This window comes from Pollicipes pollicipes, unplaced genomic scaffold (assembly GCF_011947565.3).
Source record: "Pollicipes pollicipes isolate AB1234 unplaced genomic scaffold, Ppol_2.1 Scaffold_2555;HRSCAF=2994_pilon_pilon_pilon, whole genome shotgun sequence".
Classification (NCBI taxonomy): domain Eukaryota; kingdom Metazoa; phylum Arthropoda; class Thecostraca; order Pollicipedomorpha; family Pollicipedidae; genus Pollicipes; species Pollicipes pollicipes.
Window position 1 is genome coordinate 43,267,884 of NW_023596136.1, and position 60,948 is coordinate 43,328,831.

The 60,948-nt window shown below is 49.2% G+C and overlaps 2 protein-coding genes and 1 long non-coding RNA gene across 3 annotated transcripts; 1 reads left to right on the top strand and 2 right to left on the bottom strand.

Moving 5' to 3' along the window:
- Positions 1-10,898: 10,898 nt before the first annotated feature.
- On the top strand, positions 10,899-31,523 carry LOC119109465 (metalloreductase STEAP3). Its single transcript, XM_037233088.1, has 10 exons — positions 10,899-11,012; positions 13,228-13,407; positions 14,004-14,118; positions 14,399-14,502; positions 16,296-16,397; positions 16,772-16,905; positions 18,213-18,340; positions 22,230-22,398; positions 27,754-27,956; positions 29,881-31,523. The coding sequence occupies exons 3-10, from the start codon at positions 14,035-14,037 to the stop codon at positions 30,013-30,015; spliced, it is 1,059 nt and encodes a 352-aa protein (XP_037088983.1). The 5' UTR covers positions 10,899-11,012; positions 13,228-13,407; positions 14,004-14,034; the 3' UTR covers positions 30,016-31,523.
- A 1,780-nt stretch (positions 31,524-33,303) lies between these two features.
- Positions 33,304-36,482, bottom strand: LOC119110455 (uncharacterized). The gene is made up of 2 exons (XR_005095493.1): positions 36,132-36,482; positions 33,304-34,223 (listed from the first exon to the last, which is right to left on the bottom strand). It is a non-coding gene; the product is annotated as an uncharacterized LOC119110455 (long non-coding RNA).
- Positions 36,483-43,737: 7,255 nt separating this feature from the next.
- LOC119111802 (bone morphogenetic protein 2) lies at positions 43,738-55,391 on the bottom strand. Its single transcript, XM_037235627.1, has 4 exons — positions 55,370-55,391; positions 45,841-45,994; positions 44,756-45,154; positions 43,738-44,173 (listed from the first exon to the last, which is right to left on the bottom strand). Exons 2-4 carry the CDS (start codon positions 45,935-45,937, stop codon positions 43,791-43,793), a joined length of 879 nt encoding a protein of 292 aa, XP_037091522.1. The 5' UTR covers positions 45,938-45,994; positions 55,370-55,391; the 3' UTR covers positions 43,738-43,790.
- Between the last annotated feature and the right edge of the window lie 5,557 nt (positions 55,392-60,948).

The window sequence follows — 60,948 nt, forward strand, 5'->3', positions numbered from 1 at the left end:
GAAATTGCGAGGGCGTTCACCTGAAGTCACGTCAATTGTTCTATTTTCGTAAATAATGCAAGTTTGTGCGCTTTCTTGTCTAGTTTTGGTGTTGTATACGAGGAAAACAACTTACATATGCAACCATCATATGACCATAGAGCAAATGACCTTGGCACAGGTCATGATCTGTCTCTATGGGAACCGTTTGCAAAACACATGCTGACCTCAACATAGGCAGTTTTTAGGTCATTTTGGTCGCAAAATTTGAATATTCCACTGAAAAGCGTGTTGTGATAAAAGCATGACGCATTTCGAGGTCACAATAAGCCATGCAAGGTCATTTAAGGTCATCAAAGGTCATTGACCCATGTTTCTAGCAACGGAGAGGCCTGAGAACTAGTACGACTGGTGTAACCACCTCCTTATTGTGTTTGTGAAGCTGATGACGCCTTCTTTCATGTAGCAACGCTGCTGTCCTCAGTTTGTTACAAATACATTACCAAACGTCGAAGGAACTGTGTATAAGGTAGACAAAAGCTATGTGAACTTGAGTACCTGTAGATATCTAATACAATATTTATGGCCACAAAAGACATTGTACTGGTCACATAAAACCGGGTAGTACCTCATTTTTCAGTTGAACAGCTTATAAACTTGAAATAAGTTGAGCTCAGATGACATCTAGGTCGCCATGAAATGACAAATGTTGTGTCTGGAATACTTTTGTCCCACAGATGCACCTGATACAATGACCTTAGACAGAAGCAACGTCAGTTCTGATGGTTCATTTGGTTAGAGCGCCTATCTCCCGATTCACCCGCCCGGGAGTGAGTTCGAGCCGCCTCAGGCTCTCGCCATTTGCTCTTGACCGATATGGTATGCGGCCGGTGGCAGCGGCCGCGACAGAGGGCAGGTGACGTCAGACAGCAGGACGGATCGCGCCGAGCATTGTGGCACGTTAAGCTTTCCCCATCTAAGTCTGCCGCTGACCTGGAATTGCATGATCGGATGGTAGGGGTCAGGGATCACACAACAAGCACTTCATAGCCCTGAGTTCTGATCCCAGAAATCCACCCATCAGAAGGTTCGGATTAAATCTTTAAAAAGGAAAAAAACACATTGTGAAGAAAAATATTGCTCTTGTAGGTTGCTCGCGGAATCATTTTGAACGGTGACCTGATTTGAGCTGACCCATGTGGGAAACAAAACGGTCGAAATGAGCTCCTCACAGTCTTCGTGCTTATTTTCGTGCTTCCAATAACCGTCTTGACGTGTTAACATGTGCTTTAACTGCATTCATCGGAACAACCGTTTTACATCTATTTTTCGTGGCCTTTTTTATCTATCTTGATCTATCTTTCGTGGCCTCTGGTGACCTCACATCTGACCCAAGGTAAAACAATTGGGGTGAGTTCTTCATGATTTGGCAAGAGCTCCAAAACGGTATCTTTTCTCATGAGGCGTCTGGAAGTTGGAGACCCCAGGGGAAAGTCAACTTCCCCTTCCCAGCCCGGTGCGGTGGTCCCAGACTCCTGCCAAGCCCTGGTCACGCACGATATTCTTTGCAGTCATAATCAATGATAAAGAAGATACGCCTCGACAAGGTATCGGCCGTTCTTTGTTTGTCGATGATTTCGACATTTGGTGCAGTTCATCGGCCACCCGCGTGCTGGAGCAGCAACTGCAGCTCGTAGTAAGGCATCTGAAGGAGAGGAGCGTTCTTAACACTTTCTTTTCTCTACTTTGTTTTTTAACATTTTGTAGCACGTCAGATACAGTTTTATCCTTATCTTCGGAGTGAATGGACTTCAGGGATCAGAGCTCACGCTAGCGGTGCTTTTTGTGTGAGCCCTGAACTATACCATTCGATCACGCAATTTCATGTTTACTGTAGAATTTGGTGGCGAAAGCTTAACACGCGCTCGGGTGGGGGTCAAATTGACCTCTCAAAGGTTTTTCCCAAATGGTTTCCGAACGGTGCGGCGTAGCCGGACCAAATTTTGCATACTGTAGACAATTGAATAGCGGATTGCCTGACATAAACAATGTGGAGGTACCATGTAAGGTCGCTGACCTATGGTAGGTCAGAGTAAGGCTATGGTCTCAGCGAAGTCCATTTCTAGGGAATCGTTCAATCTGATGCAACAGCGGAGTGTTAGACGAAGCCATAAATATCTGAGGTGTTTCTTAGGCAACAGCAATATTGCATGAGCAAATTACGTTGACCTAAGGTCAGGTATGGAAGCTAGACCAAGGTCATAACCAACCTGTTTCATTACTCTAGGGCTTGCTGTGTGGGATAGTTTTTGGTGCTCATTTAAAAATTATTGATAACGGGTACCGCATCATACATTTTCCATGGACTTCTTAGAGGTCAGAATAGGCCATTGACCTAAAATGACCTAGGGCAACATTTTGTTTTTAGAAACATACTGCATAGCGTACTCTTTGTTGCTTCTCCAAATGCAAAACACAGAGCAGTCTGCTATGATTTTTGTCACCATGACCTTCAAAATGTTCAACAAGGTCGCTGACCTTAGATGAGCATGCGACCTTTTGGTTAGAAACAGTGATCTAGGTTCTGGGGGCACTTTGGAGATCAACCTGGAATTTTTCCCTGTTTGATCTTATTTGACTCAAAGGTCAGAATCTAGGAACCTCAAACTTTGACCTGAGTGAGTTCACGTACAGGTCAATGCACCCTGTAAATTTGGTGTCTCTAGCTTTCTTAGTTCCCGATATCCTAGGGGGTAAAATAAACCTCCCCACCCGAGCGAAGGGAATCTAGCCGGCCTCCCCGGCGCGTGTTAACGTGCCGCAGTCCTCGGCACGATCCGTCCCGCCCTATGACGTCATTTTACCTCTATCGCGGCCGCTGCTACCGGCCGCAGGCCATACCTGCCAGGGGCAAATTGCAAGCGCCTAAAGCGACTCTACCTCATCCCACCAAGGATGGGTGAATCGGAATGCAGACGCTCTAACCAATCGAACCACTGAGACGTTCAAAGCAACTGCAATGGCTTTTCGCCGCCGTTGCCGTAGCTGTCCCGAAATGACTATCAGTCTGTACGGGCCAATTATGTTGACGGGGCATGTGGGGAAAATTATCGGTATGTCGTTTGACCGACGCTTACCGTCCCGAAAGCATGTTGCAACCCTACGAGACAAGTGTTTAAGTTTCCTGACCATCTTGAAGTGCGTGGGACGTACGTCGTACAGCGGTGATAGGAAGACCCTGTTACGTTTGTGCCGCTCCCCAACCTGTTCTAAACTAGACTGTGCCTGTTTTATCTACGATGGCGCATACGGCTCGATTAAACGCACACCAAACACAGTCCATCATGCTGTACTCTGCATTTCTTAGCAGCTTTCCGTACATCACCGACAGGAAGTCTTCTGGTGTAGGTTCGCAATCCTCCACAAGCAATGCGCCCTGGGTCTGCACCACGCATGCGGGCTGTCGCAATTCTGTGGTCCTCCAAGCTACCAAACACAATTTTCACGTAGCATGTCATGTTCTTTCAACAGCGTTGTTCACAACAATCTTCACCATTCTGCGTGCGTATTCATGAGCTCCTGGACCAGATTGGTCTGGGCTTCAGACGTCGTTATTAGGCTTGGCCTCATGCAGACTCCTCCTTGGGCTTTACCTCTGGCCTGTACCTCTGTGTGCGGGCCCGTAACGTACTCATGCTGCTGCCCATGCATCTGTCTCCACATCTGAGCTAGCTGCTAGCATCATTGGAAATTGGTGGCCTCCGGCGTCCCGGAATGATCACTCTTGGCTTCCTTCCTTTTTCACTGTGTGTTAACAACCTTCCGTGCGTCATTTAATCCAGCTGTTTTTCTATGCCGACGATGCACGCATTTTTCCGTAAAATTATGGCCCCAGCTGACGGCCTGCTCCTAAAAAATTACCTCGATCATCTGGTAGCGTGGTCGGTCGGGGGAGGGGGGGAGTGGCTTACCCCGAACCCTGTGAAATGTAGCATGTTTAGGATGACCCTTAGGCGTTCCCCCGTCTGGACCAAGCATTTCACTGATATAAATTATTTTGAGCATGTGTGTAAAATTAGAGACTTGGCGACCTGGAGACAGCGTAACGCTGGATAGCGAACTAACTTTCGCTTCACATGTATATAGTCAGTACAGGAAACCGAGCACTTCGTCTCCCTATTCGATCCCCAAGCCGGTACCGGCTGGTCAAAATTTAACCGGAGCCTGGTGACGACTGCGTATTTTGTAAACGTGCGATCGGTTTTAGGATATTGTAGCGTGGTGCAATATGGGCGGGGCGGCCAATTCCCACACCGTGCCGGTCGATCGAGTGCAGCATAAGTTTCCTTCTTAGTTACTTACTCACGCCTGATTCGGGCAAACAGCTTCTCTTTCTTATGAGCGCCTTCTGCTTCATGTCGAAACCCTATCTCTAGCAGTACTAAGATTGCAGCACGATTTACCCTTTCTGAGAAACATCTTCCAAGGTAAACTGGACTCCCAAAGCTTGTTAAACTGCTTCTCCTTGCTTGTGCCGCCTAGATCGACCCGCACCCGAACTATGCTCACTATGCCTTGCGCTGGTGTGCAGACAGTACAGAGAGAGCTGTTTTGCAGGCTGCTAAGCGTTGGGAACACATTTTTAGCCCGTAACACTCACGTGAATATCTTTCATGACAGTTTCGACATTTTTAGAGCTGAACTAATCAAGTATGTTCATACTCTGGAGCATCTTCACTTGGAATTGAGATATGTCATTCTTTAATTATGTTCATATTTCTGCGTGTCGTGTATTTATTACACTGCATTTAAGTGACTTCACCTGTTAGTGGAATGCTGTTTTGTTACCTATTAAATAGAATAAGCAAATACATAAATCAAAGACTTTATTTTGTAGAGGTAGACACCAAGGACTCAAATTTAATATTTTCCGACACGCTGCACAGCCTTTTGGGTCTCTTTGGCCCGTGTTTGACTTACCCGCTTGTCCAAAATATTCTCTCCCGCGTCTTACCTAACTGGATCGGGAAAACGGTGATCTTGTGTTAGATTCCGAGTCACGTGAGGATCTCTGGAGATGATCCCGCCCAATGCAGCAGTCAAGTGTGCTACGCAAAGAACACGCATACACGTTACACCATGACCTGTAAAGAACATGTACCCAGCCTTTTCGTCATTTATGCAGGAGAGATGGCAGCACCACTGGGATTCGCTCAGCAACTAGCTGAAAGTCATCAAGCCTCAAATAGGCTGTGACAGTCATGTTTCCGCAATGACAGGAGAGAAGAAGTCGCTCTTTGCCGCCTACGCATAGGACATACTGCTGCCACACTTCTGCACCTGCTATTGGCTGATGATAACCCCGACGTCCCCGACGTCGTGACCCGCTAGCCGTGCACCACGTGTCCATCATGTCGTGACCCAGTTGCAACGTGGGTGCGGTTCTTTGGCCGGAATGCCCCAGATCTTACACTGCCTGACGTCTTAAGTAACGACTCCCAAGCTGTCAGAACTGAAAAGCGTTTTCAGTTTCTACCTGTCGTAGGTCTTACGTTGATGTTTTCTACGGTTCACCATGCTGATTCTCACAGTCGTTTAGGTTGGCGGTGTTAGTGGTTCAAAAAGCCGTTTGAGTCGCGACTTTTCCTCGCAATACGTTAGTTATGGGCGCTGCATGGCCGTCTACCGTCAACGCGCCCGAAAACTCCAAATCATCGTCATCGATGAAATTGACCGTTGTGGATGGCTTTTACGGCTCGGGTCACATCTCGCCAATAGAACTGCCACTTTTGAGCCGCAGACCCACAGCATGCGGTCTTAAAAAGCCCACAGAGCTTTTGGTGTATATTTGTGACAAAGCCGCGTGTAGTGGCGGGTGTTCAAAACAAAAGTTATTGAAGATCACGTATTTGCAACACAAATGCGCAATCAATTACTGATTTGTTATACAAAGTAGCTAATCATGACAAGAGAAATTTTGCAACATGCGTGACAACAAGGTAGCAACCTATCTAATGTTTAGATTTTTAGATACAGAGTAAAATCTTTCACAAATCAATTACGACACATGCATTCACATCATCAGCGGATTAATATGGCTTAAGCGCTGCGCCACTTCTGCTTATTTTAGTTCACCAACACAAAATGCATTCTCAGTGGTTCAAATGCCCACACATCGCATAAGAACACGCGCGATTCTGATCTTATCAAGAAGAAGTGGCAGGTTAGGCTGAATACCATTTATTAGGCCCGATGCACATCACGGGAATAATGTGCCTGACAAATCTGACAGATTCAAGTGCTCAGGTCAAGTTCAAACAGCAACCACCACCCAGCGTGCTCTGCTTAGACTGAATCGAAATGAGGGGCTTGCGTTTGAAATAAATGTGTACCAATGTCTGACAAATCCAGAACACCTTATCCCCATCCCAGTATTTTATAATGCAGAACTTATCTGCAGACTATAGCCTAGATAAAACAACAATGTTTGATGAGTGGATGCCAAGTCTCGTGGCCCCGCCCACGGTTCGTTTAGCCACCTGGATAATGGCGCATCATGCCGCAGCATCGAAGGGCGATTGTGGCGCACATATGTCGGCCTCGGCACAGCAACAGCGCGGCCAGGGCTGGTCGACGTTGTCAGGTGTTTAATAAACTTGGACATATTGATGCAAAGCACCGATGTAGGTTTTCCTCTTCAACATTATGATGCATCTCGTATCTATGTGTTTATGTGAAATCAGCTGTTTTAACCACGGATCTCATGATGTAATCATAGGCGAGCGGCGCAACGAAATAATGAATAGCCCAAAAGTCATGCTTTGATCAGGTTTAGTTAAAGGATTCTTTGGCTTGGTTAAAGTTAATGCATGCTCTCCTTGCGCCAGCGCGCGTGAGATGTGTCATCCCTGACTGCAAAAGACGTGTTTGCGTCTCGGTGCCGTCCACCGACGGTGTTTATTGGGCTCACAAACGAGATCGTGTTTGCTAGTCAGTAGGCAAGTTTAATCAGCCGTTCACAGACGGAGAGTTTAGCGTCAAGTTATTTATAGCGCACCGTATCGTGATTAGAGCAACAACGTACTTGCACTGAATGTTTTTTACTCCCTGGGGAGTTTTCCAGAGAGCAAACCATCTTAAGGACGACAGAATGACCAGAAACAGCATATTTAGGGAGTCTACTGTCTGTTTTTCTCCTTCAATGGTGTGAACTCTGAAAAATGGGTTGTGCGGTAGCTTTGATCTTGGAGTTTTCGGAAAGTCATTTTTGCATGTTAAGGAGGATATATCAGCCATCCTTCATAATGTGTGACACGGTGGCGTACGCAAGTTTGCACAGTGGCAGCTTGGCACAACTAAAAGATAAATATGACAAGCTGAGTGAGGGTGTGCACAGCATTTTCATGTTGCAAATCTATATCTTATGCTTTTAATCTTATCTCTGGTGTTTGTGTTGCAATCTTATTCTGGTATTTCCACGTGTTTATCTGGTACCGTTTTCATTGTCAATATTTCGTCATGTGTGCATCTATACATGACATAAGTTCTACAAGGGGATGGGTACGTGCTCGCTGGAGCTAAAATGTGATGCGGAAAAGAGAAAACGACTTAAATGTCACCCCTCCTTTCCCGGCAAAGCTGAAAAAATGGCTCATCCGGGAGCGCTAAAACGTTTTATTCAGAAACAACTTTGTAAAGATGATAACGATGCGTATAGTACCACACATAACTAGGGCGCAAAACCAAAATCATAACAAGTCATCAAATTCTGTCAAAACCATATCTGACGAAAGTTCCTAAAATTGCCAGCGCATTCCAGATGCGTCGCAGAAGCACAAGCGCTGCCTTATGATTTCAAAATGATAATCCAACGAAACGCTATTCGACAGCTCATATGCCTTTCAAAGCTATTTTGGGCGAGTTCCGAGAACTGTGTCCAAGCAGCACGGATTGTGATTATGGAACACGCCAGGCGAAATGTGAAGCTCAAACATGTCTAAAGGCTGAGATGAAGCCCGACTCAGGCCTGTTGTGGCTGTGGAAGGGTTTAGATGACTGGCATCCTTCCCAGCCTTCTCGACAAAGGCGCTGAAAACTTAAGTAATTAAACCCGGCTATTGAAGGGCCTGGCCCGAACTGAAATGTTGATGAATTTGTTAAAGTTGCGATCAACTCACCTACACTTCAAGATATTAATATATCCGTTACGTAAAGATACTGTAGCCGGCGGCGGCACCACAGATTGTGAGTTGGGTGAGTAAACTTTTCCGAGGACCTCATGAACAAAATGGGGTCTTCCGGGCAGTGCCGTATTCAAGGGGCACGTGCCTCCTTATGAAACCCTGATTACATATAGAGACATCCGTGGCAATGAGCATTGACAATAAAAAAGCCCCAAACAGGGCGTTCTGATTAATACAGGGAGTTCCAGAACGCAGCAAAGGGCCACCAGACAGACAGAGAGGCAGACAGACAGACAGAGCCTCCAGCTCCCTAAAAGGGCCTTCGAATACAAATCTGAGCATCCCAACTGAGAGCAGGATCCTTCCGATTAACAAGAGGACCTCGAATCCGGCGAACAGCCTCATGATCCCAGAGCAGGGCATCAATCTCCGGAACAGTGATCCCCTGACACATGAGAGGGAGCCTTCTGGACTGGAAAAGGAACATCCTGATTTATAGCGGGCGCCTCCTAATCCGAAACACGGACTCGTAGATCAAAAGGGGGCCTCCCATGTCAGAAAAAGGCCTCTTTTATCGAAGATCAGGCCTCCCGATCCAGAAAACAAACTTTTTGGTGCAGAAAAGTGTCTGCAGAGGCCGGTGTAGTACCTCGCAGCTTAGCGATGGGGGCCTCCTTGAACTGAATTTCGATCAGACATCAGTACCAACAAAATCTTCAGTTTCGACAAAAGGACTTCCAGATTTCAAAGGAATAAAAGCACACTCGTGCCGCCCCCCCCCCCCCCCTGCCTGCCGACAGTAGGGACGACTGTCCCCTCTGAAAGCATGGGGTTTCCAGCAGGATTGCAGCGGATACACACGGACATTTTAATGTCTTGAATAAACGCCAACTGATAACCTTGCCAAGAGTGAGTAAATGCACGGACCTCTTCCCAGTGTAAGCAGTTCTGTGAACATAAAAGGAGGCTCCTGAAAGATCTTCGAGCCATACGCTACGCGGAGTTCACACCCGATCGACCCGCGCACCTGCCGAACACCACGGCGGCGTCACCAGTCAGCGGGAGTGAGGACAAGGCGTGGGTGGAACAGGGGGAGGGACTCGACACCGGACTCGTTAGATCTCGCTGACAAGGCACCGGAAGCGCGCCACAAAGCCTCGGACTCGCGCGTCGCAGCCTTCCCGAAGAGCTGCGTCAGCGGCCGCGCTGGTCGATGCCTGCCCCTCGCCGTCCGCCGCTGGCCGTCGGGCGCGGGGCCGTGTGCGGGTCGTGGCGCGGCGACAGCTGCCCACCGGCCCAGCGGGGTCGATCGGCGTACAGCGCGCGCCCACTTGGTAACGCAGCGGTCACCGTCGCGGAGGCGGCCAGAGCCCGACCCAGGCTCGAGCTGGGGGCGCTGGACACGGCCGACGGCGGTGTAATTGCGCGATCGAGGCCGGTTAAGCTTCCTGACGTTGGAGCTAAGGTAAGATGCCGACAACCTGTTTGCTTTTAAGTATCAGCCTTGCCAAATCGCGATCATTTTGCTTGACGGTGTTATTCGCAGAAGTTTTCTCTTATTGTTTGCAATATTATCGGTAAAGGTGTCGAAATGTGCCTTGATCTATGCTGGCAACCTAAAATAGAATTGGAGGTGTTCGCGAAGTCGTAATTAGCCTTGTCGTTCTCTGAAAATGAACGAAGAGATGTATGTGAACATAACGTTGAGTTTTACGAAAACAGTCAAAAATCAGGATCGGATTTTCAGCCGTTAAGAATTGTTAAGTGCCGGACTCTGGAAGGCGGAACACTTCCAATGTCGATTTTACGGATATTTTAAGATGAAAACATGCATAAAGTCATCCCCTCAAACAAGTAAATGCCTGAGTGCAGTTAACAAACACCGGTTTAGGATGCCCGTCTTGGATCTTGACATTCGCTATCTCGTTATTTTCATTCGAAATTCGAAGGCTGTTTTTATTCGACAATGAAGTCATTAAGCTGGGATTTTTTGCAACACAAAGTGAAGTATGCGGACATAAGAATTGCATTCTAACTTTGCATCTGTACTAATTTTACTTCGTGCCTTCGGTGCCTCAAGCATTCAGCATCAGTTTACTGATAAAGTTATGTCCGCTGGCTACAAGGTCCCATATTGCATTCTGATGTTCCATTCTTGGCTCTGATTCCTTAAGTCACGGTTAGTTTGCTTCGACGGTCAGCTGCTTCCAGACGGCTGGCTGTTCAAAATTTTCAATGTCTCCAATGTCGAGACGAAGGATGAAGCCATGGACGTGATGGTATCCTAACGTACGCATGACATGCGATCATGATGTTGCGCTGCTGCTGGTGACTTTGGTCACGCCTTTCCGCGTCCAGTCACGCACCAATTAGCCGGGCACTTCCGTGACATCCCTGTCACCAACTGCAGCTATCACGAACTCGCCATCACGAACGACAGCTGTGCTTGGTCGCTAGAGGCGGCATGGAGTCGCCCGAGAGCCGGACGCAGGACGAGAGCGAGGTACGACGGCATCCTGCTATACCGGAGGCTACGCTCACAGCCATCCTGAACCGGCGCTTCAGTGTGCCGCTCACCGTGGCTGTCAGCTCGCTGCGCGGTCAGGCCGGCGCCGCTCAGCAGGCGCCGCCGGCACCAGCCGGCCAGCCGGGGACAGACGCGGTCCCTGCGGAGCCGGCGCCGGAGCCGGAGCCGGAGCCGGAGCCGGAGCCGGAGCTGGAGCCGGAGCCGGAGCCGAGCCGGCCCCGCCTGGCTGTGATCGGCGCCGGTGACTACGGTCGGGCCCTGGCTGGCCGGGCCGTGCGCAGCGGCTATCCGGTCACCCTCGGCTCCAGGAACCCGCGGAAGAAGTAAGAGCGAGCGGCGCATCTGAGCTGCTCTGGATAAGGACCGGTGTTTTGGTCGCTCCGCTTCCCGGGGGCATTCTGTTGTCTTTGTATGGGTGCAGACAAACCAGTAAGACTATCCCTCTCCCTAACAGCGTACGCTCGCACCTACTTCCTTACACCTGTGTTGCCTGCGTGTTGCTTAGTTACGACGGTATACGTAGCATTTGATTTTACCGATAATCCAACCAACAATAGAAATAACAGCACACAAACAACATTCTAATCTTGCTCCGCAACACGCGTGTACCGTCGACTTCGTTCCGAAGGCGATCACAATCAGCCAACGTACGCGGCGTCTTGGTTGCGAAAAGTTGGTGGTAACGCATGCAGCACCTTTGATAAACAGGTCAATACATAGCCCCAGCCGTACGCTGACCACGCTGTCCTTTGAAGACCACATTGACCGGTGCTGCTGCAAATATCACAAAAAGCCATTGCTTCGCATTTGCACCAGCTGAGTGCTACTTCACATTAATGAGGTATCCAGGTGTCCAACATGTCCGGCCGCAGCAAACGCTCGTCAAATAGACGCAACATTCGTAGAAACTGGTCGTTTTGCCCGCAGTATATGCATTAACAATAACGTACTCCGCCGACATCCTGAATTACAACACTTTTCTTGGTTTTCTATGTCAACCCACGGGGTCTCCTTGTCGCAAGTTCAGCAAGAGTAACGTCACATTGATCACGCCATGAATCGTACCCACAGGCGTCACAGCGAGAGGACGGGGAGGGGCTTAGGACCGCGTTTTAGTTTATTTTTTTAGCATAGCTAACTCCTGAAGAAACTTTAAATTCAGTCTGATGCGCTCTCACTCAGCTCCCTCCATCGCCCTTCAGAAATCCTGGCTGCGCATCTGACTGTATCCATGGGCACGGTCAGACAGGTAACCACTCTGAGGCTGCAGCCACAGGCTACTCACCCCTGGGGCTCATTGCTTCCATTACAGTGAATCGTCAAAACTATGCAGGTAATTCTGCCTGCGGCCTCAGGGTCCAGATTTTTGCCGTGGATGCAAACAGAAACAGCTTTGTGGCAGGATGAAGCTCCCTGAGTTCCCTATTTCCGGATTCAGGGCGTTAAACGCGACTCGGGACCGCCGTTGGCATTGTCTGAGGCAAACAGTGCCCAGAACCAGACTGTGACGTCACACTGACCTGACTTGTCCACCTTCATGCCGATCGGACTCGCCTGTTCACCACCCAGTTCACCTGACTTTTGACTCCCCTCTGACCTGTCGTTTTACCGTACACGAACTGCTTTACTGCTTTCCTGCTTTCCACGACCTAATTGTTCCCACACTGACCTGGCACTGACTTCCCTGTCACCGCACTGACCAATGCCTCGGCTCCGTTTAACTGTCCCCGCACTGACCTGGCACTGACTTCCCTGTCAGCGCACTGACCAATGCCTCGGCTCCGTTTAACTGTCCCCACACTGACCTGGCACTGACTTCCCTGTCACCGCACTGACCAATGCCTCGGCTCCGTTTAACTGTCTCCACACTGACCTGGCACTGACTTCTCTGTCAGCGCACTGACCAATGCCTCGGCTCCGTTTAACTGTCCCCACACTGACCTGGCACGGACTTTCCTGTCAGCGCACTGACCAATGCCTCGGCTCCGTTTAACTGTCCCCACACTGACCTGGCACGGACTTTCCTGTCAGCGCACTGACCAATGCTTCGGCTCCGTTTAACTGTCCCCACACTGACCTGGCACTGACTTTCCTGTCAGCGCACTGACCAATGCCTCGGCTCCGTTTAACTGTCCCCACACTGACCTGGCACTGACTTCCCTGTCACCGCACTGACCAATGCCTCGGCTCCGTTTAACTGTCCCCACACTGACCTGGCACGGACTTTCCTGTCAGCGCACTGACCAATGCCTCGGCTCCGTTTAACTGTCCCCACACTGACCTGGCACGGACTTTCCTGTCAGCGCACTGACCAATGCTTCGGCTCCGTTTAACTGTCCCCACACTGACCTGGCACTGACTTCCCTGTCAGCGCACTGACCAATGCCTCGGCTCCGTTTAACTGTCCCCACACTGACCTGGCACTGACTTTCCTGTCACCGCACTGACCAATGCTTCGGCTCCGTTTAACTGTCCCCACACTGACCTGGCACGGACTTTCCTGTCACCGCACTGACCAATGCTTCGGCTCCGTTGCAGTCGCGCCCTGACGGAGAGGACCGGAGCGGCGGTCACAACCGTCGACGACGCCCTCAGCAAGAGCGACGTTGTCGTCATCTGCCTACCCTTTGCCTTCTACGACTCCTTGCCGCTGTCGAAGCTCGCCGGCAAAGTTGTGGTTGACATCAGCAACAGCACTCCGCAGAGACTGGCCGCCGGGTGAGACTCCGACAACTGAGATCGATGGAGGGCATGCAGTATGTGTGGGGGTGGGGGTGGGGGTGAGGGTGGGGGAAGCTTGTCCTTACAATTGCCGTCAACTGCAGAGCTGTCGCTGCACTGTTAACCTCATTTGGGCAAACTAGACATCAAACATCAATGATCACAACCTTATTAAGTGCATGGGGTGTGTCGTGAATATGTCATTTGATTCAGCAGAGAGCCTATCTTGGCGGGGCCATCACGTGAGCTAATTATCACGGTCATGTGTTATAATGTTGGAAAATAATGCTCCAAAATTGTTGCCTACATGGTTCGATGTCCATCCCTGTGACGTCACACACAGACTACGGTGAGTGGCTAAGCATACCCGCACTGAACAGTAGGGGTTTAAAAGCATTTATGTGCCCAGCGTACCTCTGAAGCCAATTGCACCGAAACAATCCACAGCATGATTCTAATTAGATGGATGAACAGTTCCTTCGGAGACATGAAGTGTGTGCCAGAAATAATCTCGCTGGTGTTATCATTTAAATGGTTCTCCAGCTGTCTCGCTTGGGCTGACGAAGACACTCGTTTATCTCATTTATTTACAGCGGTCCTTCGAACGCCGAAGAGCTGCAGTCCATGGCTCCCAAATCTCAGCTCGTCAAGGCGTTCAATGTTCTCTCGGCGTACGCGCTGGAGAACAATCTGCAGGGTGGCAAAAAAGTGAGATCGTTTGTGATGCAGGGCTGAGGGGCCACATCATGCCACTTACAAGGCACACCTCTTTTGCTCTTGGAGTGATATTTATAAGCGGTTCTTATAGGAAATCGGAGACGTTTGTCTTCGTTTACAGATCAATGACTTCAAATTTGGCTCATTTTCAATTTGAAAGTTAACTGAACCGTTGAACTTAGAATTATGCTAGCCGTACGTAATACCGATGTAAATAATGGTAAAGCGAGTAAAAGGCTGCTGACCGGTGTTATTGCGTTTCGTTTTGCAGGTTTTTGTTGCTGGTAACTATCCGGAGGCCAACGCAGTGGTGGCGCAGCTCATTTCGGACATGGGCTTCACTCCTGCTGACATGGGAGGTCTGGCTGCGGCTCGGTGAGAGAACACATCAGCAGAGGTGGTCCTCTTCAGATACCGTGAAGGAAGAATTAATGGCTCGCAATTCGCTTCCAAAGCGGGGCCTAGCATCTTTGTCTTTGCTCCGCAAGTGATAGCGTAACCTTTTTACGGCTTGCTGTCAGCCACGGAGTTAATTTCTTCGGCGCCTCAAAGTACAACTTAAGACCAGTTAACATATAAATGTTGTCAACAGGCCAGAAAAGGACGATTTTCTCGAGATGGTGAAATGGACACTGCCACGACATAGTTCCCCACGGAGTTGATCTGGCAGTTGGCGGTTCCAAAACAGTGATTGAATCTGCATGTCCAGGAGGGTCAAAAGCATTGGTCGGACGGAACGATGATTGTGCCGGGGGGCTGGAAGTCTTGAGGCAGTTCGGACTTTACACTTCAAGAGCCGTGCATCAATCAGGAATGTTGGTATCACTAGTGGCGGGATGAGGACTTCGGCTGCCGTGACCTGGAAGGCCTCTGCATCCCGGGGAACCTTTCAGTGCAGAACCTCGGGTGCAATGACCTGAGGGGTCTCTATAACTGGGGAGGGAACCCCAGTGCTAGACATATAGCATGCGACACTGGAAGCTCCCTACGCCCTGAGCGATTCGAGAACACTTCCACTACAAGTAGACAAAAACAAAAACATGGCGGGACTAGCCCTCACCAGCCTCGGCTCGTATTGCTACTCTTGGCAACGTTCGTGGGAGGCTGAGTAGGACAGTCTGCCGCAACACAGATTCACGAAAGGTTAGGCAGTTAAATGCGTGGATCAAGCTTTCGCTTGTAAAGTACTGATCCGGTGACGTCAAGTGAGGCCAAACTGCGTTGTTTCCTTGCCTGCACCGCTCCATGCGGCCGAGGAGGCAGGCTGGCTGATGTCAAGTGAAGTTGCCCACCATTTCGTTCCAGTGGAAAATGCAAGCTTGAATGAGAGATTACCACGGGGCTCAATGATCTTCATCTTGAGTGATCTTGCACCTACAATACTTGTGTGGGACGGTGGTCGCTTGCGCTAAAAGCCTCCTAAAGTGACGTGGAATGCTTCGTGGTTTGACTCTACGAGCCCTTGCTCTTTAATTTCTCTTGTTTTGTAATGTGTAAAGATCTCGTACTCAAAGTTTGACCTGATGCAGACTTTGCCCCGAATGACTCACCAGACCTCATGGATATGGGCAACGTTAATCATGTAAGTGTCTAACACCTTGAGAACCCTCAGGCAAAAATCTGTGACAGGTACAATGCTAACAGCAAGCCACGTCTAGCCGGTACTTTACATGTTTGTGGAGCACAGCTTTGACAATAAGCAACGCACCAGTGACCTGAGGTGGGAAGGTGCTAAAAACCTCAGGTTACACGCAAGCAGAATAACCTTAGCAATCTTCACTATCCTTATAGTTCGCTCAGTGATCATGGCGATGAATGGGATGTACCGTAAGGGCTGTATGAACCCCTTAATCCTTTCCCTTACGCAGGAGACCATTAATACAACGCTACCGCGGACAGCTGTGGCTCTAGAACGCGTTAGCTGTTGACAGCACGAGCAGGCTTGTTTGTATGCGGCTCATAACTTTTTGTGCTTGTTTTAACAAGCACAGATCGCACTGAACTTGCACTAAAGCTATAATGGAGCACTGGGGCTCGTAAAGTTCCTTGGGGAATATATGCAATTGCTTTGAGTTCATTAGGGGCCTTTATAGCATGGCTTAATCTGGTGGCTTTCCGATTTATGGTGCGTACATCCACTGACGACAACATCATCGTTCTTCTCTCAGGAAGATCGAAAAGATACCCTTGCAGCTGTTTCCGTCCTGGAAAACATCGGTAATCGTCACTTTGGTGATCTTCATATTTTTCTGGATCTACTCGCTTTTCAAGTAAGTTTGAACATTTTAGCTGTTTCGCTTTGTAGCTTATGTGATTACTGTGCACCACGCTAAGCACGTTTGTATTGTAAATAACGCATTTTATCATGTCGTTTTAGTCTGACTGAACGGTCATCCAATCCGCAAAGCTTACCAACACAATCCACACGCCCGATAATGATCGCGCAAACAGTCCTGATGGTTTACTTTAATGGGTCCAGCAAGCCTGTGATTCATCACACCATTGCGTTCAGTCAGCTCAGAGCACCTCCTTGCAATATAGGCCATGCCAGCTTCAGGGAGCAGCCTGCGTACCACGCCTATGCCTATTCTGATGACCACCCTCCCCGAACACCAACCACCGCGCTTTCGCCTGCGTCGCTCAGGTACCAAATCTGCACCAACATCGAGTCGAACGCACCGTGGGACGTGGACGTCTTTACAAATGTTCTGATGGTCAACTTCAATAGGGCGCTGGCCATGACGGGCATCACGCTTCTGGCCGCCACCTACCTGCCAGGTACGTGCTGGACTGCGGCCTGCCTCGAACCAGTGGCGCGGTCTCTGCCATTACATGTGACTTTGGGAGGAGGAGGTTGGTGGCACCCCGTCGGAACATTTCCGGGCACCTCTGGTCCGGGAGGACCACGGGAAAAGCCACCCCCTGTCAGATAACGAGGGCGATAGATGGGTTTTTCGACATACCTGGCGAGAACACGACTTTAGTAGCGTCATCTATACCCGTTGGAACCCGTTGAGCAGCGTCATCTGCAGCCAAGGCACCTGATTATAATTCGCGACCAGCCGTTACTGGGGAATGTTGCAGGGCCTGGCGAATTTTTTTCGAGAATGAAAGTTTTTAGAACGGGCCAAATTTCATGTCCCCAAACGTTCCCGATTTCATCAAAATCCGTCAGCAACGAGGAACGTTGGTGGAACGAGGAACGAGGATGGCTATTCCTTGACTCCCACAATGGCCCTCTCGAAGTGAACGCGATTTATATGTAGGTTACGTTGGGAGTATCATCTCATTCATGGGCCACATCAGAGTCCCAAGAGCACAGGATGCTTACTAGAACCTGAGGTCCGGGATCTCCCGCTCCCCAGGAAAGACGGCTGGGTGCTTTGACCTTACGAACCTTTTTGTGCCAAAGAGACCTTGCCTCAAGGGACCCCAAATTTTCGACCCCATCAATGATAGCCCTCTGTAGTGTGGGTCCTTTGGAGAACCAGAAAGCTGAATGTCGTTTCCGTGGAAATTTGGTGCACTCTGTCTCTGGAAATAGGGTCATTGATTTTTCGTCTTTTGGAAGTTCCTTGAGTATTTCACGGCCTCCTTTTGCATGCTTTCAGCATGCAAAAGGAGGCCGTGAAAGAGGCTCGTTCGGGCATAATCTGAGCTTCTGGCTCTTTCCTGAACGGTTCCCCATGGTCCAGCGAAAGCTTCTTCGAGGCTTCTCTCGGGCGTCAAGAGGTGGTTACTCCATCACTCGCTCACTATATTCGCCCCTGTCAGCAGGGGTTCTTTGGAGGGAGGGGGGGGGGGGGCAGGGTAGGCCCGGGATCCTAGCTCCATGGGAACGGCCGCTCTGGGCGCTGGTCTTAGAAGTCTTTTTGTCTAAAAGGGAAGTGGACTCACTTACACGATTTCCCAGAAATTACGAACTTCAGTTTGCATTTACTGCGGCTTGCTTAGAAACAAAAGGGCGAAACAACGCCAGTGTTTTCCAAAAGATGGATGAATATATTGCTATCTATTTATGCTTGCCTACCATCAAGAAATAACCCAATGTCATCCAATGCACTTACAGGTGAACTTGTTTGCAGGAGTGCTCGCTGCTTATCTTCAACTGAAGCGAGGTACTAAATACAGCCAATTCCCCCAGTGGCTCAACAAATGGCTGCTCACCCGCAAAGAGCTTGGCCTTGCTGCACTCATGCTGGCCGTGCTTCATGTAAGTTTTACCGCACCTACGGGAACGTATCTGACAACGGTGCGATGAACTGTGAAAATAGTCAGGCACTCCATCTGCTGATACTAAGGCCAGAGTCATGTTAGACTATGTTATCAAAATTTGTCATATCACCGCTTTTGGCAGATTTCTGAGGCGCAGGCATGTGCTGTGCATTCACTGCTTCATCCCGAATCCACGCAGCACGTCAGCTCACCGGGGGCATGCCGTGGCTGTCGGTTACGAGGCGACCTGACCGCCGACCTGACGGGAGCCTCGCCCGCGCGGGTGCCCAAGTCTCGCCAACCGCCGACCTGACGGGAGCCCCGCCCGCGCGGGTACCCAAGTCTCGCCAACCGCCGACCTGACGGGAGCCCCGCCCGCGCGGGTGCCCAAGTCCCGCCAACCGCCGACCTGACGGGAGCCCCGCCCGCGCGCGTGCCACCAACCGCCGATCTGGCGGGAGCCCCGCCCGTGCGCGTGCTCAAGTCCCAAGTACCGGTCCCTGTACGGGGCAAGGTTCGATAGTAAATATCTATGAGATGGTCGCAATACTGTCCCATCAATCATCGCTCTGCAGGAGACGCTGTTCGTCCTGGCACCCCAGCCGCCTGCTGAACTACTTGCGCTTGTTGGTGCTCTTCAGCCGACCAGTATGCTTCCTGTTGTTTTTGGGCCTCTGATTTCTTCAGGCCCTGGCCACAATTGGTATTCTAAAGTTTCTGCTGACTCCATTGGTGCACCTGTCTCGACCTTCGCCCGTATGCGCCTTTTTGATAACTCAAACGGTTAGCGAAGGTCAGTGTGACCCCCTTGTTACTTCGGAACTATGAATGATACAGCTTCGCGGAGAAGAAACGTTGTGTTGGCCTTAACGAGAGCTCGCAATTGGTTACAAGTTTTGCGTTGCCGAGTAGAGAGTTGACCCACGTGTCCGGGTCAAACGGAGGAGGGGAGGGGGGGGGGGGATGCACACTGACCGCCGCCCTATCGGGACAAAGGTCAATATGCTCATGTCTTAACTCTTTTTTTGCACGCTTGGCGGAGTCTAAGAGCCCCGAATGATGCTTCTCCAGAATCTTTTCCGAACAATTTTGAGCACAGTGCTAGTAATCATCATTCTAACACACGTACAAATTAGAAGCTTCTCAACATGACGGTTCAGTACCTACGACTCCTCTCGAAGTTATGTTGGAAACATTGCACTCTAAAGTGACTAGCAGTAAATGCATTCCAAAGAGGCTATCTATACTCCTCGCCGCACCTGTATCACTTTCTGAAGTGCACCACTATCGTACAGGTGTTTCTTAAAAACAGGTCGTCTCAGGTTGTCCTATATCAAACCTTGACGTTGTGACCAAATTTGTTCTTTGCGAGCCAGGCCATTTAAAGCGTAACGGTGCATATCCTACAGTTCTGGAAGGTATTTCTAGCCCTATTCCCCTCAATGGCATGGATTTGTAAGTTCTTGATATAGCCGACGCGCCAATGCAACGATCTTATCACGCCTTTGCTAAGGCCTATCATGTCACGGGACTTAGGTGTCGATGCGTTGATGTCCTTAAGGGTCTATTTGACATAGCGTTCAAAAAGCTATATAACGCCGCCTTCCGCATTTTCGTTGCGTGCTTAGTTCTTCATATAACAGGACGGGTCCATGAAGTGTGCATTCGACTCATTTCACCTTATTTTCTCTGTCAAACGTCGCATGCGCATTTGCTCGGGCTCGTCAGCCTGTTGCAGCGTGATGGAAGAGCATTGTCATGTTAGTCACCTTTCTCGCCAAATTCACAATGCAGGCCACTTTTCAGCAAATGGGACATGCTACCCACTTGTTTTTGAAATGCTATAAATTTGGATGCCAGCAATGCCAGGGCTGAAAGTGTATGATGATTGATGCTGTATATGTACTGTATATGATTGGGGTTCACTGTATATATACTGTGCATAAACTGTATATGATTGGGGTTCACTGTATATACACTTTGCATATGCTGTATATGACTGGGATTCAGGTCGTCAGGGGTCAGACTGGAACAAACATGTCTGAACGCTGTTTTTGTACGGAATTTATGGCACCAACACTAACGAGGATGCTTTGTTACGATCTGTTATATAAACTGCATTTGAACACAAATTGGGCAAAAAATTGTGGTAGGTTTACTGCGTAAAGGTCACGGTTGGTTGAGGACGCATGACGGGCAAGAACCGCTTGACAAAAATTGTCCCGCGATTAATGCAGTGATACTCTCTTGGTTACTTTTTATTTCCAACTAGCTTTGCTTATGGGCATTTGCATGCAAAAGACCTTGATTTTCCAGATGTCACAAAAGTTCATTACCTTGCGTTATTAGCGACTGCATGCAGCATCTGAAATGTTCTGATAATACTTGCGAAGTTGTATTCAAGTTGCAGTGTGTAGAACTTGAGTGCGCCTGTTCAGATTCATGTTCAGTGAGTAGGATAATTGTTGCAAGACATTGTAAGAATTTGCGACCCCGTTTGACCTCACGCAGATATTTGATATGGTTTTATTGATGGCCTCATGTTGCGTCAATATCGCTGATGGTGTCGTTGCAATGGGAAAAATGAATATGGGCTAAATGATATATATATATATATATATATATATATATATACATTTAACCTGTTAACCAGGCATTGACCGGGCCCCTCAGCGGCACACCATTGACTGCAAGGGACGGAGTTGCCCTCCCCCGTGCTTATCTGAAGAACGGTAGGATCGAATTTGAAAAAAATGCGGTATATAGCACCATGGAGTGCGGTCCACTCAACAAACATAAGTCTTATTGCGTATTAAGATCACAGGTCAAAGTCAAATTTATTTTGGCAAATTAAAATCTCTGACCGTTCGCACGAAGCATCTCATTTAGAAGCGCAGCTCATGGTATGAAATCGTTGCACCCTGATCGAACATGCTGCACGGGAAGGCATCCGATGTTAAGCATGCCTTACCAGGCCTAGATCGTAGGTCCGTACCATGCAAATGAGGGCTGAGACCTTAGGTTATATGTGTGTCATGGTACATTTTTCGTGACATTTGAACCATCCAAACGCGAATTGGAAGAACTTAGCTGCATTTATGGGTATCAGACAAGTGAGCAAGAGCTGTTACTTGTATGTTACGAAGTATATCTCAAGAGCAGATGGATGACGGGGCATGATATCCCAGGCTATTGGATTGTTGATCGTCACATTTTGCTCACATCGAAATGTTGATTTCGTCAGATCAAAAAGGTGCTTCTAATACCTTGCAATCCGCGCAGAATAAATCAACAAAAGTGCGCTGATCGGTCTGCGAAGGGCGTGCAGGTACGACCAGGACGCCTAAAGAGATTGGCTGCTGGAAAGCTTAACTGCCGTGTTGAGCGGATGGGTGGCGCTGATACATGACATTTATGAAACAGGGGCAATTCGACTCACATTTGAGATCTCGGAAATCCTGTACCGGATCACCCGGGTGTGGTTCCAAACCGAGTCAAAAGTTTGGAGGGGGAAAGGTGAAAGTGCCAAAGGTTGCAGTTTTTCTATTACGACGCGAAGGCTAAATTTCTAAAAAAAAATAGTGGAATTGCTCCCTCCCCCCCATCTCCTATGACGGAGCATATAACCATATGCATAGGATCAAGCTGTTGAAAAGGAAGCAAAACCACGCACGCTTGTTGCCGCCGCCGGCATTGCCGCTAGCACGTTGCAATGCCGTCACCATTTTAAAAACCGAATACAGCGTCGGTCTTATGAATGCATCCGCCAATAACATCTCAGCATGAACAAGGCGACCCCTGTGGATTTAAGTACTGCAACCGAGCAGGCACAGTGACTCCGGTCCATGTATGGTGAGCCCTATCAGACTGCTGCTGTATTTCCTCAGGGGATCATCTCCATCACCATGTCCTCCCCGTTCTACCTCGCGACGGCCTATGACCAGCCGGCGATTCTGCTGGCCAGAGTGAAAACAGCAGGCAACAGCAGCGAGGTTCATCACGTGGAGGTGTTCAACCGACTGCGGCAGGGCCGGGCCGAGTTTGGCCTCACTGTCGGTAAGCTGCGCCGTCCTCAGATCAGCACCAGTGTCGCTGAGCCCCGTCCTCAGATCAGCATCAGTGTCGCTGAGCCCCGTCCTCAGATCAGCATCAGTGTCGCTGAGCCCTGTCTTCAGATCAGCATCAGTGTCGCTGAGCCCCGTCCTCAGATCAGCACCAGTGTCGCAGAGCCCTGTCCTCAGATCAGCACCAGTGTCGCAGAGCCCTGTCCTTAGATCAGCACCAGTGTCGCTGAGCCCTGTCCTCAGATCAGCACCAGTGTCGCTGAGCCCTGTCCTCAGACCAGCACCAATGTCGCAGACCCCTGTCCTCAGGTCAGCACCAGTGTCGCTGAGCCCTGTCCTCAGATCAGCACCAGTGTCGCTGAGCCCTGTCCTCAAATCAGTACCAGTGCCGCTGGGCCCTGTCCTCGGATCAACACCAGTGTCGCTGGGCCCTGTCCTCGGATCAGCACCAGTGTCGCTGAGCCCTGTCCTCAGATCAGCACCAGTGTCGCTGAGCTCTGTCCTCAGGTCAGCACCAGTGTCGCTGAGCCCTGTCCTCAGAGCAGTACCAGTGTCGCTGGGCCCTGTCCTCGGATCAGCACCAGTGTTGCTGAGCCATGTTCGCCATCAGCTCAGCTCATCCCTGTCGTTGAGTGACCTATTTTCGGCCTCAGTCCCGCCTCAGCGTTCGTAACATATTTTGGTCTCAGTTTCGTCTACGTTTCGGCGACTTATCTCGGTGTGTGACGGTTCCCATCTTGCAGATTTGCCTTAGTCTTCGCTATCTAAAAGTCTATTGAATCCAGTCGAATCCCAAGAATCATGCGCATTGTCAGGCCTTGGTGTTACGCAAGTCAGGCAAATGGCCTTCAGTTGACTGGCTTTCAAAAAGCTAACATTGCCGTTTTCACGCATAATACAGAAGGAAAAGTGGACTTATGGTGCCTACACAGATAACCCAGAAGTAGCTAACCCACACATCAAAATTTTTGGCGCGGTGTCACATCTAAAACCACATCATCATAACGACAGACTCAAATACTCATGCTCAACGTGTTAATACGTTTGGCCACCGGTGCATAAGAAGATGCCAACCATGATCCTTCTTAGAAAAGTTTTAGGCACCGCAAGGCGACTAACAGCTGTAGATGCAAGCCTCTGGTCACATAGATGCGATGTCCCACGAACACCCGCATTGTCCACCATTAAAAGCAATTGTAATCGGTACGGAAAAATATATCCTAATTTATCTTGCCAATATTAAAAAAGCAGTCACAGCTGACACATGTACTTGTATAAAAATGCCCAATCATTCAAATTTCCGTAATGCGTCATTCATGCCCTGCCACCGCTCAAGGAACTCTTTACAGCACATGCCCAAGGCAACCCCTTTTGGTAGCAGGCACAGCTCTGCGTGCCTTACCACATTATTGACTTGTACTGGATTAGGACAAAGATATACATTATTGACAGTCTTTTTGCATGCGCCATGTGTGTAATTTGTGCGCCACATGTCAGAGGCCATTCTTCAGGTCACTGGGACTGAGGGCCCGCTCTGTAGATACTGGATTTCAGGAACCTTATAGATAAAAAACTAGAGGGGTCAGATCCGTATAATGAGCCGGTTACGAGTTGTCCACCTTTCAGCCGATGATACGGTCTATGAAGTGGCCCTCCAGCTAGGTCAGGGTCATCCCTGACGTGTGGGGAGTCGCCCGTCATGCTGTTCTCATCATTCCGATCATGTGTTCTGTTTTTACCTTATTCTTCTTTTCGCCATCACCGTCCTGTTCCAGCTGCTCCAGAACGTCTCGGCATGCTGACGCACCGCTCGCTGCTTACTGTGGTTGAGGGGCCCTTGTATCTTCGGAAGAAGAAGAGCCCTAAGCTGCTGGAACTCACAGGGCACCACGCCTTTCTGTGTCCCCAAGATGGCATACGGCAGCCTCGTGGCTTATATCCAGTAGTTTTGGGCATTACCCCACTGAATGAAAAGTTGCATTCAGAGCGGGCCTAGTCGCTGATCCAGATAAAGTTTAGAAACCCAGGATCAGTCTCAGCCCTGAGCCAAATAAAGTTTGGAAACCCAGGATCGGTCTCAACCCTCGTCCTCATCCAGGTGGCCAATGTCATTCACTGTTGCTTATCGGCTTCTGCCAGGCTGAGGGGATGACTATTTTGTGGTGAAATAGTTTGAGAACATTTTTTTCAGAAAGTACCGCTCTGTTCTGTGATTGGTGGCGACTTCCTGCAGAACCTTTCAGTGGATTTCGATAGGTCCTCAGTGATGACAGTTTACTTTTATGATATCACCTTTAATTCTTTTCTTTTTTTACTTATTCTCCCACTTTGTCTTTCATTTAGGTTAAGCCCAGATCCGTTGCTTAGAAAGTTCTCATGCAGGAGTAAAATTGTTCTCTTGTAAGGAACGCCCCGGGCTATGACGTGAATTTTGATGCGTTTTTGCGTTGCGACGATGGTCCTCGTTGGTAGTATGACGGAACTTCTTTTTCCTCTTGTTCCGTGCAGAGCAACACCATGGTGCCAAGTAAGCACAGGACACGGGAATTAAAACTGCAAAGCATGTGCTATCGAGTAAAATGTAAAACCACGTGCCTGTGTGTTGTTATGCGCCGTCCTACGCGTACAAAATTAGGGCATGTCCTTTCCACAAGACAAAATATACTTTATGGTACACCATGTGATTTTTATTATATATGATGTACCTGGTATGATAGATGATGACATAATTGCTTCCACTACGGTGTGACCATCAACTTCCAATAGGGCAAACTTCCGGTAGAAGTTATAATTTCACTTCTGACGTGTCGTCGAAGTGAAATGATAATGGAAGTTAAGTGAAATTGAAGTGAAAGGACAGTGTGAGGATAGTAACAAGTCGAACTTTTTTATGTCCCCGAATTGCTATTCTTCCATGGTACTTAACACTAATAGGTACGTACCTATTGAGTACGACAGGTAATTTCAGTTAGGCCCAAACAGCACTGGACACATTTAGTATACGACAAGTGTTTTCACGCTGGCTTTGTTGTGGTCTTCGTGAAAGAGCGACATTTCGTTTATATATGTTTTGCAGTAGAATCCGTGTCTCTAGGTGCTATGGGTGCCGAAGTATGACACCAAATGTCAAACACGATCGGAAAGGACAAAGTTTCTCCTCCTGGCTCGTATACAAGTGACACGTGTCACGTGAGGCCGCGAATTTTGCGCCACGTGATCGCCCGTTCGATACCCTATCAGAGGATGTCATTGCCAAATGGCTCCGTAACCTTGGTGTTGAGATGTGACAAAAAACGTGTAAACTAGTTAAAAATAGCGACCCGCATCTTTGCAGATCGTGTTGGCGTTACCCGTGGTCCGTGCGACCATGCACATGATACCATGCGATTCGCTGTTGGATTCCCTTCCAAAGTATTGCAATCTCGAGTCACTCCGTGCCCTGTGTGCCGAGATATGGCCCAAAAAGTGAAAGGTATCGAACAAAGACAAAGTAGGTATTGCCAGCTCATGTGTGGAACGTGCGACCCAGCACTCCACACTAAACACTTGTCAGTTCCATTATCTATCCAATCGTGTCATTTCCGAGTCGCTTCGACTCATCGTCGTCGACTTACGTGCCCGAGATGGCATGCATTGCCGGCTGGCCGCCGATCGGTCGCCAATTCCTTTCGTCCGTGTTGTGTGTATGGCCGTCTGGGCTTTCTGAAATACCGACATTTCCTACGGCTTTACGATAACTTGCAGCGTAAACCTGCCTCGTGTTAAGTGATGATTTGCAAGGAAATTGTTAGCGGTATGTTAGTGGACGCTTTCGTATCGGATTAACTACCCTGCCTACACTGGGTGGCACTGTGTGGCACGACGTGTGAAAAACAAAAGCAATCGAACACAGCCAAATCAATGTTGTCACCTCATGGGCGCGTGACACATGGCATATGCGGCTGAGCACTTCGCACCATGTGGCCTCCTGTACGACTCCCTATCGAAGCGAGCCACTACCGAGTCGCTCCGACTCGTAGTTGCTGAGACATCTGCGCTGGAAGGCGAGCAAAGAGATAGCGTGATGTAGTCGCCACCGTGGCCCGCCGGCAGTTAAACGATCTGGCGCCGGTGTCCTACCAAAGACGCACGTGCGCTGTCAGCCATTTTACGTAAAAAACTGGTCGGGAGCAGCCAGAAGACCGGATATTGCCATTTTGACACTGTGTAAAAAGCTATGTTGCGCCCCTTTACCTAAACGTCATTAACATCAGGGTCAGGGTCATCCCTATTATGTCCGACCCCATAGGGTCGGACAACGAAAAATAAACGGAGACGGTGATTGTAGAGAGAGAATCATCAAACATGCTGATGTAGCTTTCAATGTCAAAAAGCTTTCAGGGTTGACGGCAGTGCCCTGTATTTGTCCATGTTTTTGAAAATCTGAGCATTTGCAAATTGTCTGGCAATTTGCGGCGTAACGAGGTGTCGCACAAACCCATGATTCATAGTGAAATGTAGCCGGTATATTTATGAGCGTTGCGAAACTAAATCCACGCCTCCACTTGCACTAGGTGCAAGATGTGAGCCAAAGTGCAAAAACCATCAAGGACGATCAATTTCGGAACCTCAAACTTATGAACAACTAATGCCCTGTTTAATTCCTCATCGAAGCGCCAAATGTGTCGCTCCGACCCGTCTTTGTCGAGGTGTGGCTCCGGCAGAGCAAGCGTGCCCGTACGCCCGCCGATCAGACAAACCTACGTCGCCCATGCAGAGTCCATGGGGGTTTTACGACCTTTCGCCACCACGCACTCACGGTGCGAAAAACAGAGCCGTCACGTGACGCTGCCAAGCGTCGCCTGCTGTCCCGGGTCGTGTAAAAATTTCATTTTAAAACCCGCCGCCGTTTGGCCAGGACACGGGAGAGAAGAAATGACGGACAAATACTCACACACATATCTTCTTTTAGTAAAATCAAGAAATCGTTTACTCCGTGCTTTGCGAAATTGGTCTCATCACATAAACCGCTCACAATAAAAAACAAGTAACGCCGATCTACCCTGTGTTCCCCTCCCCTCCCCCCCTTCCAGGCGCGGGCTCGCTCTGCGTGCTGGTGGGGATCGGTGTGAGGTCACTACCCAGCACGGGCACCGACCTACCCCCAAGTTCTCCCCTCCCGCAGGCGCCGGCTCGCTCTGCGTGCTGACGGGGATCGGTGTGAAGTCACTACCCAGCACGGGCGCCGACCTACCCCCAAGTTCTCCCCTCCCGCAGGCGCCGGCTCGCCCTGCGTGCTGGCGGGGATCGGTGTGAGGTCGCTACCCAGCACGGGCGCCGATCTACCCCAAGTTCTCCCCTCCCGCAGGCGCCGGCTCGCTCTGCGTGCTGGCGGGGATCGGTGTGACGTCACTACCCAGCGTGGGCGCCGCGCTCAGCTGGCGCGAGTTCCAGTTCATGCAGTCAACGCTCGGCTGGGGCGCTCTGCTTTCGGCCGTCCTGCACAACACGCTGCTCGGCTGGGACTTCATGGTGCTCAACTACACGTGCAGCTTGCCGTCGGCTCTGCAGGTTAGCGCCAGCGGTGTCTGGAGTCCGTCAGCGACTAGATGCGCCAGTGTCTGCAGCGACCGTATGGGATGAAACGCCACGCAACGCACGCGTAGTGGTAACGCGCAATGGTCCGCTGTCGGCTCGTAAAGGTGGCCGCCGTGTGCGTTTAGATTATCTCAAGACAATGTGTAGAGGCGAGGATGGCAAAGCAGCCCTCGGTCGCTGAATTGTTGTCCCATTGCGTGCCATCTCGCCGCATGCACCAGATATCTATAAACACTGAGGGATCCCTTTACCACTACTGACCCATCTCTGACAAAATGACGACCAGCTGCTGCTCCCTCAAACCGCATCATTGCTGACCCACCGCTGGTCCATCCTGGCCCCTAGCTGACACACGGCTGCCACACCATGGGCCGACTGACCAGAATGATAATGTCTTGGTGCCGGTTATACTTGCTCGTTAATTGAGACCCAAACAGCATGTGACCGGTCCTTCCTTCAGTAAGCGCGACAGAGTGCTGGGGCTGCTCAGCCATGAACAGACGAGAGACATGGTCTTAAGCATCGAGCTGTTAGTGTCTGCTTGGTGTTATTACGGTCTGTCAGCTTCACGTCTTTGACCTAACGCAAACTGGATATCACGTACCGTCCGTTCTCACACGTTTGCTCTCTTTCTTCGTTTTCGTGGTAGGTGTGAGTGTAGTGTGCCTTAGTATGCTCCGCTCGGCATACTAGCCTCTCACTGTGCGTCGAAGGGGTAAGGGTGGAGGTGTGGAGTCGGGCTGAGTGGGTCAGAGCTCACCATTTGTAATGGTTCCCCAAAGGTGTCTGTCCCATTCGTCCATTCTTTGATATCCCCTGCATCGTGTTAGTAATTGTGTTGGTCTCCACGCCGTATCTCTGCGCACATCAAGTTTTATTAGATCACAGGAAGCTGCTGAGACAAAACAAGAACTGAGAAGTGCTGAACCGGTGAAGTACCGCAGAAGTACCCCACAAACATGTCCCGAATGTCGAATGTTATATGTTTATTTAGATATAGTGTTCAACGAGAATGACACTATGATTTTGAAGGGAGTAATCCACGGTTGAAGAAATTGAAGCCAGCATCAGCCAATGAAATAAACTCACTTATAGCTTTTCGTATACTTCTAAGTGGAAAAGGCTGCTCTAGTCAACATAATACGATCGCTACATTCAGAAATCGCGCTCACGAACGCCAGATAACAGCGACTCGACAATGATATTTTCCTTGGCCTTAAACGCCGCATGGCTAATCAAATGACAGGCTTTGAATGACGTTACTATGCCGTCATGAATGCCGAAGTGACCTGAAATGCTCCCCGAGAAAGGGTCTTCCCACCTTCGCGGCTTGTAGCTCAGAATGTAGAGGGGCTTGGGTCATAAGAAGGACACGGCTGGAGCTGCACAAAATGGTGTTCAAGATGGCTATTTCAGTTCAAAACCCCATACAAATATGCATCACTCCCTTTATGCTGCTACAGGCTGAGCCGAACGCGGATCTAGTTCTGTTTGCGATATTGCCACGCGTTCAGGACCGTGCTAGATTCACGTTGCAGCTCACACCAGTTGGAACTGCTCCCCCATTCCACCCCACCCACACACACTTAAGGAAATTCTGTCTGTGCCCTGGTTGACGTCATGGGAAAGAGGCTGATTGCTGTTGGGGCGCGGGGTACGTGGCATGCGCGGCAGGAGGGGGGGGGGGGGGGCGACCAAGACCATTAAGAGTGGACACCGCTTTCCGACCGCCACTTCATGAATCAGCGTGATGCAAAGGCCTCTGCACGGCACGCTGCGGCGCCGCTTGCTACTCGACCAGCCTGAGTGAAGGCCACATCAGAGGTGAATCATCGCTGTCACATCTGCAAAAGTTTAAATCCGTATGTTTGCTGTTAAGTCGCCTGTGGTGTTTCAGATCGGCATGTACCTGCCTACGATCACAGTGCTGCTGAAGCTGCCGCTGCTGATTCCTCTGGTCTCGGAGCACCTGGCGGCCATTCGCGGCGGGCTGGAGCGGAAAGAACGGTCCGAGGTCGTGCAGCGTCCGTGATTCGGCGGGTACCCTGCATCCGCCAGGGCAGTGGCTGGCGTCCCACGCATCAGTCCTCGAAGCGGCTGGCGCCTCACGCATTGGCCCTTGCAGCGGCCGACGCCCCACGCATCGGTCCTCGAAGCGGCTGGCGCCTCACGCATCAGCCCACGCAGCAGCTGGTGCCTCACGCATCAGCCCTTGCAGCGGCCGACGCCCCACACATTAGCCCTCGCAGCGGCTGGCGTCTCATGTCGCAGCCTTCGCAACAGCTGGCGCCTCACGCATCAGCCCTTGCAGCGGCCGACGCCTCACACATTAGCCCTCGCAGCGGCTAGCGTCTCACGTAGCAGCCTTCGCAACACCTGGCGCCTAACGCATCAGCTCTCGCAGCGGCTGGCGCCTCACGCATCAGTTCTCGCAGAGGCTGGCACCTCACGTAGCAACCCTGCCAGCAGCTAGCGCCTCAAGCACTAGTCCTCGCAGAAGCTGGCGCCTCACGTAGCAACCCTGCCAGCAGCTAGCGCCTCACGTAGCAACCCTGCCAGCAGCTAGCGCCTCACGCATCAGTCCTCGCAGAGCCTGGCGCCTCACGCATCAGTCTTCACAGCGGATGGCGTCTCACGTAGCAGCCTTCGCAACAGCTGGCGCCTAACGTATCAGCCCTCGCAGCGGCGGGCGCCTCACGTAGCAACCCTGCCAGCAGCTAGCGCCCCAAGAACCAGTCCTCGCAAAGGCTGGCGCTTCACGTAGCAACCCTGCCAGCAGCTAGGGCCACAAGCATCAGTCCTCGCAGAGGCTGGCGCCTCACATAGCAACCCTGCCAGCAGCTAGCGCCTCAAGCATCAGTCCTCGCAGCGGCTGGCGCCTCACGTAGCAGCCCTCGCAGCAGCTGCCGCCTCACGCATCAGCTCTCGCAGCGGCTGGCGCCTCACGCATCAGCCCTCGTGGCGACTGGCGCTTCACGCATCGGCCCTCGCAACTGGTGATACAGCAGTGTTATATCACAGTGTCGACACTTCGGAAGGGTGTTCAGTAATACTTTGACAGTGTGAATATTTGTTCTCTGCTGGACATAACATAGCCTTGATGGGTGCTCAATGCTGATGGTAAAAACAAATAATATTGATGCGAGTCTTGTCCTGATGCATCCCAGTTGTATGCCACAGAGAGATTCACAAAAGGGTGCCACACTCAATGCATACCTTATCAAATGCTGATATGAAATGCAAACAGCCTTGGGGTCATTGTGTTTTTGATGCGGCCGTTAAATAATGAATCTCACAGGAAGGAAAGCAATGTGCGGCAACATACCTTGTGCGTAATTTTGTTCCTGCTCTTTTTTAAAAGTCGTCTGCACTGGAAGGGTCTTCGGTAGGTAGGTGCTCACTTATTGCGTCTCATTTGTGCACCGAAGCTCTGGCTATGTGCGATGGAGTGGTCTTCGTCCCCCTAAACATGATGAACTTCAGAAAGCCTGGAGACAGGCTAGATGAATTACGGATGGTGCTTGACATAATAAGTCTCAGTTCCTGACATTAAATACACCTATCTTGTGATCATTGTGCAACTTCGCGTCAAGAGCTTTATCTATCTCCCAGGATATATGCGTCTTCTATTTTGCCACAAGTTTTTCAACGCCAGCATTTCCGCTCCCACCGCAACACTTAACCATACCGCTAATTCTGTTTTCGTCCGGATACCTTTTAACTAATCATAATCATTATGCTTCCATTCGTCTATTGGTATTTGTAGTTCTTTGGTTTTTGGAAAAAACATATATCTGAGCGTATGCAGAAAAGATGTGGCAAAAATCATGCTTCTCCCTTCCAGTAAAGAATTGAGTTCACTCAAGCAAACGAGCAATTTAACAGTTTGGCATGACATCCTTGTTACAGGTATGACATAATAAGGCTGGCATACAGGCTGGCATAATAAGGCTGACAGACAGGCTGGAACGGGTTCAGCGACGAGCTTCACGACTTGTCTATGAAGTGAGGCGCCGGCCATGCCCTGAGAGGCGCAGACTCCTTCAGTTGCCCTCGCTGTACTATCGTCGTCGTAGGGGAGGCATGGTAGCAGTGTACCAGCTGTTTCACGGAGGTATGTCGCTGTCGGAAGAGGAGTTCCTGACAAGACACAACGCGGAGGTGACGGGAGGACACCAATGGAAGCTCAGAAATCCTCGAGGTAAGACTCTCGTCCGTCGTAACTCGTTCAGCACGCAGGTTGTCAACGATTGGAGCGCTCTTCCACACCCGGTCGTGTCGTCGACCTCAGTTGAACAGTTCAGGTCTAGGCTTGATATGCACTGAGCTGACACCATGTACGACGTCCCACACTGAATCTTCCCATAATTTGAGACTGTTTGGTTACCGGACCGGGAGCCTGACGAGACCGGAACCTAAAGGCCCAGTGGCCATTTATAATTCCAGATCACCATAAGGTAAGGTAGGTAAAGTAAGTTTGCGCCAAAAGCCATAGCAAAACACAGTATTCTCCTTTACCCGTAAGTACAGTCACCAGCGTGCGAGTCTTAATCGCATATTGTCCGTTTGTGATCGCTCTCAAGGATAAAACGGTCCACTGCACGGACGCAGTATCTTAATTGTCCATGCCCTTTCTGCTTCTCAGAATGCACATACATTTGGTGATAGTACGCACAAATACAGACGGATTTTTTTTTTGGGGGGGGGGGGTAATGGGTATAGTTGTTGTGTTACAAAAGACAATACTTTTAGCCTTATCCCTCGTTGAATAGCCGGGAGAAAGAAGGTAAAACTGTATCAATATTTCAACTACATGTCTGGCTACTACCTGCCCAAATTTTGAATTTACTACGCATAATCGCTCTGATAAAGACTTGCAGCCGAAATATTAATGCAAATATTCCTTCTTTCTTCTAGTAACTCGACGAATGATATGGTTAAAAGTGTCCATCTTACGAAAGAAAGAAATGCTCCTCGCAAATGCAGTTGATAACTTACGTGGCTGTGTTGCGCGATCTTCTACTCCGCGTTGTCGTGTTTTATTGTGCCGCATGTAATTGTGATGCGCTCAATGCTCCACATTCACACTGGCTAGCGCTCTACGTGGCTATATATACATATATATATATATATATATATATATATATATATATATATATATATATATAATCGTGCGTCGACAGACAGCTTGATCGCCATACCACTTGTAAACAGGCAGCCTGTAATATCATGTTGTGACGTTAGCAGAATGCTATGTAATCAAGATATCTCAAAATTCGGTTTTCTTGTACTTCCGTCAAGCTTGGAAAAGAGACGAAAACTAAGGTTGTCTGTGTATTTCTGAATAGTAGTTACGAGCGCAGTCGAAACAGGCAAAAAAAGGATCGCGACTGAAATTTCATCTTGTTCACGGGGCATTCGTGTAAAGTAATGCATCACAAGATTTTCCCGCGCGATCAAAACAAATACCGCACTCAGATGCCAAGCGTGGCTCAAAGGCTGCTTAAAAAGTCTGGAGATTCTGGCATATCTGATGAGATCACGTCAGAGGGTTATCGTGCGAGAATAACGGGCTGAGTCAGAGAGTGAGGAACGGCTGAAATAACGCTCACGCGGCGGCGGTCATAGCGAACCCTGCCGCTTGGTCACCGGTGATGCCGCTGGACGAGTGATGCACGCTCGCGCCGTCGCACGATCCACCCGGCCCCTCACCACGAGAAGCCTACAGTTCACAAACTCAGCCAGCGCAAGGGCTTCATGGGCCGTCTCCTCTGAGAGGCAACGGCTCAAGCTCAGCATACTTCTTCTCCGTGATGCGTCTGAGTCAGGAGCCAGCGCAACAAATGCTGATGCACATCGCTGGAAGCTGGGTATCTTGGACCTGAACGAAGCCACGTTTTGACTGAGGGAGTCCGCGGTGGTGAGCCCGAACTGTTATATACCGCCATGATTTCTTGGAACAGAAGCTTATGAAGAAACCGGGATGGAGGAGCCATAAGCCGACACCGGGGTTTCAAGAGCCAGTTCTCGCCGTTGAACTCGGATCGGACGCGAAGAGCGGGTGATCACAGCGTTGACCAATCAGCAGCGAGCACGCGGCAGGAATTTCTTGCACCACTCCTTCAAACACTTGTACGTGGTGAATGCCTGCTCCGAATTGGAGCCGGCCGTGTAGGCCAGCCAGGAACGGAATTCACAGCCAGTGCCGAACGACAGGAACACGTCCAGGATGTCCCTTGCCTGCCGACCACAACCAACACATGGACATCACATGGCCATTCCACGCACCAACGTTCGCCCCGCATCGCAAACGCCCGCTCGGCGCCACTATGTGCTTTCCATTTGAAGTGGGGAAGGGCCTCTGGAAGATATTTTGGCTTAGTTGAGCTTGTGTACTGATTCCACATTTAATATACGGAAGTTATGAGCTGTAGCACCAATGAAGATGAACAGGGTAATGATATGTTCGACAATGGGCTATTGGTAAACTATGCCGATCTTCAAAAAGGGCATGCTTGTTTCAGTTTCTTTGACATGTTGTGCCTTGTTGACAACGACCAGGGCTAGGAAAGGAGTTTTACTTCACATAATGACTTGGTATTGCGCAAACTTCTTTTTAGTCCAAACTTATTGGTTGGATAGATTTCTCATCTCACAGCTCAAGCTGAGCCAAGCTTGTTACGTGATTTTGAACCCACCATCTATCCGTAAAGTTTCATATCAGCGGCATAATTTGGGGCCAAGGTTTAGTGTGACGTAATGGCCGACATGTTCTGTCCTCCCGTCTAACGTCACCAGACATTTGGAGCGGCCGCTGCCCTAGGTTGTACGCCCCATTATTCAAGGGTAAAAAGTGGTTCTTACTTTTACGCTTCAAGTGACCCGAACCCTCACTGCCACGGTTGGGTGAATCTCAAGGCAGCAGCTCTCAAATATATTTAATTATCGGGACAGATAAGTCATTTCGCAAACATCAGCATCCTACGGATGCAAATCCCTGTGCCAAAAATGCAAACTTTTGCACACAACAAATACAGATACTTACTAGCAAACTAGCCTCTTACATGAGGAAAGAACAGGCAAGGTGGGGCTTAAATATTTGCAAGCCTCTAGCTTAAAACATCTAAAATATGAAAGGCTCTGGGCTTGATCCCTTCGCATGCAATGCATGTATGGACATGCTCCGTCAATGCACATCAAACATCTTACGATTACGATACGATTACATAAAAACCACCGGCCCCCTCGGTAACCTCCGTGACGCAGGTTGGAAATGTTGCATGTCGGTATTAGCTTGCAAGCGCATTTTAGCTCGCAATCGGATAATACCCGGTAAGAGGCCGGGAAATCACTGACTGCAAAAAGGCAGCAGGAAATCATTTACTTGGAAACTCCCGTCCTATCTCTTCCTCGACGCATTATTTGATTAAACAGCACATGGCATAGAGGAACAGATGTCCGCTATGCTTGCATTAGACACGCGTATCATGTGTCTATGTCATAGACGCGGCCTAATTATGTGTAACTGTAAGGCAGCATCACACCAATGACTCACAGACAAGTGTGCTGCTGTGGCTATAAACGGCCAATTAAACACTCAATCAAAGCCAAGTAGCGTGACGATAATTTACTGAACGATATAGTAGCCTATCGATTCCTTCAAGAACACGAGAGCTTAAAACACCAATGTAATGAAATGCTCCCATACATCAGATTTATGAAAACTTGAGCAGATATAAGCGAGTTTTTAGTCTTTTCCCAACGTTCCCATGCTTTGCCAAGTCTCTAATCACACCCCAGAGTTTGCGGTGAGGCTAGATTGAAGACATCAAATCACAGGTATACGTGCACCAGGGCTCAAAAAGCTGTGCAATGTGTTTATCGTCATGTCACGCAGCAGCCTTTCGTGAAACGGGCAATGTTCGGGGCAATGTAGCTTGAGCATTGAATGTGTTTAGCCTTAAAAGATAAGCCCTTTTCTAGTAAAAGCGTCATATTGAGTGAATGAAGCTCATCTGGACTGTAACACGGCTTCAGACCTCCTTAAATCATTTGAATTACCGCCAACGAAATGTTCTACGACTTTTCCAAGCCAACCAGGCTGTCATAAAAAGTACAAAAAGTAAAAGTAAAGTACAAGTATCCTACCTTGCAAAGTCCTGCCTTGCGCAGGCGACAGCCGTAAACCTTCCCAATTCCGGGAACTTCCTCGATCGTTTTGCAAGAAAGTGGGTTGTCGATAAAGTCGCAACATTTTTGTGACATGCATTCGCAACCTGGCATGGCTTATTTAGTAGTGGTGACAAACACTTAGATGTACTTGAAAATTTCACGCTTTACTGCTTGAACGGAGCTCAGAAAAACTGAATCAGACTATTTGCTAAAAGAGGTTGCTAGCGTTGACGTTAAGGTTTAATAAGCGATGATTTTCCAATCACAGTCGCGGTTCAAAAACTCCCGGGACAGGCCACTAGAATTTTCCGATTGTCTGCTGCAGAATTGTGCGTTTATTTTAGTGAAGCTGTCTGCGTGCAGGAGACATCACAATATCCCGTGCAGAACGTGGAATCCTACTCACGGATCTTTCATTCGAAATAATTTCCACATCTGATAATATTCCGCGTTGAACAACGAACAAGCTAGCCTAGAACAAAATCAAGTTGCTCAGTGCATTTTCAAGGAGCATTATTCACATAGATAAGACATTAGTAATACCCTTATTCCCCGCAGAAAGGCCAGGAGAATGGAGACATAGATGGGTTGTCATTTCGGCAACATGCCTTGTTGTTTGCCAAGACTTCTACTATTGTTTCGAGAAAGGCATGTTGCCAAAATACCAACCCATCTACATTTCCATTCTCCTGGTTTTTCTCGGAGGAATAAGGCTATTGCTACTCTCTTAGCTATAAAACAAAATCAAGCTAGATTGCGTGGGCTATCCTTGAAGTAGTGGCGGTAGATCGCATTTTCGGGCTGAAGAGGAGGGGAGGGGCATCAGCTTCTCATGGGCCCATCAAACGGCGCGGCCCCGCTGATGGTGACGGGCCCGCAGCACTAGCAATATTTATGGCGTGCAAGGAAGACCTTCAGCTGGGAAGATGTGAAGCCGTACAGTTGTGTACGGCTCCATCGTCGACATCAGCCGACTAAGCCTAACGGTAGTCGGTACCTCGGTACTAGCGGTAGATTAGAGATTAATAGGTGTATTTAGATAAATCGGTGTATTTAGACTAATGGTAGATTAATCGGTGTCTTCTGGTTCTTAAGGACAGGGCTGCCTCAAAATCAAGTGGGCCATATCCAGTGACTTGTTTTTTGTTTGGGCGCCTTACCAGGGGAGGGGGAGGGCTTGGGCAATCCCGTGTTTCTGCCCCCTCGCCCCCCCCCCTCCCCACCCCACCCCCAATTACCAAGACTGGCTGCGTCCCTGCGTGTGTAAGTTCACTGAGCACCGGGTATGCGTACGTAAGTATAATCGCATGGTAACTGAAGACCCAGCTCAACTTGCAACGCTGTTACAATTAACCTGCATTGCTCATAGCATTGATGTGATTGGGTTAATCAAGCCGCATTACGCATGACATCGATGCGACTGATGTTTCATCTTTCACCCGTTCGAAGTGAAACTTGTGAGGGTCGCTTTCCCTTCAGAGGCACAACAGCTTGGGACAGTGTCCCCCGGAGGTATAGCTGGCTCGCATTCGTGTTTATTGAAAAAGAGGGAGGAAGAGGGATTCTGGACAGGAGCGAATGCGGTGAAGAATGTTTGAGGAAAGGTTGAATACCACGTTCTTAAATCATGCGTGAAATGAAATAAAAAATAATTCACATGAATTCCTCAGCATGACTATTCACTAACAGGCATACATTCTATGGATGGTATTTGGGTGTGTCAAGAACTTACGCGTAAATGGCTTGTGATAGCCATATGAGTTGCGGGTAATGATCACCCTATTATTGTGAATAGATGAATAAATGCACAGTAAATCTCCTAAGCAAATAACAGTGAATTATTCATTAATTCAATTATTTCGTTATGCAAGGGACAGATGCAAATGCACCCCGTCTGCTTTACAAAACAGGTGACTTTTTAACAAGGTGATGCAGTTGGCGAGGCTTGCGCGTATGGTTGCGATGGTCTCGCATATACTGTATAACCAGGCACAAAAGGCACGATAAGGCACAAAATCTGAGTTTTGGGGCTTGTCCCCTGATGAGAACGTACACGAATCTGCCTCCCCTTAATCAGTTTAAAAAATGGTGTCCATACCCATGGTGTCCATACATCTACAGCCGACGTGTGACGTAAAGATGCATACAAGCCATAGATGATGGTAATGATGGCTGGTTTCAAAACTTCCACGGCTTGTGCTGTTCTTCGACCAATGCCTCTGGGGACTAACACGCGGAACAAGCGGTGCGACTACTGCATTCAAGGCGGCACTTTGCGTGACCGTTCGGTGCTCTACTCCGCGGAAGATGGTGTGCGTTGCCATCTTCATTTAACCGCAAATGTTACACGGTCCCACGCTGATCCCTGGTTATGTCTGCAGCGAGTTCACGCGCAAGGAAATGCTGCGGGAGTCCCGGTGCTGAGCTGACAGCAGGTCTCCTAGTCTTATCCCGATGGTCAATCTCACAGACTCCGGGGCCGACTTTAGCGCCACTGCGCCACGTCCTCGAACCGATGTGGTCAGTCAACGGCCTGTAACCACGCCCCTCCATGTCCCATTTGACATACCTTTGTCAAGTGTAGGATTTTCCTTTTCAACCCCGCACCTAGATACCGTGCGCGCGCGCGTGGTCACTGGCACGCGTTGGGTGTGAAGCTGTCAAACCACATAAAAAATGACCGTTTTAGTACCTCGTATTTTGGCTGCAGCAATTCTCCGATCTACGTCAGCACGTGGACAACAATTATCATAATGGCCCAGATATCGTAGACGGGATCCGACGCCAAGATCCGAATAGGGCCTGGTGGGCATTTACGAAACTAAGTAATCATATAGGTGGCGGTGTCATCGGCATTACGCGTGACGTGCCAGACACAGGAACCTGCCCCAGGTACCTCAGAATAGCTGAATTGCACGCGAGCGAGCGCGAGCGCGCGCGCGTGTCTCTCTCTCTCTCCCCCCCCCCCCCCCCCCCCCATCTCCCCCCCCCCCCCCTCCCCCACCCCCCCTCTCTCTCTCTCCTCTCTCTCGCTCTCTCTCTCTTCTCTCTCCTCTCTCTCTCTATCTTCTCTCTCCTCTCTCTCTCTCTCTCTCTATCTCTCTATCTCTCTCTCTCTCTCTCTCTCTCTCTCTATCTCTCTCTCTCTCTCTCTCTCTCCTCTCTTCTCCTCTCTCTCCTCTCTCTCTCTCTCTCATCTCTCTCTCTCTCCTCTCTCTCCTCTCTCTCTTCTCTCTCTCTCTCTCTCTCTCTCCTCTCTCTCTCTCTCTCTCTCTCTCTCTCTCTCTGTGCGTGCGTGTGCGTGTGCGTGTGTGCGTGTGTGCGTGTGTGCGTGTGTGCGTGCGTGCGTGCGTGTGTACGTGCGTGCGTGTGAGTGGTTTTAAGTTCCTGCTGAAGCCACCAAGGTGAACAAAACTCACGGCAAGGCATCGCCGCTTCGACACTCATAGCGCTGGCAGTAGCTTAGTGGAGTTAACTGTGCATTTTTTAAAGCTATTAGGTTGTTTGGACGACCACCCGACGAATGATCCACAAGCAGACCAAAATTTGGTGTAGGAAAATCGAAATTTGGTTAGTGCTTTATTGATGGAGGAACAGGGAGCTGGTGGCCAGGTATGCCACGGCCCAACCACATTTTACAGAAGTAATAACATCAACTTAAAGGCGGCGCACGGATCACATGGGCTCACAGGAGAGGTCTGACCAAGGCTCTCTAATGAGGTAAGCCTTCCGGTCTGAAAAAGTGGCAACATCGAGCTTACGTAAGAAAAAAGGAAGTTTGGAAGCAATGCTTGCATGACGTCAGATGCACCATATTTCATGTTATGGGTAGAGAGGAAACTGCCTATTTAGTCAGCTGACTGCTACCCAGTCATTAGTTTGAATGGTTAGTGTGTTTTGTATATAGCTTTTTAATACTGAAAATTGTAATTTGATGTTTTACACGTATAGTACTGCCATCCGTCAAATAAGAAATGAACAGGCAATCCCTCGAATAAGCCGTGGACATGGCAGCCCAAGGCCATGAAACACCAAGCAACCACGATACGCAATGCGCTGTAAACGCCAAGTGATGTACGCCCCTCACAAAAGCATATAACTCGGATGAGGCCAAAGCGTTCTAAGATTCAATCTCCTATCAAGAAAAAATGTTTGCATGCCAAATCTGTGGATCAGTTACTCAAGTCCAATCGGAAACCGCCGTCCACACGCTACCAAAAACATACCATTCAAAATAATGGGCGGCACAGCAGTCAACTGACTCCTGAGCAGTTTCCGCTCCACTAATGCCATCAAATATGTTGTACATGACGTCATGCAGGCCTTGCGTTCAGACTACTTCTTTTCTCACGCAGCTCGATGTTGCCACTTTTCGATGGTGTTTAACGATGCGGGTGACATCCCCCTCGGTCTGACCCATCCCCCTTTCGCCACCTTCGCCGCCCCTGCTGGATTTTGACGGCAAGAGATAAAGAGCACATGGGACTATACCAACCCTTCGTTAACTTTGCCTTTGACAGATGAGGTGAAAAAGTGATTGGGTGATATTGATCAGTTTGCATAATTTGGGGCACCTTATTCAAATTTGTTGAAAAAACAACAGAACAAACCAGTGACCCATTTCGAGACAATCAGAAGTAATGAAAACGATAGGATGAATAACCTTCATAAGTTGGGCTAAGTTTGTGTCGGGCAATGGTGGGAGGGAATGTGTCCTAGTTAGAAGAGCTGAAAGCTTGAGAAATGGATGGTCTTATGGAAATAGACAGCCTGAGCAGACACAACGGACAGTCTGTGCTCCCATTCGCTCCGCTTCGTTTAAACATACCCATATAAAGCGCATAAAACACATCGCGACCGCGTACCGTAAATGGAAATTCAACAAATGCATGGCTCTGATCGAATCAAACATCAATAACTCCAACTGGCAGCACAATCCGATCGTCTGTACTCACCGTCGATCAGCATGTACTTACGACATTTCAGAGCAGCATATTCACAAATTAAATATTCCAAATGCATACCAGTTTAAGCTACGGAATGCGTTACCTCGCTGGGTGTCGTGGTTGTCAACAAAGACCGGCCAGTGAGGATCGCAGGATTGAGGCTGCCAGGCTTGCCACGGGTGCCAGATGGTCCAATCATGGTGTTGTGATGTTTATTTCAAGTCATGGTGCTTGGAGCAAGACAAGCACGGCTGAAAAGCTTTTACTCCAAAAACAGTTTGCAACGCTGCATTTCGGTTATAAGCCTTTTGAAATATCGGTATCGTTCCGTTGAATTCGCGGAAAAATTGTCTATTATTTGCATATATGTTTCTCTAAATGGAAAGTTGAAGCACTTATACCATTTATCACACAACAATTTTGGCTAAATGTTGTACTGAGGATATCACAACACACAGGTTGGAAAAAGCCCAACTGCTAGGAATTATCAAATCCGTAGTGGAGTCCGATGAGATTGCTTCCATCGAAGCGTCTACTACCAATCAAATGCTCAACCTTTTCAGAAGCGTTCTGAGAAAACTGGTATCACCGATGAAGTCGGACCCATAAGGTCTAACGGTGCGTGAAAGATGTAAAAAGTGTTGGGATGCTCCCTTTAACGCCATGCACCAACAATACACCTAAAACTGCATACCGTTGTCCTAAAAAAGTGAGCAACAAGGGACACCGTGTTTGGGTCCCGTGTTGCCTTTAGGCTTTAGGCATGGCTTCGTAAATATGGTTATATAAAGCTGAAAAGTGTAATTTGAAAAAAATGACTCTTGTCCTGGCAAGATGGCGTTAATTTTTGGCCTACGAACATGCAACATATTGCAAATTGTGAGATCTTGCTCAGACCAATCCACCGGTGTTTTTATTGCTAAGTTCTGCCTTTCTGAATCTGGAAACAGCAGGGGCACGGGTTCTCATGGACCCTTTCCCTATCAGTCCACGTGATGAAAAAAGCAAGTCTTGGCGAGGATTAGAGGAATGGTTTTATTCATGTTTGGATCGATTTAATGGTTGCGGAAGTGCAGATCCATTGGGAATGGGACTGATCGGCCCAGCCGGGGAGATCGGTTGATAAAGCTACACAAATTCCGATTAGTTAACGGTAAGACAAGTTCGGCGTGTCTGCTTCGTCAATAAACACATTACCTGACGCCGTTTTCAGCATGTTCAACAGCGTTGACGAGATATGATTTACGGCACTTAGTCTACCAGACGATTGTTAATTTATCCGACACCGGAATTAAGCCGTAGATGGAGTTCTTATATGCCAGCTAGGCGATTGCAGTTTGGAAGTGTTTTTAAACCTGACCAATTGTTAACAGTTTTAACAACCGAGCTAAAATCATGTCTGCAATGGAGCTTAGAGTAGCTTAGAGTTGCTGGCTTCCACAATAGAGCTCAGACAAACATCTGGATATTGGAGCGTGAGATCCAGCTGCCAATCCATTAATGATATTTTAGCACGAAAACCGCCATAAGGTCCCAATCACTTCTCCTCAGCACGAGGATCCGTTAGGTGGCGTGCAGCCGCGCGCATGTACTCACATGTCGGAGCAGAGCCGGATCCCGGCGGCTCCCGGCTAGCGGCGGCTTTCAGAAGCGTCTACTGCCTGAAATCACGCATCTTCAGACACGCCGAAAGGGTGCGCAGGCGGCGGGGTCACGCCCCTGATCCGGCGTGGTTCAAGGACGCGAGGAAACGTCTTCCAGGGTGTGTTGACCGTTAAGATCCATTACGATGGCACATCACCTGTTATTATGGGCGCTAAGATCAGGATCTAAACGAAGATGTCTCAGCCTGGAACAAGAATGCAGGTCTGTTTATCGTGCAACGAATTCGTGATTCAGCCATATCTGTTTGAGAAATGGTGATGCAAACTGAACGTTTTCGGTTGAACCAGACAAACCCGACTCTGGCCGCGCTCGTGGAATTTGATGCAACTCTTCAATGCTACCATGCAATGGCCATGAATTAGCCTGTGTGCTAGAACGCGCCTTGTTTAGTCCTGGGGAAGTATAAAAAACTTTCGAAGTGAAATGTCTCGGGATTACCTACTGGACTTCCCTGTAAAGTATACCGGGAGCAGCCCCGTTATATCCGCCGTACGTACCCCATTCAGTAACGATATCTGCAGACAGGAATTAGGAGACTGAAGGCATTCGTGCGGAGCTATTGCTTTGCGGTGAGTTCTCATAAGCGGAACCGCGGCTCACATGCCCAGCTTTAAGACAACTCATATATTAGGCACTTAACCACATCTGCGTTTCACTACACCTGCCTACAGCATACCACTGCGTAAAGCTCTAATGACACTGCAGCAACGCACGCTCGCGCACCCTTCGAACAGACCTTTTGATCCTGAGAGAAACATGTCAGAACGCACGGAGCGCTCTCGCTCAGGCGCGGGCGTCGTCGGCACCGGCCCATCTCCGGGCTCTGCCGCAACAACTCCGCCCCGCGTTCCGCACTTCTGGAATGGATCGGCCGGCCGGAGCCGGCGGTCGCTCGTTCGCACGCGTCCGGCCTCTGCTGGCGCCGCTCAGGCCGGCCGGCAGGCCTCGCCGCGCGACCGCGCCGGTCCCGCCTCGTCCCGGACGGCGCCCCGCAGCCGCCGGCGCCGCCCGACGGCGCACAATGTCACTGGCAGCCGCACTCTTCCGCCACCATGTCCGTGTACTCCTTCAACACCACCGTGTTGTCGTCCCGGTTGAAGATGACGAAGAGGCTGCTGAGCGTGCTGGGCACGCAGGAGGGCCGCAGCACCTGGTCGCTGAGGCCCATCTGCTGCGCCAGGCTCTGCACGGTGGCGTGGTTGCTGGGCCGCTGCTCCTGCGTTAGCGGGAAGCTGCATTGCCCCAGGCAGTGGAAGGCGTCGTAGCCAGCCGGCGCCAGCACGAACCGGGACCAGCCGATCTTGCTGAAGTCGATGTAGAGCTGCCGCCGCTGGCAGCCGGGCGGCACGTCCAGCACGGAACGGCGCGAGCGGCCGGCCGAACTCGCCTCCTGACGGACCAGCTCCTCTGTCGGACATGTCAGCGAGAAGTCAGAGTCAGCCGCCAGGCACCCCCGCCCGCTCGTTTTCACGCAGACGCCGTGCCATCCGAACTCACCCTCTCACGGCAGGGCTGGTGAGTGCGAGGTGACATACCCAGAGCGGTGTCAGCGGTCCCGTTTACACGCTGACTATGAGTGGTGGGGTTCTCGGCTCTCACTCACCTGGAGTTCATTACTTAGTCAGCGTTCAAATAACAGCGCAATCCATTGTATCTCTGAGGAAACTATAGATCCGCCAGTGTTGGCTGCCCCCCCCCCCCCCCCCCTAAACATCATGTAAACCCCAATCCCAAGAGCATTGGAAAAAGGGGCCAGCGTTGGACATCTGGCCATGGTGACACACTCTAAAAAAGCTGGACCGACATGTTTCGAATCCGTGCTGTGCCGGCAGGCACCCTTAACACGCCCATTGACGAATGACCGCCGCTGTGCATCATTAGACACACCACAGGAGGCAGCGCACAGCGCTTCAGCTTCCCTATACTGGCTCACATTTTTGTTCCAACAACGCTGCCACACATGCTAGCATTTGATCGGTGATAACCTACCATTGACAGCCTGGTGGACGGTAGTGCCATTGTCGCGGCTGAAGAGCACCAGCAGCGGTTGCTTGTTGTGGTGGTGGCCGCGTCGGGACACGGTCAGCTTCCGCCGCTGGCCGCCAGGTGTCTCGTCCGTCAGCCGCAGGCCCAGGCTGGTCCCTGCCGCCTGCCGGGAGGCCAGCACCGACCGCACGTGGAACGTCTGCCAGCCGCCCGACGAGGGCACCAGGCGACTGTCCACGGGCCTTGGCCCGGCGTCGTCCGTCACCTGCCACACGTGCACGTGGCGCACTGACGACCCCGCGTGTGGCACGTGCGGGAAGTGCACGTGCAGTTCGGCCTCCAGAAGTTCCTCGTCCGGTGATGAGTCGGGTATTTTGAATCGGAGAACGTCTTCAGAGGTGACTGCAACCAGGATGCCACGAGAGACTTAAGTCGTGTGTTTTATCTCACGAGTTTTAAAAGATACAGTGGACAAGGAAACATTCCCGCATATATGACACTCAAAAACGTTCACGTCGAGGGGTATCTATTCGATCTGTGGGAAAAATGCTCAAAGTGAAGACCAGTGGTACACGACCAATAGCCAAAACCGTGGGTTTACTTGCATATGTGACACTGAAAAATTAGAGGACCGAACAACTGGCACGCAGTGAAAGGACCATTACACATACAATACCCCCAAACCCTACAAGCTCCGCTTTGGAAAGCGCTATACCTAACGCAACGCATGTCAGCAAAGGTAAGCGAATTATACAAATGTCACGAAGCATCGTTCGTGCGTGAAGTCCAACAGTGAAAAGAGGCAGCAGCGAAACGGGATTACGAACTCGGTGTGGTTGTTCCTAGCGATCACAGAACTGCCAAGCAATACGTGCACAACCGATTCTCCTTTAGCCTGCAACACAGCTTAACTCCCTCTGTTCCAGCCAATTAGCCTATCTTCACTGCACCCCTGGCCTGTCTCTTCCGCAGCACCGCTGACGAATCTCTTCCCCGACACCACTAGCCCATTCCTCTATCCCAGCACACTTGGAGTGCCTGCCTTTCCCGTCCCAGCCGACCTGTGCCTAGCCGGCAGTAGCACTGACCCGTCTCTCTGCAGCTGCGCACCACGCTGGCGCCGTACGGCGTGGGCCCGCGCCGCCGGCCGCGGTCGTCGGCCACCCTATTGTAGAGCTCGAGCATGTAGGGAGGCGGCGGTCGGTGCCGGTGCGGATGATCGTCCTCCGGAAAACCCAGCGCCTGAGGGCATGCCGCCGTGCGGCTGTCAGACCTCAGACTGATCCGGCGGTCCGTCGGCGCATGGTACCCTGCGCTCCAAACACCGCCGTGCGGCTGTCAGACCTCAGACTGATCCGGCGGTCCGTCGGCGCATGGTACCCTGCGCTCCAAACACCGCCGTACGACTGTCAGACCTCAGACTGATCCGGCGGTCCGTCGGCGCATGGTACCCTGCGCTCCAAACACCTGCCGTGCGGCTGTCAGACCTCAGACTGATCCGGCGGTCCGTCGGCGCATGGTACCCTGCGCTCCAAACACTGCCGTGCGGCTGTCAGACCTCAGACTGATCCGGCGGTCCGTCGGCGCATGGTACCCTGCGCTCCAAACAGAAACCTGGCGGCCGGCTATCCACTGTCAAACTGCATGGCATTCAGAACGTACGGATAGTTATGTCACATCACCTACCACATCACCTTTTGTTCAAAAGGTGTTAAAAGACAATATCGCAGTGAGTGAGAATGACCATCGGCGTGAAAATTGAATTACACGCGTGTGCGTATCATTTCCCTGCACTCCATACCGTTCTACAATTATATTGAACGTAATCTTCGATACGACTAGCGATGGATCGCCAAACACCGACTAGGTGTCAAATGAAGTAGCTTGGTCTCAACTTCGTAGCATATTAAGCCGAAAAAAATTGCTTTCAATTTGGTTTAAAGTCATCAGTGTCGCCTATTCGATGTTTTCAGTTAGGCGTCTCGGTGCATTTTAGTGTTGCACCGAGACGCAACTTTAACGCATTTAACTGGTCAACACTGGGTCATCTGAGCAGTGGCCTTAGAGCTTGGACCGATCACCGGGGTTACAGGTCTCAGTTATTAATTGCGATACATAAAATTCACTTATGTTTTGAATGTACTTATGTTTTTTAAGTCAACCAGTATCAACCGAGACAACAAACTCATGCACTTATTTTACGCATATACAAATCGAAGCACATCGATTTTTGAACGATATGTTGGAATATACCGCATATTTCGGCAAACCTGACCAGATCGCCGAGCAGAGCGCGAAAACACCGGACACTGTCTACTGCAGTCTTTATACGCGAAGAATTTGGCTCAGTGGTAGCCACTTGTACACAACTGAAAAACCTACATTTACATTGCTGTAGATTGGCGCTCCCATTAATCTGCTTGTTATGCCGTTGTATCATGGGTACACTCCTGCAGCCTTAGCACAGCCAGTGCCAACGTCTGCCTCCTCACGCAGCGACTCAGTAACAAATTTACAGTTGCTATTGCTACCGGAATTCGTTGCAAACGCAGCAGCTCGGGACTTCAAAGATGACAGTTGCAAGGGTTTTGTTCCTAGCAGGTCGTCTGCTGCATTCCGGCCTTCCGCCGCAGCCTGTATGTGAATTTCTAACACTAATGATCGTAGTGATCCAACGCGCTATAAACTGTAGAATCATTGCTATTATTTGAGGCCAAATAATGTTGTTTATCCAGATGAGAAATGCCGGTGCGACGCAATCCAGCATGGTACGCTACTCGGCCATCAAAGTTTCATCATAGTGTACGCATGTTGAAAGTACTGAAAGTCTCATCAATGCAATAATTGTTCCGACAATTTTCCTCTTCTGTTGTGTTAGTATACACAACATGTCGGCTAGTTAACTCTCCAGCTGTCATCAAATGCTATTGAATCCTAGGAAAAGACTGGGTGATGTTTGGGCTTCTGCCATGTACGCGTCACAGCCCGAATCATCGCCTTGTAATCGCTGGGATTCGAACTAGGGTTTTCTGATTGCGAATCCAGTGTTTTACTAACTGAGCAAACCAAGAAAAACGAAACCAACGGAAGCCAAATGGCATCCATTTATTCTCAGGACTCAATAAGACATGACGGCTGCCAGAGTGTGAATTGCTCGGAACGTTGTGTACTTACTAAAACACCAGACGATCACAAATGTCCGAACAAATTTTCCCTTTGTATTACTAGTGCCTCGTTTCCATCCTTCCGTAGAATTATCCTGAACCCCTCTTACGACGGACGGATGGTGCCTGACGGCAAACAACAAACACATTCCAGAGCGGAGCAGCGCGACTGGTGGCCGCGACCTTATTCAGAAAGTCATCCGGAAGCTGAACGTTGGCCTAGGACAGGATCTATTTCCCACACTAGGCGAGAAAATAATCCCCCTATCACGCTCTTAGTCATAATCACAGTACATCAAAATATGTTAGAAATGCCATCCATGACACACAAAACATCATGCAAGCAGTACATCTCCGAATCACTGACGCAAGACAATGACGCATGACGCAACGAATCGTGACAGTGTCTTCATCATCTTTATCCCTGCAACAGCAAAACCCTGGAATCGCCTGTTTTGGACAATAAGAACAGATCATATGCACCAAAACCTGGGAGACCTTACGAGGTGGTTCAGACTTAAGCTACCAACCTTGAGCTATTCGCCTGGATTAAAATATGAAAGCTTGCTACAAAACGAGTGAAAATAAAGTATGTTAAGTATACCATTCCACATGTACAACATACACAGCGCTGTGCTTGTGGTCGCATGGCATGCACAAAAACACTAGACACTGCCTATTGCAATGTTCACCCAGCCTCCAGCATAGACATCCTCAGCAATTCATCTCAGAACGTACCCGTCGCAGCTTTGAAACATTCCGCCAGAACATGACAGTACATATATGAATCCCCCGACACGGACATTGGTGGCGGTCAGGATTACTCGCTGGGCAAAGTAACCTAACATCTCCGAGACCACGTGGCTTATGTGCACTCAACCAAATTGACCTCCCATTATGAGGCACATATGGCTCCGGAGCAAAGCATGCATGTCTGATGGGTTAATCGTAATTGTTAAATGACTTCACGTCGTTTTTGGATTCGGGAACTTTTATACTCGCGTTCTCATCTTCTTTGTCCGAGGGCCCGTTGTGCATGTTTTAGAAGCCGTATGAGCGTCTTAAACTGTCAAAAAGCACCGGAACCTTCGGCCTTACTGGGCCCTCAGCACTTTTCGGAGGAAGGAAAGGCCTGATCCCAAAAGACCCTCCCCCTTAGCTTCGCTACTGGTAAAGCCTGGGCAGCATGAAATATACCCGTAGGATTTGACACCACAGGGAAATGAATATAGGATACGTATATCTGCTATCACGAGGCATTGTGTATGCCACCACAGTGTGTGGATGGTCAGGAGCGTCGTCGGCTTCGCATGCGGCTACGGAACGCAAGAAATATATACCAAGCCAACTGTCTCTCTGCCATCGGGCATTTAGGACGCGCTCAGCGACTGAAGCGATCCAGCTGCCGATGCCTCTTGCCCTGACCGAAAGATCGCGCACAGCGGTGCGGGAAAAGAGTCCCCAACCTCTGGTTTCTCAGGCACCCAGAATAACTATCACGTGACCGGTCCCATGCAGAGCCAGCTGTGTCACCTGACAACTACAGCGCAGTCACCTATTGCAAATAACGTGATGTCCATGATCAACAGCATGTTTGATTGTTATATAATGTGGCACGTCATGCTGTATTGCCTACGGTCCAACGGTATAAAATTGGTGGAAGAACTGAAGTGTTGTTATGAAAGCGGAAGTCTTGTTTTGTCAATCATAGTCGCATTGCGCTCAATTCCGCCTTTATTTTAAAAAGCACTGACTTCAGATAGTTCTGAACTTTTCCAACAGCACAGATATTGCATCATACATTCAGCTTAATACACTCCCTTAATCACAAGTTGGCTTTGTATAAATGACTTTCTTAAGCTGATTTCTTAGGCTGATGGTCTTAACATCTCCGTCAAACTTGACTTGCTAGGAAAAACACTTATTTTGGCGGACATTAAGCTTAACCCTATTCTAGGAGGTAATAAGTGAGTTGGCGCTTTCGGCCCCTACACGTTTTCGCAAGCTTTGAGAAAATGATTCAGCGCAATCCATTGCATGTCCTGAATATTCTTAAATGCATTGTTTACACATCGTGCACATATCCCGGTGACATGAAATGCACGGGTCACCATGACGAACAGACTGTTTTTCGTGAACGCTCACCAAGCAGAGGTTTAAATGACGAAAAGAGTGTACATCGATGCGTCAACGATGTAAGACGCTTATTTGTCGGATCACACTGTTTCACTACTGTGTGGTTATTTGCGACTGGCCAGCGGCCACGCTTTAAAGTTCAGTTGACGACAGTATAAAATTTGTTACCATTTGCGTGTGTGGTGACTGCCTAAAAACATTTGAAGAACTAAAATGTTTTAGATGGATGTTTAGATGCATTGCTACGCATATTTCACTTTTAAAGATTTGCCCTGACCTTTTGCTTGTATGGATCTCTGGACTCAGTGTCCACGCAAAGCAGTGCTTAATGCCTTGACGCAGACTCCACTATCGGATCACGAAGTCTGGCGTTACTTGGTCTTTGGCGCGGCCGCTGCCATCGGCCGCAGGTCACCTTAGTCGGGGGCAAATCGGGGGCAGTCAGGGGCTGAGGCCAATCAAACCAATCCCGCCACAGTAAGAAGGGTGGGGGGGGGGGAGGGAATGGGAGTCAGGCGCTCCAACTAACTGACCTACCAAAACGATCGAACGTCAGGACCTAGATATGTGCATGTATAATCTGTAATCGCAGGGTTCATTGCATTATGAATACTTAGACTATCAACATGGTCTGCTACACACTGGGATTTGACTGGTTCGTTGAAGCCAGCCATATCTGGTCGAAACAAAGAACGAACGAACGGTTTTCCACCGATAAATAAGCAGCTTTGGTGAACGGTGATTTACCTCGCATCACCCCCAATGCAAATGTGATGCACTCATTACAGTTCTTAACAACATTTAAGAGCATCATGGTTAGCAACTAATGAAACTATATACTGCCTACTAATGAAACAAAAGCAGAACCACATAATTACGTGACCTAATACTTATTTGATTTCGTTTCACTCGCTGTTTTAATTCGTTGAAATATCCCGTAAAAACATCTCACCGAAAAAAACGGCATGGTGAGCATTATTTTTCGCCATGACAATAAATCAAGGGAGGAGTGTCAGCTATGTAACCTACCGGCAGTTTTGGATTTGTTTTGGAATCTAATTCTGTTTGGCCGGCAATGAATGTTTCAGAGCTATGAGATGAAGGAGAGTGAAGAGTAATGGGGAAAGAATGCATGCATCTGGAAGTCCTCAGTTGCCGAGGCTCATCCCGCGAAACCAGCCTTCTTTGGGCCGTGTGAGGTGGCGCGGACGAGGCCCCCGCCCAGTGAGCACTTGATCCCGCCCGCGGCTGATGAATGTGGCTTGCCCCGGAAAAATGGGGCATCGCGGAGATTCAGGGTAAAACGTCAGTGAGGAGAGAACGGCAGATTATAACGGCATTGAGGTTGGTCCAAGGACTAAGCAACGGTACTGATTCAACATTGCGACTGCTTTCCTGACAAGACTGTCACGAGCGAGTTATTTCGTATGTAATACCTTAAAAGCACCACTCGGCACTGGTTCCCAGAAGCGCCGAAGAATCCTGCCGTGCGCTGTCTGCCTGATGCGATTCACTGCAGATCTAAACACAGCTTCCGACGACTGGACACCTGTTTGGGGCCGCATTCGTGCCCGAGCGCGGCCGTATATGGCGAGCATCGGCTGATCTGTGGCTGAAGGGCGGCGGACGCTGGACGCAGCAGCGAGAGGTAGGTCGGCGGTGTCGGACCGTCGCCGAGCGACGGGCCGCGGCCGGCGACAGCTCATTTGTCGGCCTGTCGCGAGCTGCGGCTGCCAGCCGAGCGCCCAGCTGTCGCCGCCACTCTCCGGACCGCTCTGTCATAGACGGCCGATGGGCCCGCCGAGCTGGCTGACGCCGCACCGAAGTCCAAGCATTTCTCGGCCGTGTAATGGTCATGACAGCGAGCATGTGTGGAATGTTTTCACGACGGAGGGGCAGATCTTAAATGTGTAGCGGTAGGGAGTAGATGTTCTGCACATAGCATTCATAGATATGAAATGTACCTTCAGACGCCATCCTGGCGAGTCGCATAGTATGCCCGGATGCTGAAAGTTCAAACATGGTGCATTATGGCGAAAAACAAACCTGAAACTAAAAGCACAGTGCATGCAAGCTCACCTACCAATCACCTATCCAACTCAATGCAGCTAGGTCACAGGGAGCGTAGATCGAACTAAAAACTTGGTTAGCAACTAATGAAAACATGGTTAGCAGCTAAAAAAAAGAAAGTTCATTCATCAAAAGAAAGTTCTTTTTCAGTTCATTCATCAAAGTTCATTCATCAAAAGAAAGTCCATCAAAAGAAAGTTCTTTCATCAAAAGAAAGTTCTAATTTGCCATAAACGTGGTACAAAACTGCAATATAAATGTGTCTAAATCACGCCGAAAGACGTTCACGTGGTCCGTACATTGCTTATTGTCCGTCACGTGTTGCACACGCGCTGTGAGGCTACAGCCCGCGCCATTCTCAGTGTCAAAAACTTGGAATTTTGCAATTTAAGTGCATTTAAGTGGCATGGCTTGACCATGCCCGGACTGGTTCAGCGAGTAACGCTTAGGATAGACCTATGTTTTTTGCAGACACTGACTGGATCAATGTCAAGTTGTCAAAATCAAGTAGTGTCTCTCTTATACGCTATGATGTCGTATTTTCACTGCATTTAAACGTAAGGCTTATGACTGTAAGGCCCATCTTCAAATCACTGCAAAAGCATCACCACATCGCCTCTTCCTTTGATTAAGATGAGACATGTAACATTTAAAATCTGCAGAAGAGCTGAAGAATTCGTGTTGAAAACCAGGTCAAATCTCGGCAATCATTTGGCGGAGCAGAATAAGACGAGACATTGCTGGCATAAGAATAGAACGAGTGATTACACTGTCCAAAATGTACGTCGTTGAGTGCAGGTTATTGTGCACTATCGTGCGCTAACTATACATCTGCCGTCCTTGAGACATTTTTAACTCACGCCCTAGAGGAGATTTTTCGCCTGCGCTCTTTAAGGGATGGAGACCTTAAAGGCCTTCCCCTGGTCCCTACGCTTCAGCCAGGGTGAAAGGCAGGCGGCACCATATAGCCTCAGCAAGCTGGTGAGTGTGTTGTAAAGGCCCAATGGCACAGCATCCTGTTAAAATGTTAAATACTAACCAAGCTGGAGCCGCGGGCAAAACTGCAACGAGGATGCTTCTTCAAACTGCCACATATAGTTGTTTTGTTATTAGTTAGTTGTTATCGGTTCAATTTTGTCAACTCAATGTTTGATAGACCCCTTCTGCAATCTCAACATATAAACAGACTACAACAGTGGAAAAGACAGCGTCGAATAACCTTTGTAAGGCTTCATCAGACCACACTAACGTCGACAAATGCCATCAATGATATGTCATGTCAAGGTCACAGAGATGGGGCGCATTGACTAACACGGCTAAAAAAGAATGGAACGCCACTTGGGTGAGTAAATGAACGTTACAAAGCTCTTTCAATCCTTATAGATGCCTGTCAAACTAAACGGGTGAAATATGATCACAACTATCTAGGTTGAACTTTGCTTGACTTAAGATTAATTTAACTCGTGGCAGTCGTCAGACCGATCGTAATGCATTTCAGAGTCATATGGGTAGGAAAACAGACACATCCTACATAGCTTTAAACCTTTGTGGAATGCATTTACTGCGAGATAGGAGCGTTCTTTGTCACTTCAGCGAAATGTCACCCGCATGATGTCGAGAAAGTTGTCATGGATCACAGGCCTTCAAGATTAGGAACTTCACATTTTCACAGCTTTAAGAATGATGTCGACTTAGGTACCTAAAATATCGATGCGGTACCCAAACGATACGAAAATTTTCCGAAAAAAACTTAAAACGGCCCTATGAGGCTTCCTTCATCGGGCGATGGTTAAGGGATGGTCTCAGAGATCAGAATCAGACCAGATCAAAGGTGAGACCAACTGCGCGGTAGGCCAGCATAGCACATGGCGCTGCACTACAACATAGGCCATTATACTAGCCAGACCAAACGCATACCCAGTCAAATTTAAATCCATGTTGTTTGTGAATCTACGGGTATCGCTAAACATCAGCGTAACTGTTCCTGCTAAACTCATTTAAAAATCATTGCCCACATATTCAAAGTTAAAAACCTGGATGTTTCAAGCACCATTCGCAAGGTTCCCAAAGGCAGCGGGCTTTAGTCAGTTGTACTGCGATATCAGGAATGACAATAACATATCAGTTGTGTCTGAAACCACCTCGGTCGTCACATCACGTAAATGTTTATTACTGTTACCGCATTTATTGCTACGCAGCGATGTAGTACAAGAAACAATAACCAATATAACTGTGATCTGAAACCAAATCCACAATATTTACGCACACGCAATACTCTTCTTGCAGTCGTACCGACATACATGAATGCTGAGGTCGATTTTATGTTTTGGAAATGGCCAGGTACGTCACCGCTCAATTCTAAGCCAAAGGTATTGGCGCGCGCGAGCTCCGTATCATTGACCCTGTGTACCCGACTCCCGTGAAAGACACCTACAAGTGACAACAGGCAATTATCAATTTTATTCGCCTGCACATGACTCAATTCGCTTAAAGTGTGGCAAGAAATGTCGTTAGCCAAGTTTGTCCTAACCTGGGGTAAATAAGTTGTTTACAGAATGTCAGCACCTGCCCGGCCTGCCACGCTTCTAACGGGCTTGCGCCTTTGTCATGACTGAATGTACCAGTCGTGCCGCTGTCCAGGTGACAGCGACCATAAACGTAATGCGTGGAAATCATGCTGCAATGTTTGCGAAGTATTTTCTTGCGAGCTGGTTGGATGTAAGTGGTTGTTTTCCAGTAGTACAACGTTACAGAACAATTAGCTCTACCAATTCGTTAGCATTGCAAACGAAAAATTTCCAGCCTGCGATAAAGCCGAATGAAGCACACGGGTCAAAAACATCTGCTTCTACGAGTACCGCGAGACATTTATATCTTAAATACAGCCATCGTTTCCGGCCCTTCTTCAGAGAATGGCCTACACATGCCCGAGGTACCAATGTGGCTGATATGCCCCGATGCCATCATAAATCCCCAAGTATTTCGCCCGATACGGACCTGACTATGAAATCCCTCCAAGACTCGCAGCTGCCTGGGCGTGTGCGTCATCTGCGCGGATGCAGCTCTTACCAGACTCTCACACCCAGCCAGCCCACGTGCTCCGGCAGCCTCGCGCAGGCAGCAGCTCTCCAGTCTGGAGCCCGTGCAGGCTGCACTTCTCCAGTCTGGAGCACGTGCAGAGCCCGTGCAGGCTGAGACCGACGAGCGCGACGGTCGGCGCGGTGCGCCGCTCGGCGGCGGTTCGTACCTGCGCCAGTCGCCGCACGGCCGGGGCCGCGTCGCCGCGCTGGGGCCCGGCGTGCGCCTCCGCCACCAGGCAGCACCAGGTCACCAGCAGGAGCGCGGACACGGGGCGGGCGCCGTCCATCTCTGCCGGCCCGAGCACTGCCACTGACCAGGCGCGCGACACCGGTGCCGGAGGCCGGCGCGCGCGCGACACCCGCCCCCTCGGGCCGCCGGCCGGCGCCGCCCCGTCGGCTCCGATGAGGCACCGCCGGCCGCTGCCACGCGGCGTCTCTCCTGACGTCACGGCTTCGCCGGCGGCCCTGGTTGCGTGGGTGGTAGGTGATTAGTCTCGGTGATTAAATGGATGATGACGTGGTGAAGCAGCGGGTATGTGTGTGTTTGTGTGTGTGTGTGTGAGCCACGCCACGTCAGCCGCGACCAGCCTCACTGATACAATATTTTGATGTTGGCGCGGCACGTCCAATGTCTGCATCCTTGGCGCTGTGTTTGACCTTAAACATTGGTGATAGATGTGACGAGCCTGTCTTGTAAGATCATCAGTCTGGTAGCTTAACCGTCCGCGTCGATGAAGATGTCTATTAGTAATCTGGATCGGTGATGACGCAAGCGCCCGTCGACACTCACCTCGCCCCCGCACCCGCCTGTGAAGCCCTAGTCGGCGTGATCTCCCCTGGCAGCCTTACTGGACACAGCTGATCTGGTAACGAGGCGGTGGTGCTTCAAGCAAAGGTGGAAGGCCCGTGGGTCATTGGTTTGGACTTGACAAGTATGTTTGGGTAAGTGCCATGAGTTGTACGTCATACGGTTAACCCATATTCATCACTACTTTTATGCTGCCCGTATATCATTTCAATTCCACATTCATCCTAACGTTTTCACATGAACTGATACACGGTGTAACAATGCTCGACAAGACTTATTCGCTTAAAATACTAACCTGGTGAACAGATGTCTTCAAGACTGTCGCCTTAACGAGTGCTTATGAACACATGCTCAAGTTGTTTTAACTACCAAGCATAAGTTTGTCATCAAGCACCCTCCGTGCGCGACAGCGATCATGCATAATCGGACCTGTCGTCTCATCGGAGTGCCCACCGCTAGACGCCTCCACGCAGAATCAGCTGGGCACCTGCGCACCCCGGTCACCGCGCGCACACAGCGTCATTGTTTCGATGTGAATCACTTTAATTGGCCATGTGAGAGCCATCAAAAGCAAAAAAGACGGTTCAGAATCAGTGGTATAGGAAAAGCATAGCCGGACATTGCCCCGTTATAAAAAACAAACGCTGGCCAACGCGGGTGCATCGTGTTAACTGCGGGATAAGACCTGCCGGCGGTAGGCTGCCGCTGACTCCGGATTTGGTAGCCGATGATGACATTAACTATTTCATTCGTGTATTGGTCGGGGTAATTCGATTCTCTCGAACATGACACAGTCCCATAGCGTAGCATTGTGAAATTCATGTTCTCTTCAAGTTTGTAATAAAGTGGCATGTGTTGTCACTGCGATACATGTCCATCAAGGGAAACATGCTGCCAATGGTATTACATCGAACCTAGGATGGACAGGGGAGGGCAATAACTAATCCTGAAAAGGAAAGCCGAAGTCATAGCTGAACTGTTTTTGATGTACGAACCGAACCTTCATTGATGAACTACATAACCTGGTAATTTATGAATGACTTTTCTTTATGCCTTACAGTGCATTACGATGGTTTAAAGGGAATGTTTCACAGTTGGAGGTATTAAAGCAGGCATCCGATATGATGAAACAGACCCGCATAACTATCGGTATACTTTTTAACTGGAGGAGAGCGTTCTAGACAGCACAGTGCTCTGTTGAGGAAATATACTCCTCAATGTGGTATGAACTGATCACGTCATCGTACCTTGCAAACATTGAATGAGAACCAATTGGCGGTCGTCATTGCTGGAAATCGCGCTCACGAACACCAAGTATCAATGCGTCGACAATTATGCATCTTCAAAATGTCTTTTTCAGCTCAAAACCCCATATAAATGTAGAACACTCCCTGTAACTGACATGAAAACGAAGACGAATTTGACGGCCTCGGAAATTGCTTCAAGAATACACGCACCACGTTATCTGCTTGCGTTGGGGTGTTGGTGCGGTACCGGGCACCGGATACTAATGTGCGTGATGCTTTGCCGACACATTGCGCCTGGGTTATATTATTTTGCATACGCACTTGTTCCATGCCGGTTTAAAAATTTGACGTTTAATGAGAAGACATGTTACCCTGTTGCAGAAACGATCGACATTGAACTGCAAGAGCTTTTCATAATATTACCGTATGTTTCACCTTTTAACATAAGTAGAAAGATTGTCTGAATTGGTTTGCTCACTGCTAAGTTGGTTTCAGTTTTTTATGCTCCCTACGAGCATCTTATTCTAAGGACGGAGCTGTTACCATCGGTCACTCGGCATATCAGCATCACCATAACCATTGACATGTATATATGTTTGTCCTGACTGGCGAAGTTTCAAGTATTCACAAACTTGGGCCTATTCCAACATCGCACTAAGAACTAAGCAAGCTGCAGCAGTGGAAAAACAGTTTTAGAGAGGCCTTTAAAATGTTTTATATGCATGGCATTAATAATATCTTTAAAAGATCTGGTCATAAAGCTTAAATTTGGCTTATCTCGACCTTGCAATGGCCAACAGAATAATAATGTTCTTCATAGATATATTTGTGATAAAAGGTGTCTTAAAAAACACCTTTAAAGTGCATTATCTGAGTGAGGTAAGAGTTTTCTTTGTCACTGTTGAGCAAAATGTGACAGGCATGCCCACAAGAAAGAATTCATAGATTCTGAACCATCAAGATTAAAAGCTGTGATATTCTACGGCATGTGTACAAATGATGTAACTCAGATGATTAAAAAATTTTCACCATGCTCAAAACTAATCGGAAAATATTACCAAAAACCTTCAGAGATAGGGAAACTGGCGCTTTGAAACACGACCACTAGTCGAAGAGGATTAACAATTGAGCCGCTGGTAGGAAGAGGGTTGACCCTCGCCCGGATGGGGGGGGGGAGCAGTTGATTTCCACTAAGATGTTTCGAGCACAGCAGCGAACGCTCGCAGCAAGACGAAATTTGGAGTACCTTTTCATCTACTAATTTAGCATCTTTTGTGAAAAGATAAAGCTTTAAATAGCCGAGATCAGTGACCTAGGTCAGTTAAAAAAGGTACACGTCTTAAGATTCTGACCACACATAACTTTTTGGGGTCGTTTACCTTTGTTCAAACTTGGTTTATAAAGAATATGATGCTTCTTACAGCTTATATATTTTAGTTTTTCGGAAAATGTGGGGTCCTTCAACTGAAGTCGGGTGAATTGTTGATATTTTTGTAGTGATACAAGTTTGTGCGTATTTTTGTGTAGTTTTGGTATTGTATATGGGAAAAATGATGTAAACTTAAATGTGCAACCATCATATGACCAGGGAGCACATGACCTGGCCCAGGTCATGACCTATATCTAAGGGTAACCTCTGCAAAACACATGTTGAGCTCAAAGTAGGCAGTTTTTAGGTTATCTCGACGGCAGAATTCGAATAGTCCACTGAAAACGTGTTGAGATAAAATTCAACTGATTCTTTCATTCAATTCGGTTCAGTTATTCAACTTAATCCACCAAACTAAGTCATTTCTGTAACCCCCTCAGTTCTCGAAATAACGGGAGGAGTCTATACATTGCTAAATTGACTCCTACGATCTGAAGTGACCTATGAAAGGTCGCATTCGCTGGAACAAGGCTGCACATATTTGACAAGATTAGGGGAAATATTTTTACCATCATTTTCCAGTTTTTTATAGCTTATTTAGTTTCCAAGGTCTTGGGTTTTTTTTAGGCCCTTCGGAGGCAAAGGAAGAAAACCAGACTGTAGAGCGAGGGTTAAACGCAAACGCGCTGGTGGTAGGCGAGAATGCTACACAATATGGACCATTTACACATATACAAAACTTCAAATTTGTTCCACAACTTGACGACAAAAATATTAACTGTTACCAAATCCTTTTGATCAAGTCAAACGTACTCACAAGGCTGTAGACACAGGAACGTCTCAGAAGATGCGGATGCGAAACTAATTCTGTATTAGATTATCATCATTCATCGTCATAGTGCAAATGGTCAACATTCTTGGAGAGCGGGATACCATGACACCCACGACATCCTCCTGTTCCTACATTTAGGCACACAATTTCCAATGCGTAACGCATTTTTTTTAATAACACCGAATTGGATACGTAGGTCAGCGTTTAACTTTACCATGTAAACTGCCAGTGGCGCATTTAAAGTAATGTATTTCACACGGCAAACCGGTGCACCACAGTGGTGTTGTCCCACGTGTCATATTTACGAGCTGTGAGTAGGGCTACTCGTTACACCCTAAAACCGTTGGTGATGGTAAGAGAGAGAGAGAGAGAGAGAGAGAGAGAGAGAGAGAGAGAGAGAGAGAGAGAGAGAGAGAGAGAGAGAGAGAGAGAGAGAGAGAGAGAGGGAGAGAGAGGAGAGAGAGAGAGAGAGAGAGAGAGAGAGAGAGATGGAGGAGAGAGAGAGAGGGATGGAGGGGGAGGCGAGGGAGGGAGGGAGGGAGGAGAGAGAGAGAGAGAGAGGCGGAGCACCAGCACTGATCAAACATAGCAGGTCTTTAAGGTCGGGTCTTACAAAGGTCACGTAGACTTAACGTGTTGTAATTCAAGGAAGAGCGGTTCTACGCCCAGGCGCTAGCGAATTCCACGATTCAATGGCAAACACTGGCACCGCTACTCAGCCATGCCTGCAGGAACTGGCGGTTTTCCCGCAGTGGAAAGGTCCGCCGAATCGCTAGGCATCCGGGAGTTGGTCTCACGGCGGCTCTCAGAAGCCATCCATTCTAATCTGGCCTGTGTCAACAATCCATACGGCTGGCGACGGGCAGCAGCGACGGAGGGTGCCGTCACGGGCTCGGAGGCGGCACGCTTTGTCCGGGTCTCTGAGTCGGCGAGGTCAATTGCCGGCGATGCGCCACGGGTGGCAGGCCGACATGTTGCCGCAACAGTAGAGATTGGAAATATGATGCAGGCACGGCGTGTTCTGTCTATACACTTGACTCTTACTGAGACCGCGTGTGTCACGGCTGCCGACTGTGTGGGTTGAAGCATAGTCCGGTTTCGACAATAGGTTGTTGAAGGTCTCCTTCAAAGACATCCGAAAACCCATATCGGGGAGAAGCTGGGAATGCGAGATATTTTACATTTGAAATGGCGTGGATTCTAGTATTTAACGGTCGTCAAGGCCGTATTGAGGCAGGGCCGTACCAAAACCATCTCACCAGTGCTACGGAGGCCGCTTCGCACGATTACAAGTGGTCGCATTATCTACAAAACCCCCTAATGGTGTCACATGTCCTTCGGTGACCAACGCAGCTCCTTCGGAACAAGCAACTGTTCTTTGTGGAGTCCTATGTCCTGGAAGTGCGCGCACATGACCGACCGTTCCGCTCCAGTCGCGAGCGTCCGCGTCTGTGGCCTGGTGCGCGGCCTTATCTGGAGCTCAGAGCGTG

Coding starts and splice junctions, on each gene's coding strand:
- LOC119109465 (XM_037233088.1), top strand. CDS start 14,035: ATGGCTCCCAAATCTCAGCTCGTCAAGGCGTTCAATGTTCTCTCGGCG. Junction 14,503..16,295: donor GGAGGTCTGGCTGCGGCTCG/GTGAGAGAACAC, acceptor TTCTTCTCTCAG/GAAGATCGAAAAGATACCCT. Junction 22,399..27,753: donor CGAGTTTGGCCTCACTGTCG/GTAAGCTGCGCC, acceptor CCCCTCCCGCAG/GCGCCGGCTCGCTCTGCGTG.
- LOC119111802 (XM_037235627.1), bottom strand. CDS start 45,937: ATGCTCGAGCTCTACAATAGGGTGGCCGACGACCGCGGCCGGCGGCGC. Junction 45,155..45,840: donor GCGCAGCTGCAGAGAGACGG/GTCAGTGCTACT, acceptor TCCTGGTTGCAG/TCACCTCTGAAGACGTTCTC. Junction 44,174..44,755: donor CGTCCACCAGGCTGTCAATG/GTAGGTTATCAC, acceptor CATGTCCGACAG/AGGAGCTGGTCCGTCAGGAG.